The 72,089-nt window shown below is 43.4% G+C and overlaps 1 protein-coding gene and 1 pseudogene across 1 annotated transcript; both read right to left on the reverse strand.

Annotated features, from left to right (window-relative positions):
• Positions 1-18,503: 18,503 nt before the first annotated feature.
• EGR3 (early growth response 3) lies at positions 18,504-50,284 on the reverse strand. Its single transcript, XM_077469860.1, has 2 exons — positions 49,730-50,284; positions 18,504-24,921 (listed from the first exon to the last, which is right to left on the reverse strand). The coding sequence occupies exons 1-2, from the start codon at positions 49,878-49,880 to the stop codon at positions 23,927-23,929; spliced, it is 1,146 nt and encodes a 381-aa protein (XP_077325986.1). The 5' UTR covers positions 49,881-50,284; the 3' UTR covers positions 18,504-23,926.
• A 16,595-nt stretch (positions 50,285-66,879) lies between these two features.
• Positions 66,880-70,638, reverse strand: LOC143962261 (TATA box-binding protein-like 2; annotated as a pseudogene).
• Positions 70,639-72,089: the final 1,451 nt, after the last annotated feature.

Below are 72,089 nucleotides of genomic sequence, written 5' to 3' on the forward strand. Positions count from 1 at the left end.
TATGTTTTTGTAATAAAGTTTATTTTTTAATATATACCTGTGTTAGGCCTATAAAGTCCATCATCCACAAACATATTTTTTAACATTGGAAGAGGACTATTCCTGAAGCTTCTTATAGGGCAGTTGTCACACACCCTTAAGAACACTAAGTTGATGCCAAACACGATATTGTTTTACAGTGATTAGCCGATGAGATCTGTGTGTAAGCTGGAAAAAAGATTACCAATTTTCAGTCCAATAGCTAACATTCTTAAAGGGGTTGTAAAGGCAGAAGTTCAGTGATGTCCATGACTGCCTCAGCTGCCTGAGACTCTCCATCTTGATTGGCTGAGACACAGCAGTGATGCCATTGGCTCCGCTGCTGTCAATCAAAGTCAGCTAGCCAATCAAGGAAGAGAAAGGGTGGGGCCACGTTGGGGCTCCGTATCTGAATGGACACAGGAAGCTGTGACTCAGCTCGGGTGCCCCCATAGCAAGCTTCTTGCTGTGGGGGCACTGAACAGGAGTGAGGGGCAAGGAGCACAGAAGAGGGACCAGAGAAGAGGATGATGTGGGCTGCTCTGTGCAAATCCAGTGCAACATGTTTGGTTTTTTTATTGTTAAAAAAACCGAGCCTTCACAATAACTTTAAGGTATAACCAAAGGCATAGATTTTTTTTTTTTAGATTTGGAAGTGACCAAAACCTCTCCCACATCACCGGAAGTGACGTGGGCAAGCTCACAGCTCGTTTGTTATATGCCTGTTTGATACTTCTTATTGTGAGTACCTTGGAAATACTACACTATTGTGCATCCCTCTTTACATCCCCCCATGCCCCATTGTGAGGTGGACACACCATTGGATGTGGACACACCAGGGACAATAGGGGGCTCTGATTCCAGACTAGAGACACATATCAGTGGAGCCGGATACGCCATACTGGGAGGCTGCCAAGAAACACATTGAGATATACCCACATGCTGTTACCAGCGGTAAGGTAAGGGTACATCTATACATTGCTCTGCACAGGAACCAGGAAGTCACCTATCGTCAGCACTTTATGCCAGAGGATTGTCACCAGCACCAGCACTTTGTCATTTTATGCTGACACTGCTCATATACAGCCACTTATCTACCTTGCACCTTATATGGACACTACTTATCTTTTTGCTTTCACCTATAAGAACATTTGCAGCATATACCTATATGGAGGAAACTTTTTTGTATGCTTTTATATGCCTTTTAGGATTGTACCTATTCCTTCAGGATCTATTGCAATAGTAGTGCACCTTCTTTTTGAGCACCATTTTTTCACTTCATGTGCACACCATATGGATATATTTCCTATCACTGTTCTACAAAGAATCTTTTCAGTGTTTGATAAACTTTTATTGTCTTATTGATACACTTTTATTGCTTTATCCGAAGAAATCGCAGGGCATGCGACACGTTTTTATACTGCCTAGGACTGGATATATATTGACTTTTGAACATTGCCTCTTTCAACCATATCTTTCATTGAGCACCTTTGCACTTTATTACGCACAGTATTTAGGTTCATAGTGCAGCACTACCGTCACTTTATATATTCTCTGGGTTCTGATATTTCCTTCAGTGTTGCAGCATATTATTAAAAAAACGCACACATTTGGTAGCACGGGAATATCATTGTATTATATATCTGTGAGGATTGATTGCACATGCATGGGCAGTGGAATGGAAGATTTAAGCCTCGTACACACAATCGTGTTTTCCACTATAAATGTGTGATGACAGACTGTTGGCGGAAAATGCTACCATTTTTTACAGTCCATCGGACAATTGTCAGATTTTCTGCAGGCAAATGTTGGATAGCAGGTTTTAAAAATTTTCGCGGACAAATGTCTGTTGTCGGATTTTCCAAGCGTGTGTACACAAGCCTATCGGACAAAAGTCCATTGTAAAAACACACATGCTCAGAAGCAAGGATGAACCAGAAGCAGTCGGTCTTGTAAACCAACATTTGTAATGGAGAATTAACATTCGTGACGTGGCAAATTCTGAAATCTCGAAATGCAGCGCACATTCTCTTCTTCTTTAATGGGATAATAATGAAGCTGCTTTGCTGGTGATACTGATGGCGTTATTGTAAACAATTTTTCAAAGGCTGTTTTTTTCTAGTGATGTCAAGAATAATATTATTGTTTTTTTGTTTTGTTTTTTGGGCAAGTTACCACAACACCATTATCCCGTAGTTTTTAAGATCAAAGATACAACTATGTTACTGTTAATTTTACTTTGTATTTTTTTTAACTGTAACTGCCTACTTCCAAACTGTAATTTGATGTAAAACACATACCGTATATACTCGAGTATAGGCCGACCCGAATATAAGCCGAGGCCCCCAATTTACCCCAAAAAAACTGGGAACTTATTGACTCGTGTATAAGCCGAGGGTGAGACATGCCTGTCCATCCCTGTGTGTCCGTCCATCCCTGTGTGTCCGTCCATCCCTGTGTGTGTGTCCGTCCATCCCTGTGTGTGTGTCCATCCATCCCTGTGTGTGTGTCCATCCATCCCTGTGTGTGTGTCCATCCATCCCTGTGTGTGTGTCCATCCATCCCTGTGTGTGTGTGTCCATCCATCCCTGTGTGTGTGTCCATCCATGCCTGTGTGTGTGTCCATCCATGCCTGTGTGTGTGTCCATCCATGCCTGTGTATGTGTCCATCCATCCCTGTGTGTGTGTCCGTGCAGCCTTGTGTGTCCAGCCTACCTGTGTCCCGAGCCTCCGTCCCGTCCCGAGCCTCCGTCCCGTCCCGAGCCTCCGTCCTTCTGCCATGCCAGGATCGCCGCTCTTCGTCGGCGCCTCGGCGGCCATTCCACTGTTCAAAAGCCGCGCCTCCGTCTGTGATAGGCGGAACACTCAATTTCCCAGCAGTCTGTGTTCCGCCTATCACGGACATCCTCTCATCCTCGTCCGTAGTATGAGGATGAGCGGATGTCCGTGATAGGCGGACCACTGACTGCTGGGAAATTGAGTGTTCCGCCTATCACAGACGGAGGCGCGGCTTTTGAATAGTAGAATGGCCGCCGTCTGTCTGCTCGACACGCTGATCGGGCAGGCAGACGGCGATGACTCGAGTATAAGCCGAGGGGGGCACTTTCAGCCTCAAAAAAGAGGCTGAAAATCTCAGCTTATACTCGAGTATATACGGTAGCCAAGTATTATTTTCCACAATTTTTTATTAAATTAATTAATTCAAATAATTAATTAATTTAATTTTTAATTAATCATTAAAAAAAGAAAATAAATAAAATTAAACATGCTATCTGCCAACAGAATTTAACCAAAAGTGCATTCTATGCATCCGAATATATAACAAATCAAATCATTATTATTCAACCAAAAAATAAAATAAAAGCCTCATGCATGTGCCCTGCTTCTTAATATAGGAGGTCAGCAATGCCAAGAGTTGGTGAAAGCAGGGATCTGTCATCTAGAGAAAATTCCAAAAATCATCTGGATTATTCTCCTGGAGCTCCCGCAGCAAAGGCATATGACATAATTGGTCACGATTAATCAATCAACCAATTTTTGGTCCAAAAAATCCTCCTCCTTCTGTTGCTGGACTGGACTTGGGTCAAAGCAATAACTCCAAGGCCAATAATAAATAACACGCTATCTTCTCCGATTCCGCAACATGTCTGGTTGACAAACGGCCATTCAGAACAAACTGATAAGCATGAAAAGAAAAGCGCGAATCAACATTCACCAAACTTCTACTAACACGAAATTAGCAGAAGGAGCCAAAAGGGTGGCACTAAAGAGCTAAAAAACCACATAGTATGTCACTACGTTCGTGTTTGTTGGCCGACAATTCCTTGCCGTTTGTATACAAGACAAAATCCAGGCACATGCCTTCGGACAAAAGTCTGAGGTTTTGTCTGCGGAAAATCCGATCGTGTGTACGAGGCTTTAGACTTCAGGATGTTAAGATTGCAGCAGGCTCAGGTAAGTGTGCAAGGTTAGTTACTTTTCTCAGAGCAGTTAGAATAGCCTTACTTTACATGAAAATAAAGTTATCTTTTAAGACCATACATGATGGCACAACTTGTGGAATTAATGGACAATTGTGCTGACAACGTTTGCAAGTTTCCACATTAAAACTGAGTGTAGTACAGTGATGCTTCCCATGTGTTACCTTTGTTAATATATTCTTATTCCAGCACATGTTTCTGTTATACTGCATGTATTGTCAATATAGGATATTTTTTTTATTTGTACCAGTGATGGTTGTTACATGGTTTATAATACAGTGGTGTGAAAAAGTGTTTGCCCCCTTCCTCATTTCCTGTTCCTTTGCATGTTTGTCACACTTAAGTGTTTCGGAACATCAAACCAATTTAAACAATAGTCAAGGATAACACAAGTAAAGACAAAATGCAATTTGTAAATGAAGGTGTTTATTATTAAAGGTGAAAAAAAATCCAAACCATCATGGCCCTGTGTGAAAAAGTGATTGCCCCCTAAACCTAATAACTGGTTGGGCCATCCTTAGCAGCAACAACTGCAACCAAGCGTTTGCGATAAAGTGCAATGAGGCTTTTACAGCGTCCTGGAGGAATTTTGGCCCACTCATCTTTGCAGAATTGTCCTAATTCAGTTACATTAGAGGGTTTTCGAGCATGAACGGCCTTTTTAAGGTCATACCACAACATCTCAATAGGATTCAGGTCAGGACTTTGGCTAGGCCACTCCAAAGTCTTCATTTTGTTTTTCTTCAGCCATTCGGTGGTGGACTTGCTGGTGTGTTTAGGATCATTGTCCTGCTGCAGAACCCAAGTTCGTTTCAGCTTGAGTACACGAACAGATGGTCGGACATTCTCCTTCAGGATCTCTTGGTAGACAGCAGAATTCATAGTTCCTTTTATCACGGCAAGTCTTCCAGGTCCTGAAGCAGCAAAACAGCCCCAGACCATCACACTACCACCACCATATTTTACTGTTGGTATAATGTTCTTTTTATGAAATGCAGTGTTCCTTCTACGCCAGATATACTTGGACACACACCTTCCAAAGAGTTCCACTTTTGTCTCATCGGTCCACAGAATGTTGTCCCAAAAGTCTTGGGGATCATCAAGATGTGTTGTGGAGAAATTGAGACGAGCTTTGATGTTCTTTTTGCTCAGCAGTGGTTTTCTCCTTGGAACTCTGCCATGCAGGCCATTTTTGCCCAGTCTTTTCCTGATGGTGGAGGCATGAACGCTGACCTTAACTGAGGCAAGTGAGGCCTGCAGTTCCTTGGACGTTGTTGTGGGGTCTTTTGTGACCTCTTGGATGAGTCGTCGCTGCGCTCTTGGGGTAATTTTGGGCGGCCGGCCACTCCTGGGAAGGTTCACCACTGTTCCATGTCTTCGCCATTTGTGGATAATGGCTCTCACTGTGGTTCGCTGGATTCCCAAAGCTTTGGAAATGGCTTTATAACCCTTTCCAGACTGATAGATCTCAATTACTTTCTTTCTCAATTGTTCCTGAATTTCTTTGGGTCTCGGCATGATGTGTAGCTTTTAAGGATCTTCTGGTGGACCTTACTGTGTCAAGCAGCTCCTATTTAAGTGATGCCTTGATTGTGAACAGGTGTGGCAATAATCAGGCCTGGGTGTGGCTATAGAAATTGAACTCAGGTGTGGACAACCACAGTTATAGTATGTTTTAACAGGGGGGGGCAATCACTTTTTCACACAGGGCCATGATGGTTTGGATTTTTTTTCACCTTTAATAATAAACACCTTCATTTACAAATTGCATTTTGTGTTTACTTGTGTTGTCCTTGACTATTGTTTAAATTGGTTTGATGTTCCGAAACACTTAAGTGTGACAAACATGCAAAGGAACAGGAAATGAGGAAGGGGGCAAACACTTTTTCACACCACTGTATGTAATGTTCTAGATGTACTAACGTAAGCTGAGCAGTAGATACCTTAGGGAGGCTATAGAGAACTCAATGCCTGATATGCTATAATATATGCTATAGCATAATATTAATAGTATTAATGTTTACTGCTCCTATCTGTTTTTGCTTTTTTTTTGGCAAAATAAAAGATGATTTTATTTATACGTAATTTGTTGGTTAATAGCATGTTAAAAATCCTAATTGGTTATATTATCTCTATTGTATTTAAAAATGGCATGTGGTGCTTTGCTTACCCATGAGTCCAATAGTTATTATCACTACTATTACCAGTGAAAAGAGGATAAGTGGTTAAAGACTACTGCTATGAGTTTTAGACATAACATATATTTTATACTGAAGGTCTCCATTTTACCAGTTTCTCCTGACCTAGACACCTTGCACCCTCTAACGTGACCCGTGGTTCGGTTTCTTTTATTTGAGAACGGTTTTGAAGTGTGTTATTTCTCTTTTTCTTGCACTTCTAATACTGTATGTGAATGGTGACTGTGCTGTTCAGTTGTGGTATCCTTTTCAACATCTTACATAGTTACATAGTAGGGGAAGGTGGAAAAAAAGACACAAGTCCATCAAGTCCAACCTATGTGTGTGATTATATGTAAGTATTACATTTTATATCCCTGTATGTTGCAGTCGTTCAGGTGCTTATGTAATAGTTTCTTGAAACTACCGATGCCCCCCACTGAGACCACCGCCTGTGGAAGGGAATTCCACATCCTTGCCGCTCTTACAGTAAAGAATAAATAAATCTCTCCCTGTCTGTTAAGTGGAGGGTACTCTCTGCTCCCTGACTTATAGTTTGTACTACATATTAAACTGGCCATAGGCGGATAGAATTTTAAAATGAAAATTCTTATGAAAATAATCTGTTAAGAAAGTTTGTTCATCTTTCTAATCATTAGTGGGGTCAAATCGACATTCATTTTCAACCACAGTGACGGTAACATTTGAAGAAGCAGGGTCGTATGAATGCATTTCTAACAGAGTGTGTGGTTTTCATTTGGTGAAGTCTAATCATTTAAAAAAATAATTTGATAAATCAAACTTTTGAATGACGTTTGAGTTTCCTGAGAATATTCTGAGAATTTGCATACGTTTCCTCAGACTTTAATTAAAGTGTTACTAAACCCAGGACCCTGCATTCACTATATCTTGTCTCCCGCAGTACGCAGAACATGGAAATGCAATTATTTTAGTAAATATAAACTACTAAATACCTTTTCTCATTAGCAGTATACACCAGTCTTGTGACTTCTATCAGTGTTTGGCTGAGCACTAGTTAAAGCTTGTAGAAGGAGTTTTCATTCTACTCTGACTTTTTAATGAAGCTGCATGACTCCTGACCCTCTGTCTTAACAGTGCTGATCACATGCACGCTCCCCAGAAGAAAAAAAAAACTCTCTAGCACCACACCCCAAACTGAGCATGTGCATAGTGCCTCCAAGGCTCTGTACTATCAGCAGATGGCTTGGGGACAGTAAAAGAAGGGAAGGTTCAGAGAATACAGGATCAAACAGCCTTTTTACACAATGCGCAGGATTAATCGCTTAGGTTCCACAGGGAGTATAACAAGCAGGCTTTACTGCATATACAGCCTGATTTTACTGTTGTGGGTTTAGTAACACTTTTAGAATTTTCATCAGAAATTCTATCCATCTATGGCCAGCCTAAATCAAGAGTATATGTTGGTAAGGGAAGGGTTTTATGCATCACATCTGTTACATGAATGTAGAACCTACTGCAGGTGAAAAGAAAATATGGCAACCACAAATTAGACATAAGCTCTAGCCCCTTTCACACTACTGTGACTTCAAAGACGCGATTTTACCACAATTTTGCGGCAGCGATTTTGCCGTGATTTAAGGGAATGCCTGTGTAACTTGCATCAAAGTCGAACCAAAGTAGTACAGGGACTACTTTGAAGTCACATAGATATGAATGGTACTCATTGGAAATCATGGGGTATGACTCGTCATGCGACTTTGCAGTCCCAAGTCGCACAAGTGTGAAAGAGGCCTTAGATTGTAAGCTCTAATGAGCAGGGCCCTCTGATTCCTCTTGTACCAAATTGTAATGTAACTGTAATGTCTGCCTTTATTTTGGTAAGCGCTGTGCAAACTGTTGGCGCCATGTAAATCCTGTATAATAATAATATTAATAATAAGCCAAGTAGTAGACAGCACGTTAATACTTTTCAACTTTTCCCGATTGGTAAAGGCTAATTCAATCCTTTTTTGTATCCATTGTGTCATAAAATGTATCTCAATCTACCCCCCTTTTTCCTAAATTCCCTTTGATCTACTGTTCTGACAAGATAGATATTGTTCAAATATTGGAGACTGTTTGCTACTGTTGATAAATTGTATCCTTCAGAAAAAAGGCTTTTGGTAATTCATGTTGTAGAAGTCATAAGTGAAAAATTAACCAATGATCACATGATACTTCATTTACCTTTTGTATTTATATTTTATCAGTGACCCACAACTTCCTTCCATCCTTCTTTATCCATGATGGAGCCCATAACAGAAACCCTTCAGATTTGCATTGCCATTTTTGGTGTGTTAAAAAAAAAAAGTAAAGAGGAATCTGATTAGCTTCTATAGGCAACACAGTAATGCCGCGTACACGCGACCGGTTTTTCCATCAGAATAAACTCTGACAGTCTTTCCAACGGAGTTCCGCTGAAACGGACTTGCCTACACACGATCACACCAAAGTCCGTTAGTTTAGAATGCGGTGATGTACAACGGGACTAGAAAAAGGAAGTTCAATAGCCAGTAGCCAATAGCTGCCCTTGCAAAGTCAGATGAAGCCCACACACGATTGGAATATCCAATGAAATTATTCCGTAGGACCTTTTCTGACGGAAAGTCCGGTCGTGTGTACACGTCATAACTCTTCTCCAGTAAATGAAACTCATTGTTATGCATCTGTGGATTTTACCATTACCAAAATGTAGATAGTATGTTCAGGGCCGTCTTTAATATTGAATGGACCCTGGGCAAACCCTTTCTTGGGCCCCCCTTGCAGTTTTGCTCTCCACCTGCTCTGAGACATACAATAAATAGCAGATAAACTCAAAATCAGTTTACTGAATCAGATCAGGCAGCTATTGCGATTGGTTGCCAGAGGTCCAGAGGTTACAGTGTATTGTTACTGCTCACTGACTGGTTGCTAGAGGTTACAACCCTGCCTTAAAAACAGCCCTGAGCATGTTATATAGACGCATGTGTTTTATTAGAGCACATTCTCACATTTTTTTATACTTTTTGCCCATTTCTTTGCATCTTTCACCAAACCAGCACACAACAACCTCAGTTGCAACCCACGAGAGCAATGAGACTCACACACAGAGTAATATTTTGGCAGTCCTTCATTGAAATGCTTTTATATATAAGCCTGACACATCCACGTTACAGAGGGATAAAAACGTGGGATCAGACAGACTATGTCCCAAACAGAGGGTGTGCATTGAAATCTCTCAGCCTGAGATCAACACAAGCAACTTGTACCTGTAAATAAAGATTGTATATATTTTCACCTTATTATAAGGTACATAGAAATATCTCTGGGAATATAAACAGCCACAAAATATAGAAGACATCTGGTTTCACTTTTTTACATCTTTGTACAAAAAAAAAAAGAAAATAAAATTAAGCAATTGTATTAAAACAGCCAACATTTTGGAAAATGTCTCCCACAAAAGCAGCAATTCCCCCTCCCATAAATATCAACACTTGTAAGCACATAAAGCAGTGCCAGGTTTGACCTACACCTTGAATTCCTGTAGAAAGTACAGAGATACTCAGTGTCATTATACAATGCAGCATTGTCAGTGTATACAGATACTCAGTATCATTATACAGTGCAGAATGATCATCATCAATATATACAGAATCTTGACACCACTATAAAGTGCAACACATTCAGAATCAGCCTAAAAGGCACCAACATCATTAATATGATGGGTGTCATAAATAAGGAATGGGAGTGGAAATGCTGGTCCCAGGTTGAATAACTCCTTCTCCAGATTGGTACATGCTTACATAGAAAAAGGACACTGTACATAAACTCTAACCCCTTTACTGCCAGGGAAAAAATGTCTTCACAAATACTTTCCGAAATATATGAGACCTGCGCATTTGTAAAGACATAACATTCTCTAGGAAAATACAAGTGAATAATGAAAGTAAGTGCATTTGCAGTTCTCCATATGATGGTGCTATCTTTAAAGATTTTAAGGGTGTAGCCTGCAAAGTGGAGGTATCACTCATAACAAATTCCAACTGTCATTTTTCAAAATCATGATATCAAAATCATTGCCATAGAGACCTATGTAGCTGCTCTGTGGCCTAGTGATCTGATTACCAGCTTTTGTGCATCCACAAAAAGGGCAATTCTTGCAATACTACTGCTGTGCTGGCTCTTTACACCTTTAAAGCGGAACTAAACCTTCCTATCATTTTCAGTTAAGGAAGCTGCCATCTTGGCCTCTGTTTGATCTGCAACTGCCATGGTGCTGCACATGTGATCAGTTATGACACCAGACATTTGATAGTTTGACAATTTGGTTGAGAGCACAACCAATGTGGCAGTTACATTCCCGACACATGAAACTGTAATGCCGCATACACACGATACGAGTTTTCGACAACAAATGTTGGATGTGAGCTTGTTGGTGGAAAGTCATATCCTGTGTATGCTCCATTGGACATTTGTTGTCAGACTTTCCGACAACAAAGGTTGGCTAGCATGTTCACAAATTTGTGAACCAACAAATGTTTGACTTTCTGTCTGATCTTGTGTACACGAGTCCGTCGGACAAAAGTTTAAAGTACAAACATGCATGCTCGGAATCAATGCTCACCAAACAAAACATTAGCGGAAGGAGCCCAAAGGGTGGCACATGACTAGTGAACTTTCTTTTTATTGGCTCGCCGTATGTCTTGTACGTCACTACGTTCGTAATTGTTGGCCAACATTTGTGTGACCGTGTGTATGCAAGACAAGTTGGAGCCAACAACCTTCGAACAAAATTCCACGGTTTTGTTGTGTGTAAGGGGCATTAGATTGATGAGTTTAGTTCTGCTTTAAAGTACAAACCCTAATTTGCCATAAATGGCATAATATCTTGGTGAGTAGTAGTTGCCCCCTTCCTCCCAGTTCCTTTCTAGTCCAAGTAGATCATGTTATGTCCTGGATAGGAGTTTGGAAATTAAAGCAAGTAGATCATTTTATCCATGAGCTGCACTTAGATTTTTATACAGTTTTATAGTACATCCATTTTTAAGTAGTGTACCTTGTTGACCTGTTAATGAAATATGTGTTTATTTGGCTCAATACACAAGTAAATTTGGCTAAACAGTATAAAAAGCAAACTAAGTACAAAGATGCAGTAACCCATAGCGCCCAATCAGAACTGTTTTTTTTTTTTTCTAAACTCAAAATAGGTTCAAGATAATTTATTACTATGGGTTTTGCTTTTTTTTTTTTTTTTTACCGAATACACCTACATATGGTTAAAGTTTTAGGAGTATTATCTTTGTTATGGTGACCTCCATGGAAGCTTTGGTACTAATAAATTGCCTAGTGACAAATTAGCATATAAGTTTGTCTTTCTGACCAATTTAACAACTGTTTTAATTGTTAAATTGTTTGTATTATCTGTCTTTTGTATTTTGCTTATGCTGGCTTTGTTGCCATGTCAGTAGATGTACAAGTACTCCTATTTGCTACATGTTTACGCAGCTATACACCATATGGGCCTGATTTAGTAAAGATATAAAGTAGAACTATAGGCAATACTTTTTTTTTTCATTTTGGATAGAGTAAGATAAGGTTATAACCCCGGTAAGGTTTATTTTCGCCATCTTTGTCCCATTGGGGAGATTTCCCTTCCCTTTCTGCCCCATAACCAAACAGGAAGTGAGAGGAAATACCTGCAAGAATCTCTTGGGGACCTCCAGGTCACCAGAATTAGTGTCCCCATTGGAAGATTTCCCCTCTATTACTTTTCTGAGGACAACCCAAAATTTGTGTTTTTCTTTAATGTTTAGTTTCAATGATAATGGTAAACAGGCCAAATAGAGAGGGAGGATCTCCCTAATGGGGGCAAAGACAGCAATATAAACTGACATGTGATCTAATCCATCTCTACTCTATCCAAAACTAAAATAAAAAGTTTTGCCTTTAGTTATACTTTATTTGTAGTCACAGTCTTCACTGGAAATACGATACTCTAACTACCAAGGCCTGAGGTGTGCCTTGGCCTATCTGGTCAGTACGTATGAAAAAGAGGGCATATCCTGAATATGAAAATGTGTAAGTAAAATTAAGGTTTGGGGAAACGGGTGGGTGGGAACCCTGAACCCAAGCCGACGCAGGATCAGGCAAAGGAGGAGGGATATGTATCCCTCAGACTCCTCCCACAAATGCAGGCTAGCCTTCGGACAGCCTTCTTACGTGTTTGCCTGCAACTTTCAGTTGATTATACAGGTTCTCTTTTACGTGATTGGATGCTTGAAGTGAACATAGGTTTACATCACTCACTTTAATAGGAGGTTAAGTAAATCAAGGACAATGGTGGGAATTCAATAAAGCTGCTGCACCACTTTTCTAGCATTAATCCCTCTTATTAATGTATTGCACCAAATTAATGAAGCATTTGCAAAAATTGTTTTCAGAAATTTTGAGAACATTGACTTTTTGGGAGGGAATTGACAAAGGGTGGTGCAGTCATAAAGCCTATGGCACTTTTCTTAACCCAGACACAGGATAGGGAGCAGGAGAGCTGGAGCTGCTCACTCATTGTGAAATACAAATTGGCGCAGATAGACCTGAAACAGGTCGATCTGCTTTGTTAATGTGGTGCATGCCACTTAAAATCTCCCTTTACATGTAAGTGAGTACGCCCCTCACATTTTTGTAAACATTTATTATATATTTTCATGTGACAACACTGAAGAAATAACACTTTGCTACAATGTAAAGTAGTGAGTGTACAACTTGTATAACAGTGTAAATTTGCTGTCCCCTCAACATACCTCAACACACAGCCATTAATGTCTAAACTGCTGGCAACAAAAGTGAGCACACCCCTATGTTAAAATGTCCACATTGGGCCCAATTAGTTATTTTTCTTCCCCGGTGTCATGTGACACAGTGTTACAAGGTCTCAGGTGTGAATGAGGAGCAGGTGTGTTAAATTTGGTGTTATCGCACTCACTCTCTCATACTGGTCACTGGAAGTTCAACATGGCACCTCATGGCAAAGAATTCTCTGAGAATCTGAAAAAAAGAATTGTTGCTCTACATAAAGATGGCCTAGGCTATAAGAAGATTACTGAGACCCTGAAACTGAACTGTATAACGCTGGCCAAGACCATACAGCAGTTTAACAGGACAGGTTCCACTCAGAACAGGCCTCGCCATGGTTGACCAAAGAAGTTGAGTGCACGTGCTCAATGTCATATCCAGAGGTTGTCTTTGTCTTTTGCTGCCAGCATTGCTGCAGAGGTTGAAGGGGTGGGGGGGTCAGCCTGTTAGTGCCCAGACCATAGGCCTCACACTACATCAAATTGGTCTGCATGGCTGTCATCCCAGAATGAAGTCTCTTCTAAAGATGATGCACAATAAAGTCCGCAAATAGTTTGCTGAAGACAAGCAGACTAAGGACATGGATTACTGGAACCATGCCCTGTGGTCTGATGAGACCAAAAAAAACTTATTTGGTTCAGATGGTGTCAAGGGTTTGTGGTGTAAACCAGGTGAGGAGTACAAAGACAAGTTTGTCTTGCCTACAGTCAAGCATGGTGGTGGGAGTGTTATGGACTGCGGCTGTACGAGTGTTGCCAGCACTGGGAGCTACAGATCATTGCGGGACCCATGAATGCCAACATGTACTGTGCCATAGAGCATGATCCCCCCCCTTCGGAGACTGGGTCGCAGGGCAGTATTCCAACATGATAGCGACCTCAAATAAACCTCCAAGATGACCACTACCTTGCTAAAGAAGCTGAGGGTAAAGGTGATGGACTGACTAAGCATGTCTCCAGATTTAAACCATATTAAGCATCTGTGGGGCATCCTCAAATGGAAGGTGGAGGAGCGCAAGGTCTCTAACATCCACCAGCTCCGTGATGGCCTCATGGAGGAGTGGAAGAGGACTCCAGTGGCAACCTGTAAAGCTCTGGTAAACTCCATGCCCAAGAGGGTTAAGGCAGTGCTGGAAAATAATGGTGGCCACACAAAATATTGACACTTTGGGCCCAATTTGGACATTTTCACTTAGGTTTGTGCTCACTTTTGTTGCCAGAAGTTTAGACATTAATGGCTGTGTGTTGAGTTATTTTGAGGGGACAGCAAATTTACACTGTTATACAAGCTGTACACTCACTACTTTACATTGTAGCAAAGTGTAATTTCTTCAGTGTTGTCACAGGAAAAGATATAATAAAATATTTACAAAAATGTGAGGGGTGTACTCACTTTTCTGAGATACTGTATATTTAGAACACTGAAGGAAAGATTGAGGTTAACCTAAACATGCTAGGTTATATTGCTGAAGTGAGAATATGTGTACAATAAGCAGCACCCACAGTAGCCAATTGGACTATCTTCCAAGAATAGTCAACCAGATATATGCATTGATATCCACACAGATTGTTATGTGATGTGAATGAAAGTATAAAACTTATGTGTATGCTATAGAGCTAATTTTAATAGACAGTGAAAGTGAAAAGATGACTGTCTAGGAACCGGGTAGGCAGCTTATTATATCCCCACTAAGAAGCCTTGGCCTTTATGTAGCACAATGCGATTCTCTCCAGACATTTGACGCTGTCTACCTGCATACATAATATGTGTTTAATACAAAGTAAGTGCATCACTTTATTTGGTTGTACCTGGATACTGGCAGTAAAGGGGGTGAAGTTTTTTTTTTTTTTTCTTGCAATTTTAACATAGCAGCAAAAAGTCATTAGAAAAAGGATTTCATTTTTAGTCCTGTCATGCAGAGACATGCAAGAAAGAGGTAGGGTGGCTCACCCCAAATCTGCCCCCACCCCACTCATCTCAAAGTGACAAATTCATGTCATTTTATAAAAAGGGTTGAAGCACAGGGAGGAAGATCAGGGGAGGAGGGAGAATGACAGAAAGAGGAGAGGGTATTAGTGACAAGGAGAATGTAGCGAGGAAAGAAATTAGGAGAGTGAATCGAGATGAGAAAATGACAGAAACTGAAGTGGAAAGGGAGAAGAATGCATAAAGCTATTAGATCTACCTGTAATTTTATGTGTATTTCAATCTCTCACATTGAACGATAGATACACTTAACCCACATCATTGGCCAACAGATTCCATCATAGAGTCTACAGCCAAGCTGGTACGGTTCTATGTTATTTTAAAAAAATCAAGTGCAAGTTGTAAAAATAATGTATTGCATATGCTTTATTATAGCATTGCAGTGCTTCTCCAGGTTAGTTGATAATAGAGGCTAGAAAAGAAAAAACAGATCTTTAGAAGACTGCTAAGCAAACATAGCATTAGCATAACAGTAAGTAATTGTGCAATATGAAGTAGTTACAGGATGTTGGGCTTTGTACACACAATGGTCTTCGCTGTTCATGACATTCCACATAAGAGTTTTGTTCAGCATCTAGTTGAATGGAGCTTGTGGTGCACCTACCATTAGTAATAACCGTTCTCGGTGACAGCACATTGATGAAATGCTAGTTTCATTGCTGTTAGCATGAAGACTCATACTTAGTGTATTATACACATCATAGGTTTGCCTTTTTTTAAAGTGCTTTTAAAGTCTACAAAATGATGGTGGTATCAGAGGAGGAAAACTGCATATACACTAAAACGTTTCATTTGCAAATCATCAGTATCTTTATCCATTCAGGTCATGTAGTCTAATCTGAAAGTTGAATGGATTACGCTGGGGCACTGGGATGACAGCAATGTGTGCGCCATTGCTCCGTTCTCTCGCTGATGTGCACTTTTTGTAAATCTGACTTGTTGCTTTTTCATTAAAGCGGAGGTAAACCCATTCATTTAACAGTTTCAAAAAACATTTATGCTAACTGTCACATTGGTTGTGCTCTCAACCAAACTGTAAAACCATCCAATGGCTGGTGTTACAACTGGTCACATGTGCAGCATCATGGCAGTTGCAGATTAAACAGAGGCCAAAATGGCAGCTTCCTTGGCTAACGATGATAGGAGGATCTACTTTCACTTTAAAGCGGAGTTACGCAAATACTGTAGCTGCTGACTTTTAAAATAAGGCAGGCCATACATGGGTCGAATGTCGAATCTTATCTAAGAATTTTCATTCGTATTTCGCACCATCGGTGGGCTGCAGCAACAGCCGATTTTCATGCAGCCATCGAGTTTGAGTAATCGGACACGTTGTATATCTTTTGAAAAACAAATGATTTTCTAATCAATGATGTGAGAATCGTGCGAGAAATGTAATCGAAAAAGAAATGTGCATGTGCAAGAAAAGAAAATTCCCGGAAAAAAGTTCCAATTTATTATCGCTGTTTTTTAGCTGGTCTGGTCTTGCTATGGACAATCTCCAGCTTCCAGGCATAAAGAACAGTTTTTATATTATAAAACTGCATGCAGGACACTGGACAGACCAGTAGGGACAAAGGGGATGTGAAATTATTACATACAGCAATGTAATCTGTAAAATTACATTATACTGTATGTATACTGTGTGTTTCACTTTTTAAATTTGGCGCCGATCTCCGTCCCCATGCATCACAGCGCTCGCAGGGAACTGAGATCGGCTCCGTGATACATTGAGCGGAGGACGAGCCGCTCGCACAGTGCGGGAACATCGCTGGATCCAAGGGAGAAGGTAAGTAAACCTTCTCCTGCATACAGCGATGCGGTCCCGAGTCTGGCTCGGGGTTACCGCTTTTGGTACAAAACTTCCACCCCGAGCCAGACTTGGGAATACCGCCAGGGGGGTTAAGGTACACAGGATTCTGAGACAACTGGGTTATACTGCAACCTAGAGGAGGATTTGGATACTGGCAACACAAATACAATGACCAGACTGGTATAGCCACCGCCCTCACTTCCAGCATGTCTTGGATTTGGCTAGTTTCCTAGGAGGATGGATCTCTTTTCTCTATTGGGAACTGTTTTACTAGCAATTTACTAGCCTTACCCTTTGAGAAGTATGTGTCAGAGCTGGCAGCTTTGTCTTGTAAAGAACCCTTTCTGGTCTTACACTAAGATAAGGTGGTGTTAAGACCCAGAGCTTCCATAATTTCTAAGATTTCGGCCTTTCACTTTAATCAGGACATTGCTCTTTTGACTCTTTGTCCAGCTCAGAACATCAGAAAGAAATTTCTCTTCACTGTCTGGATGTAGTTTGCATTCTGAGGGTATACCTTGCAGACACTGCTTTAATTAGAAAAAACTGACTTTCATTTTGTCATCTGTAAAGGGGAACCAAAAATTAAGGAAGTGTGTCACCGGCGCAAAAAAAATGATATATATAATACGTGACTGTATGTTTAAATATCAGATCTCCTGCAGTTATAAATCCCCCACCAATGCTGTGAGGTGGGTAGCATTGTGATAAAGAGTGTAGCTGCGCTGACCCCAAAAAGTGATATATACCTTGCCACATGAACAATTTTATCTGTGATTCATGAAAAAAATACTAATAAATTCATTCATCAAAACTCAAAATAATGAGAAATAAAAAACATCTAGAATGTGTTAACAATAGTCCCAATAGTCCTCTTTACAAACTGCTTATCCGAATCCCTTGTGCACAAATTCACATCCGTGACTTGAAAAACTTTTCACCAATTTGTGAAGCACCACCACCTTCTCTACGCATTTCGCATCCAATCATGCGTCCCCAGGAAGCTTCCTGATGATGCATGATTGGATGCAAAGTGCATAGAGGCTTCTGGGTAAGCGACAACGTCACTTCCTGCCCCAACCCATACCAGATCGAGGCTTGGACCACACGCCGACCCCGGGAGACAGAAGGACACTAGCTAGGTGCCAAAGGCACACTGCTGGAAAGACTCAGTGCCGTTCTAAAGGCACCGAGCTCGTGAGTGTATATACTATATTTTTACTCTATTGATTTAATACATTTTAAAAATATGTTGCGCATTGATGGATGTCTGGTTTTTATGAGATACCAAGACTAATGTGGAGGTGTAAGGAGTAACCAGTGACAACCAATTTGGGGAATCTCAGATATACCTATAAGAATGGAGTGGTTAACCCAGTATAAATCAAAGGCACTATTTTTCCTTGGTTCTGGTGAGTGTCCATTTTGGATGGTGGTGGGGCTTTATGAATTGGTGTAAAGTTTTTCAAGTCATGGATGTGAATTTGTGAACATGGGATTCGGGTAAGCAGTTTGTGAAGAAGACTATTGGGACTATTGTTAACACATTATTTTTCATTCTAGCCGTTTTTCATTTCTCATTATTTTGAGTTTTGATTCATGAATTTATTAGTCATTTTTTCATGAATCACAGATAAAATTGTTCACGTGGTAAGGTATATATCACTTTTTAGAGTCAGCGCAGCTACACTCTTTGTAAAGGGGAACCAGCTCATCATCCAAGCTTAAAGTATTACTAAAGTCAAAATTGTAATTTTAATTAAAATAGCAAACATGTTAAACACACCTCCTCTCTACATTGATCGGCCAGATCCTCCTCTCCTCAGGTCCCTCGCTGGCGAGCTTGCCTCCTCCACTTCTTCGTGTGTCCCCATAGCAAGCCGTTTGCTATGGAGGCACATAGTGTCTGCTCACTCCTGAGCCGTGTGTCTATGGAGCGGAGCTCCATACGCAAACACAGCGGGTTTTTGAGCTTTTTGGAACCGAGCAGCTGCTTCCCTTATTTTCAAGGCTGCTACCTGGTCCCTAGTGGATGTTCAGGCCTCATCTGATGCCAACTTCAGTCATAAATTACTTAAAGTTCTGAAATCAAAACTTGCTGTTTATTAGCCCCTTTCTAGAAATACCTTACCTAAGTGTTTTCTCGATTCTCAATCCAACATTGGGCTCATCTGCAGCAGCGCTGGTCTTTCTTTCAGCTCTCAGAGGACAAACTGATAGCAGTGAGAGCCATGGACTCCTGCAGCTGTCAATCAAATCCAGTGAGGGGGGTGGGGGGCATGGCTGTGCCGCACTATGTGTATCTATAGATGCACACAGCCTAGGTTGGGAGCACCAGCATGTGTGCCCCAAAGCACATGGCTTGCTATGGTGGCACACTCAGGAGAAAAACAGCTGTGCAATATCCTTGTACAGAGCAGGTAAGTATAACATCTTTTTTAATTTTAGGTTAAAAAATTCCAGGCTTTATATCACTTTAAGGGAGATCTTTAAGCTGGAGGCTGCCCCAGAACTATTTTTTGTTATGTGGGCCTGTTATTGTTTTGTTACTGTTGCCCTACCTTTTAGTTGGCCCAATCATCCCTAAAATTCTTTGTCCCTTATCAAACTAGAAAAGAAAACAGGATTTTTGTACTTACCGTAAAATCTATTTTTTGGAGATTATTTAGAGACACAGGTCCTACCCGTCTGTCTTTTGTGATCTTACCCCTATTACTGCTTTTCTACAATCTGAGGCATGCTGGGAATGGGAGGGGTTATATTAGACTGGTCATTGTTTTTTGTTACCAGTGTCCCAATCCTCCTGTAGGTGGCAGTATACCCCAATAGTCTCTGAATGTTGTGTCCCTTAATGAACTCTTAAGAAACGTTTTTTACTGTAAAGCCTCATACACACAATAGGACTTTGTACAAACTTTCCCTTGGATTTTTGTACAAAGGGCGTCGGCCCTGAACTTGTAATGCATACACACAGCAGGACTTTTTCAGACAACTTTCACCAAATCACATGGTTTTTCAGCTCTTTACCGCCACCTTTGGTCAACTTCTGTATTGTTGTCTGATCTTTTGCATTGGTTCTGAGCATGCCTGTTTGCACTTTGTACAAAAGTCCTATGGTTTTCTGTACACACGATCAGACTTTGCTCCATTGGACTTTTGTTGCCAGAAAGTTTGTCCGTTCGCACAGCCAACAAAAGTCCGATGAAAACCAAAAAAGTTTGTCCGATGGAGCGTACACACAGTCGGATGTTGCTCCAAAACAGCTAATTTGCATGTTTGTTGTCAAAAAGTCTGATCATGTGTATGGGCCTTTAGAATGAAAATTGCATTTTACCACTTTAATACTAAATATTTATTAAAGCTGAACTAGGGATAATATAGATTTTTCATACTTACACATTTTGCCAGCTTGACACAGTGTATATAAGCATATATGATACCAGAATGTCCTCTGTAAATCACTTAGGTAAACTGAGCTATTACAGTAATAGCAGCAGTCTTCTGGTCTTCCGGGTGCCATGCTGAGTGCTGCCCTTCTGCATAGTAACCACAGAGGATTGCATTTATTTGCATTCATTGAGAAAAATCCAAGTTGAATGGTGGCTGTGGCAAGCGAGTGATCCCCTGTGGGTACTATGCAAAAGGGTAACCGCTCAGCACAGCACCTGGAATTTTTTTTTCGCCCATCACTGTAGTAGCTTGGGCTACTATAGTGATTTACAGCTTCCACAAAGGCAGATTGGGTATTACATATTGATAACCAACTTTGTGCCAAGTTGGCCCAATTTAAGTATGCATAATATATAATCTTTGGAGTTTGTTGGTAAGCACCAAGAGCTCTATTTTTTCCACTGAATGTGGTCTAAATAATATTACGTTTTCACAGTTAAGACCATCCATAGACATGCATGTTTGTATGCCCTTGCCATTTGACCTTTACAGAGATAAATTTGCAGGCAGTGTCTCTTATGCCCTGTACACACGGTTGGACTTTCTGATGGAAAATGTGCGATTGGCGCTTGTTGACAGAAATTCCGTCTGTGTGTAGGCCCCATTGGACAGTTTCCATCGGAATTTCCGTTGCACAAAATTTGAGATCTGGTTCTCAAATTTTCCGACAACAAAATCCGTTCGTGTAAATTCCGATCGTGTGTACACAATTCCGACGCACAAAATGCCACGCATGCTCAGAATACAGCAGAAGAGCAGCACTGCCTATTGAACTTCATTTTTCTTGGCTCGTCGTATGTGTTGTACGTCACTGTGTTCTTGACGTTCGGAATTTCCGTCCAACTTTATGTGACCGTGTGTATGCAAGACAAGTTTGAGCCAACATCCGTCGAAAAAAAAAACATGGGATTTTGTTGTCGGAATGTCCGATCGTGTGTACAGGGCATAAGAGTTGTAAAGTGCTCATACGCAAAGGTAAACATTCTCAATCCAGTCAATTGGTAACAGACACCTAAAGTTTACTGGTTTCTATATAAAGATGGGGTCTAAAGCGGTCCAATATAGGAACTCCTTAAAATCAACTTTCTGATATTTTAATTCTCAGGGGGTACTGAATGATGCATTGGTTTCTTAAATATATTAGATAGATTTAGATCTCTTAAAGAGATTTCCTAGCACTAAAGTTTGTCTAGCTAGTCCCTTCCACAAGGTTATAGAATTAAAATATCACAGGGCTATAGCTAAGGAGCACCAGGATCACATGGATAGCCAGCATGTGAACTTGTTTTTACAGCAACCAGGATAAGCTAAAAAAGGTCAGGTGGAGTTACTGTAAAGTGGAACTAAAACCTCCTATCGTTTTCAGCCAAGGAAGCTGCCATCTTAGCTTCTGTTTGATCTTCAACTGCCATGATGCTGCACATGTGATCCGTTATGACACCTGTCATTTGATGGTTTAACAGTTTGGTTGAGAGCACAAGTAATGTGACAATGCAGCAGTTACATTCCGGGCACGTAACTGTTTTTTTTTAACTGTTAAGCTGAGCTCCACCCAAAAGGGGAAGCTGTCCTAATATTAAAAGCCAGCAGCTACAGTATTTGTAGCTGCTTACTTAAATTCTTTTGGTGGGGGGCTGGAGCTCCGCTTTAAGACCCCATTCACACCTGAGCGTTTTGTAGCTTGAAGCCTGAAGCTACAAAATGCTAGAGGGGAAAAAATTCTATTATTCTCAATGGAGATGGTTCACATCTCCACTACATGTCGCCTGAAGCCGAACGCCTGAAGCTCAAACAAGTTCCGGACCCTTTTTTGTCGCTCGAATTGAGCAGATTTGGGCGGTTTTCTTCTTTTAACATTGGTGACCTTTTGCCCTGCACAAAATCGCGGCAAATCGCAGTAAAAAACGTGGGGAAAAACGCAGCGAATCGCGGTAAAAAACGCCGCAAAAAACGCTTGAAATCGCTACACTCAGGTGTGAATGCAGCCTAAGTCAATGGTTTTAGTTCCGCTTTAAGGATGTATTTATACGTTTGTGTCATGAATGAACTTTTCCTGCACATTTTATTTTTCAATATAACTGTTGGCTAGTTCTCAGATCTGCTTCTTCAATTTTCTTGCTGTACATAAGGATTTCAGAACATAGCGTGCCCTTATTTCTTATCTTTTTTTTTCTTTTTTTTTTTACAGAGCTGATACACATAATATCGTATTTGGAGCCTATCCAAACAAAAGTGCCAGTGCCTATGTGGCCTTGTTTATAAATGCCTGGGTGTGAATCTTTAAAAATGCTTTAAACGTCCCTTCCTCACTTAAGAAGAGAAATCGGAATGCAAAAAATAGACCGACATAAGGGAAGAAAAAAATAGGAATGGAACACATGCTCTGAGAAAGTTGGCTCGGAGTGCTGTGTCCTGGGAATTCAAGTCAAATCTTTAATTGATTGGACCCCCAATTATACTTCACACTCACAGGGCTGAGCATGTTTCCATAAATTGCAGCCCAGTTGCAGCAGGATTGGCTAGTTCTTTGGTTTAAAGAAAGAAAAAAAAATTCTATATAGACCTGATATTCTTTCATCGCGATCAGCCTGGGTTTAGGACAATGAAACCTGGCCGTATGTAATCATGCGCACACATTTTCACACACACACACTGACTCAAGCTGTAGTTGTTTTTTTTTTCCCCTAATAAAACTGTGTGACAGACGCTGAAAAGAAATGGGGGGGGGGGGGGGCATGTACGGGAGGAAAAAAGACTGAGAGGAGGGGGATGGAAAAGCAAGAGAATAAGAAAAACCTTACAAAGAACTGAATGTGTGAAGATAGATGTGATACTATGTGGATGACGACTGCAGAAGGAGGAAAGGGACAGAAGATGGACAACAGGCACATGAGGGTTCAACATTTGGACATAGCAGCAGAAGAATATCTTGCCATAGCAGCAAATTGTGTCCCTGCCTCAAAATTTAAGGACTTGCCTTGGCCAGATCCAAGTACCCTGAGACCCATGTGTCCCCAATTTTGCATCATTCTAGCACATAAATTACAATTAGGAGTGTAGATTGAGGCTGTACAAGTCATGTGGTTTAAGTGGAGGGAAGCAAAGAGATGATCTGCGGGTAAAACGGTGCTGTAAAGCTGGCCACGCGTTCTTGTTCCTAATTGGTGATAGTTATCTTCCATTGTCCCTACACATGTCATTAAAACTTTTCTTAGATTAGATTTAATTACATTTTTGTGTTTTTAACACTTAAAACTGCACTTTCTTCTTTGATATTTAATTTACTGAGCATTTGGATCATAACATATGTGGCCAGCTTTAGAGAAAGGTTTTCAAGAATGAAATACCTAGAATGTTACTAGTAGCTGAAGGTGTTCAGCAGGAGTGTAATGAATTAATGCTTCAAAATGGAACCTGAAGAAGGAGCAGTAGCGCTGTGTGTGTGAAACTTAGCTAGGAAGTTACGTTGAGCTCTGCAGATCATGGGAAGTAAACATGTTAGGGGAGACATACATTGCAGGTCTCCTTTAGTTGAATAATAATTAGAACAAAGAGTAATGATCTGCAGAGCAACATTTCAAAAGATTGTAGGTACAATACATATAGCATTCTCCTCCAGCCCCTTGAATAAAGTCCATCCAGATAAAAACTCAGGCACATGTGGTAACAGCTGGTGCCCCAGAAACTGACGGTGAGCAGCCTGCTTTTTCAACCCCTTTCTTGTCCTTCTGTTTAAGGTGTATCTTGGCGTGCCGTTTTCTCTCATCGCTGCGTGCAAACTTGCGTCCACAGAAGTCACAAGCGAAGGGCTTCTCTCCTGTGTGAGTACGGATGTGGGTAGTTAAGTGGTCAGAACGGCTAAAGCTCCGCATGCATATACGACATTGAAAGGGCTTGTGTCCAGTGTGAATACGCAGGTGGCGAGTCAGCTCATCTGAACGTGAGAAGCGCCTATCACAGCCCTCAGCTGGACAAGCGTGGGGCCTCTCATGGAGTGGGGTCTTGCTAGGACGGTTAGGGTATTTCCTTGGGCGGATTGGTTTAAGAGTAAGTGGGGGTTGATGGCTCATGCCCCCAAAGTTTGGCAAGACTTGCTTCTCTTTGAATGCTTTGATGGTTTCCAGTGGAGTGATAGGTGGTGGATTAACCCGCATGGCCTCCATGTTTTGGAAAGGCTTTTGATCTACTGTGGGTATCTCAGTGTTGTGGTGAAATAAGTTGTAGTCTGGTATCATGGGAAAAACAGTAGAGTCTAAGCTCTGTTTGGTAGATGAGTACTCTTGGGAGGAGTAGGGGGTCATACCGCCTCCTTGAAAGCCCACCTGATCATGATAGAGGTCCCCACAACTAGAATAAGGTGGAAGACTGTGGAACATTGACTCCACATCACTTTGCGTTTGACCCATGATGCCTCCATTCCCTCCACTACTTCCTCCCCCACCTGCACCGGTGGCTTGGGATGTTGGCACACCAAGGATGCCAGCGCTCATCAAGCTTATTATATTTTCTTGGCACCAGTTGGAGGGAGAGTCAAAAGAGAATTTTCCCAGGTAGGTGACAGTCTTATTACCTGGCTGGAATGTACCTGTATATGAGAGATCCTGGGAGCTTTTGTCATTAGCCAGGCCTAAATCCATAACGTTATCTAGAAATTAAAAAAGAGAGAGAGAGAGATATTAAGATATCAAGTAATAATCGTCACAAATCTTCTGTATGCAGGGGCGGACTGAGAACTCATGGGGCCCCCGGGCAATAGGAAAAGATTATGGTGCCCAGGGGCAATAGGAGATTATGGGGCCCGGGGGCAATAGGAGATTATGGGGCCCCCAGGCAATATGGGGCCACACAGTATACACACACACACACACACATACAGTATAAACACACAGACACACAATATACACACACAGAATACACATACACACACTGAAAAGGTACTGGAGAGGCGGGGCAGCTATAATCTTGGGATTTTTAAAAAAACACAGATTTTTACATACTGTCCCTGGTTTTATTGAGGCTGGCAACCCTGATGGGGCCCCTTAGTGGCATGGGGCCCTCAGGCAGTGCCCGAGTGCCCGAATGGTCAGTCCGCCCCTGTCTGTATGAAATCTCTGATCACTTGAAGACCTTTTTTTCTTGGTAACAGTTGTATACAAAGTGGCAGAATGTTAAACCATGCTACACATCAACTGAACCAGAAAATTTAGTTAGATGGCACAAGAGTTCAAGTCTCTTTTTCAGGCATCATATAGTACATATCTACAAATCTATCAGTATTGTGTGCACATATAAAGGGATTGATTCATGGTGCTGCAATTATTCCTGTCAATGACAAAAGGAAACAATGCAGGTTTGATTGGAAATGTTACCAAAAATGAATTTACCTTTATGTGCTACTCTTGTCCATTAGATAGCCAAACCCTTATCCAAATCTATTTAAATGTCATATATTGGGCAATAAAGGTCTAATAGGCATGAATATCACAATCCTTAGTATAAGCCCTTTCTTACATAGAGTATGTAATGTAAGTGATAATAATAATTTATACAATTTTCTGTGTTAAATAAATGATGTTAAGTACACCATGGCAGACCATGTTAAGTATACCATGGCATCTCCTACTGTATGTGGATCATTGAAGAATGTAAGCCTAAGCAGATAGCACAGGCAGTATGGAAACACAGCTTGCATGAGCTTGTACACGTTCCAGCAAATGCTTTGGAGAAGACAGTGGGACAAATTGATGTTGGCAGTGTAAGTGAGTGGGACAAGTGGGAATTTGCAATAGTACAGGTGGCCTTCTCAGAGGTTGTGATAATGTTACACAGTTGAATAGTATGTAAAACAGTTATTAGTGCCTGTGTAGATGGGGTTTGGGCTTGTGTCAATGTTATCAGTTTGCATCTGTTTAAGTTACTTCTGAAATTATTCAAAATTAATTTACAGGTGCATTGACCAGCAGTTTACATGCTTCAGACCTGCATATTTACCTGCAGATTTTGCATTCTCATAAACTTGTATGCGGATGCAAAACAAATTTGATAGATACAAAAGCCTGTTGGCACAGCCCTGTATAAACAGGACTATTGCACATACAGTGCCTTGAAAAAGTATTCATACCTCTTGAAATTTTCCAAATTTTGCCATGTTACAACCAAAAACGTAAATTTATTTAATTTTATGTGATAGACCAACACAAATTGTAAAGTGGAAGAAAAATGAGTTGAACGAACCCCCCCCCCCCCCCCCCCCCAAAAAAAACGAATAGTATATACCCCACATAAGTCTACCCTGTAAAAGTTTGTGAATAGGCTCCTTTGTAGGTAACATGGTGGTTTCCTCTATAGCGTGCCATATTGTGGACGCTGTTGCTTCTCTCTTATATCTTTGATTGTATGTACTGTCTCCAGGCTGATTATAGAATGTTTGCATCTAGCAGGTAGTTGCACACATTGTAAGTAGAAGTAAAGCATTTAAAGCAATCCTGTTATGTACTGTGCTCTCTCCGAAGTGAGCTCTGCAAACATGTCTCTGGCACTCACAGAGTTACTGAGCTTTAATGCATCTCCATAGCACCACATGTCAGAGAAAATCTGCAGTTATGGGTAATTCAGCAACAGCACAAAGAAGCAACCGTTCCACTTAAGATACAAATGCTTGCCAGTGTAACTATCAGATTAGCACTTTGTCATCTGCGGTTTAAGTGGACTCCTTAGAGGACTGACCCAGGAATAGTGTATTTATTGCCTTGTTACTGAGGTGTATTTGTATAGTAAGATGTTACAGGTGTGGTGTCTAACTAGAGCGGCAAATGTCTCTTCCACTAAACATCACTAGCATATATAATTTATTTATAAGATAATTTAGCATATTTCTCATCGATATTGCATACGATATTACTAAACATCTCTTCTTTTGGCCTCCCAAAGTGATGTCACAGTTGAATTTTAGTGGCTTACTCTGTATGTAGATAGGAAGTGGCGGTGAAAAGGCTGCAGGACATTAGCAGTGCTGAGATGCAGGCAGTCAACTCTGATGATGCACCGGACCAGGGCTGTCTTTAAGGCAGGGCAAAAGGGCAGCTGCCCTGGGCCCTGTCATTGATGTGGGGCCCAAAGCAGCTGCCTTATACTTGCCAACTATTCCAGTTTAAATTCCCTTGTCCCTTGAGATTTTAGTCCTGTGCTGTGTCCCGATATCTCAGTGTGAAGTGCTGCTACTAATGCTGCCCAGCTCTGCCCTATTGTTGTGTACAGGTGACTCACCTGCAGACCCTGTGTTTACATGTAAATAACCAGCATTCATATGTAAATAGAGGCAGCATTTTTATGTAAATAACTGAGGCCGGCGGCATTGATATGTAAAGAAAGGTGGCATTCATATGTATATCATGCCCCCCTGCAGTGAGAAGATGTGCTGTGACCTATAGAAACCAGTGAACAGTATTACTGTACAGTAATCTCTAGCAACCAATCAACAAGCAGAAATCATGTGCTGTAACCTCTAGCAACTAATCAGTGAGTCGTAATGTGTGCTGTAACCTCTAGCAACCAGTCAGTAAGCATTTATGATATGCTGCCTAGCTGCTATTTATTGTATGTTTCAGAGAAGGTGGAGAGCCCCAGGTCCAATCCAAGACGGCCTTGCACCGGACCCACCCATGACCTGCGATCTGCACTGCCCCCCTGGCTGCTTTGTATGCAGATCCTGCAGCCTCCTGGATGTGATGTTGTAAATATCCCAGAAGGCTGCAGGACCAAGAAGATATCATTCTGGCCTAGGCCAAAATAGAAAAAAAATCTTGCAATTTAGCGTGGGGAGGGAAAAATGTTAAAGCGTAATTAACTCCCTTCCTCCCCTTTAGGAGTTAAGTTCTGCTTTAACATATTTCATATAATTAATACTATTCCAAATAGTTTCACGGAATAGTTTTCTCCTAATTATCCCAGTTGCAGGAACCCTAAATATGCAGACATCTCAAGTCTCCCGCGAGGTGCGGGAGTCTCCCGCATTTCTCACTTCCGCCTCACCAACTCCCAGGAATGATCGGTGAGGTGGGGAACAGCTGTTAACACTGAGCGCTGTTGTATTGATTTTTAGCTGACAGCCGCTTCTCCTTCTCTCCCTCCTGTGGCCGTCAGCTAAAAAGCTATACAGGGAGATCAGTGTTCAGAGCTGTTCCCTGCTGCACCGATCATTCCCAGCTGTTCTGTGTGCTCCTCCCCCAACCCCCTCCGTGTTCTTCTCCACCCCTCCCTGTTCTCCTCCAGTCCCCGGGTTCTCCTCCGGCCCCCGTGTTCTCCTCCGGCCCCCGTGTCCTCCTCCCCCCCTCGTCTCCCGCAGCCGGCTCCCCTCCTCTCCTCTTCCACCGGCTGCGGGGGGGGGGGGACTGTCAGGAATGAGCAGAGTAAATTTTGTTTATGAATGAACAGGAGCCTCTGTCTCCTGTTCATTCATCTTTAGTCCTGAGAAAGGGACTGGGGAACCTGTATCCTCAGTCCCTTTGTCTGTCTCAAAGGGGAGATGTCAGGGTTCTGTTTAGACCCGACATCTCACCAAAGCCCCCCCAAAAATATTGTAAAAAAATTGTAAAAAAATTAAAAAGTGTAAAAAAATAAAATAAACTACTGACACCACTCTCCTCTGCCCTACCAACACTGTCCACTGCCCCAACCCCCTCCCCCCAAAAAGCATTGTGAAAAAAATAAAAAATAAATTAAATTGTAAAAAAAATCAATGATTAAAAATGAAAAAAAAAATACTGACATCATCCACTACCACATACCACCCATCCCCCATCCCCTTCCCCAAAAGCATTGTGTAAAAATATTGAAAACGTGAAAGAAAAGTGGTTTGCAGGCGCCACCTCCATAAAATTAATTTGCCACCTCCCTGAAATTCGTTTTTGCAGGTTGGGATGTCTGAATATGAATAGGTTTGATACATAGGTCAGTACTCATAGTCAATAACTCAGTACAAAAAATTTGGATTTCCAGTACAATACAGTAGCTGCAGTTCAACTACCAGCTTGCAATCGGGTTAACCATAAATACAAGACTGTGTTGATTTAAGAAATATTTCTGCTGCAAAACTAAAATAATCAAAGTACTACATAGGTTACATAGTTACATAGTGACACCTTTTATGTATTCATTATCTCAGGATTTTACTGTTTTTGACCTTTTTACTATTCCTTATTTTTTTTTTGTATTTGTTACTATTAGGTGGGTAATAAGCCACCTATGTGACAGGTACTCTTTATGGAGATATCAATGATCCTTTAGTCCCCAGATGTCTTCTCTGCCACTAGTTCAAGAACAGAGGCGGCTCTTTAATTAGGCAAATTAGGCGGTGGCCTAAGGCCTCGCTATCACAGGGGCCTCGCAGCTGCCTAATTTGGCCGACCCGCACACAGAGCATCACTTTTTGGGGAACGTCTCTCTCCCGGAGATCCTCTCTGCTCTGGTAAATTACCTGCATTGCCAGGACCTTGCCTGTGTATCCAGGCTAAATCCTGCTGGTGCTGAGCCAAGTGGCTCCAGTGAATTCCCCAGCAGGGTGGCGCTAATGTGGGCACACCCGCCCTCAGCTTGTGTGGGCTGTTTGGTGTCCAACGCACTGCAATCTGAACTCGGGGAGAGATGCTGGCTGCCTCCTCACCTCTGATGTCTACAGACAGGAAAAGGAGCTGACAGAAGGAGGATCCCTATCCTGCCTGTCAAGTTTCCACAGCAATGGTGGGACTCCTGTCATATACCTGATCTTTCTCCTGCCTGTCAAGCCTCCCAGTAGTGGTGATACTTCTGTCCTAGCCCAGAATCACCCCTGACTCCATTGTGTCATCCACCACTGATAACTTGCTTGAATTATTTTTTCCATTATGGGCGCGAGTGGGGCCTCATGTCTAAGTTTTGCCTAGGGCCTCACAAAACCTAGAGCCGCCTCTGTTCAAGAAGAACAGAGAGGACATGTAATCCCTGATCTGCCTGTATACCTCGTCACTACTAATTGTGATTTGACAGCTCTGAAGCTGGAAGTGCTTTCCTTGAGGTTAGATTGAAAAAGAGGCAAATGTACATGTTGGAACATTTCTATAATTTGCATTGCATATGTTGTACGTTTGGTATAGTTAATTATTTTTCTTTCTAGTCTTCACAGCATACTGAAATAAATCAATTAAATGCATATTTGTTAATGAGGTTGTTAATTGTGATAAGGATTTGATTTGAATATACAAAAAAAAAAAGAAAAAGCTGGAAAAAATAAAAAATAAATGCTTGCAAATATGAAAATTCAGACTGAATTTTAAACAAAAACATTCAAAATTGATGTGTGTGTGTCAGAAAACATTACAGTGCCTTGAAAAAGTATTCATACTCCTTGAAATGTTGCACATTTTGTCATGTTACAACCAAAAACATAAATGTGTTTTATTGGGATTTTATGTGATAGACCAAAGCAAAGTGACACATAATTGTGAAGTGGAATGAAAATGATAAATGGTTTTCAAAAATGTTTACAAATAAATATGTGAAAAGTATGACGTGCATTTGTATAGCGCCCCCCTGAGTCAATACATTGTAGGATCACCTTTTGCTGCAATTACAGCTGCAATGTCTCTACCAGCTTTGCACATCTACAGAGGGACATTTTTGCCCATTCTTCTTTGCAAAATAGCTCAAGCTCTGTCAGACTGTATGGAGGGCGCCTGTGAACAGTCATTTTCAAGTCTTGCCACAGATTCTCAATTGGATTTAGGTCTGGACCATTCTAAAACATGAATATGCTTTGACCTAAACCATTCCATTGTAGCTCTGGCTTTATGTTTAGGGTCGTTGTCCTGCTGGAAGGTGAACCGTTTTCAAGTCTTTTGTAGACTCTAAGATTGTCCTGTATTTGACTCCATACATCTTCACATCAACTCTGACCAGTCCCCTGTCCCTGCTGAAGAAAAGCATCCCCACAACATTATATTGCCACCACCATGTTTCACGGTGGGTGTGGTGTTTTCAGGGTGATGTGCAGAGTTAGTTTTCCGCCACACATAGCGTTTTGCTTTTAGTCCAAAAAGTTCAATTTTGGTCTCATCTGACCAGGTTTGCTGTGTTTCTCGCATACTACAAACAGGACTTTTTATGCCTTTCTTTCAACAATGGCTTTCTTCTTGCCTCTCTTCCATAAAGGGCAGATTTGTGGAGTGCACGACTAGAAGTTGTCCTGTGGACACATTCTCCCAACTGAGCCGTGGATCTCTGCAGCTCCTCCAGAGTTACCATTGGCTGCTTCTCTGATTAATGCTCTCCTTGCCCAGCCTGTCAGTTTAGGTGGATGGACCAGGTCTTGGTAGGTTTGCAGATTGAACAATGCTCCATAAGATGTTCAAAGCTTGGTATATTTTTTTTAAAACCTAACCCTGCTTCAAACTTCTCCTCAACTTCATCCCTGACCTGTCTGGTGTGTTCCTTGCCTTCACAATGCTGCTTGTTCACTTAGGTTCTCTAACAAACCTCAGTGGGCATCACAGAACAGCTGTATTTTTACTGAGATTAAATTACACAGAGGTGGACACCAGTGGCGTAACTAGAACCTTCAGGGCCCCCAATGCAAGAAACCATAAAGAGCCCCACTGACCCCTGGACAGGGCTCTTTCCTCTGAGCCGGTGGCAGAACAACAGGTCCCGGTTGCAAGTGGGTGGCTGCGTATAAAGGAACCGATTTCTCCATTTCCTCCTGCTTCTCCGCCTCTCCTTCCCGCAGGCATTCAGCGGCTGCAGGAGGAAAATGGAGAGATCGGTTCCTCTATGCCAGTGTTTCTCAATCTTTTTCCAGTCACAGCACCCTTAAAGTAAACCCCTAGGGGAATGGGGCTGAACCGCAACCACTCCGCAACTATGTGCATTGCACACAGTTGCAGCATAGCGATGATGCATTTAAGGGGTTAAAACAGACGGTCAAGAGGCAACATATTGCCTCTTTACCGGCTGTCAAATGCCTCTGAACATCTTTTTTTTTTTTTGCTGGTACTAGGAACAAGCAAGAAAAAAAATCACTTCTAATTGTACACATATAGGGGGTCAGGATTAAACACACATACATAAAATGTGCATACATACATGTAAACACACACACACATATATATAAATGTACATATGCACACACATATAAATACATGCACACATACCTGCATACATACATGCATGCGCACACATACATTTATACACACACACACACACACTTTTAAACACACACAATAGATAGATAGCGTTTTAAAAAACGGCAGGGCTTTAACTTACCTCTTCCTGCTGGGTACCGCACTGTAGGGGGAGACAAAGAGCACACACTGTGCTTTCACTTTATGTCTAATCAGTGTGAACGAGCTCCCTGCAGTGCCGATTGTATTTTGGCTGACGATCAGGGAGCTCGGTCTCAGCCGCCCTTCTCCCTCCTCCTATCGAGGTATACAGGGGGCCCTGCAACATGGGGCCCCCGGTCGCCATGGCGACGTCAGCCATTCCTATTCTTCCGCCACTGGTGGACACTATTTACTAATTTGGTGACTTCTGAAAGCAATTGGTTCAACTAGATTTTAGTTAGGGGTCTCAGAGTAAAGGGGGCTGAATACAAATGCACGCCACACTTTTCAGATATTTATTTGTAAAAATTTGAAAACCATTTATCATATCCATTCCACTTCACAATTATGTGCCCCTTTGTGTTGGTCTATCACATAAAATCCCAATAAAATACATTTACGTTTTTTGATTGTAACATGAAAAAATGTGGAAAATGTCAAGGGGTATGAATACTTTTTCAAGGCACTGTACATATCACAATGGGCATGCAAGCTTCAACTGCACTTTGGTGGAGGAACTTGACAGGCCCGCACAAAGTCCTGACCTCAACCCAATAAAACACCTTTGGGATGAATTAAAGTGGCCTGTGCCTGACCTCACAAATGCACTTCTGGAAGAATGGTCACACATACCCATAGACACACTACTAAACCTTGTGGACAGCCTTCCCAGAAGAGTTGAAGCTATTATAGCTGTAAAAGGTGGGCCAACTCCATATTGAACCTTACAGACCAAGACTGGGATGCCATTAAAGTTCATGTGCGTGTAAAGGCAGGTGTCCCGATACTTTTGGCAATATAGTGTATGTAGGCATATTTGTTTCATCTTGTATCACCTAAGGTCAGTCACTGTAGTGGGTATATGTAATGGTTTATAACAACTTTAATGTTCATACAATGAAGTTCTATTTCTATATATATTACGCCCAATTAGTGTTTGAAATGTTGACTACATCCCCCATGCAGGGTGATGACTGTGTGATGACTGTGTCCTGGGCTCCTGTAAGGTAGAACATGGTGATTAAAATGCAAACAAAATAATAAAAAGTAGCTTAGTGGCATAACATGGCATTTTTTTTCAGCAAACAGTTCAACTGTAATTAGCGACCTGCACTGGAAACATTCAGAGACACTCATCCATGCTAATGCACACCAGACCTTTATGTAAGCAATCTTTATATCGCTGTCAGAACTGCGAGACCTTGATAACATTAGTCTATGACCAAAGTTAGGCTCTATTAGCTTTGTGAATGATATCAATGTCTGTAGTATCCATGGTACTGTTTGATATACTGTCATTTAATTCAACAACTGTATATGGGTCAGCAACGAAAAAAAAAACATAATCAATCCTGGCTTGTGATTGGATAGTTTCTGTGTAAGTAAGGCCTGATTCACACCTATGCATTTTTAGTGCTTTTTGCATTTTTTGCATTTATCCATTTATCATAGTTTCCTATGGAATACGTTCTGTAGTTTAAATCTGCAAAAAACACTAAAAATGCATAGGTGTGAATCCAGCCTAAATGTGTTTCGGCCCAAAAAGACAAAGTGGAAGTTTCATTCCAAGAGTATTAGTTGTTGGAGAGAATTCTACCTTCACAAGTGCAGTTCTTCATTATATGCTCCATTCTCAGTGAAAGATCAGATTGTTTTATTATTAAATCATACCTCCCAACTTTTTGAGATGGGAATGAGGGACACCTATCAGCAAAAGTATGCAGAGCATAGGACACACCCCTTGCCACGCCCCTTTAAAGGAGAATTGTACAAAAAAAAGAAGATTGGTTAAACCCACAAGTGCTTTTTTTAACCACTACTATTCCTTTATATTGGCTTTTGGAATTTACAAATGCAGCAATTTAGAAATCAGATGAAAGGTTTATGACTGGGAAACAATTTTTGATGGATAAAAAGGTGCATTTTATATACAACTATATGGATCAGACCAAAATGAGGGACAAATGAGGGACATTTCTCCAAATCAGGGACAGTCCCTCAAAATCAGGGACAGTTGGCAGCTATGATAAAAGGGATAGTTTATCCACAATTGATATTTCAGTGTAGAGTTTCATGAATTGACAGCTTCTTATATTGTTTGTGGATCTTGTTTCTTCCATTGATTGGCAGTGAATTCTCTGGTTCCTAGACTTTAGAGTACACATTACCTGAAATGCATTAAGCTTTTGTAAATATTCCAGAGATCTGGCTGAATATAGGTTTATGTGGGGGGGGGGGGGGGATTCTTTGAAATGCAGGCGTAGTAATTCTCACTTCTTTTCTATATTTCCTCGTCCAACCCACTCTACCACATTTGGCACATAACATTAATTTGTGGAATGGGTACCTAGATTTGATAGGTACCTGCTCACCTAAGCGATCCAAGGAGAGGAAGTCCCCCCCCTCCTTTGTGCCCACAGCTGTGGGACCATTCACAAAGGCATAGCTCCCAACTGTCCCTGATTTCGAGGGACTGTTCCTGATTTGGAACAATGTCCCTCTGTCCCTCATTCCTCCTCATTTGTCCCTCATTTTGGTCTGATATATGGGGCAGTATATAGTTGTATATAAAATGCACTTTTTATCTATCAAAAAGTGTTTCTCAGTGCTAAACTTTTCAACTGATTTCTAAATTGCTACATTTGTAAATTCCAAAAGCCAATATAGAGGAATAGTAGTGGTAAAAAAAGGACTTTGTGGGTTTAACCAATCTTGTTTTTTTGTAAAATTCTCCTTTAAGGGGGAGTGGCAATGGGTGTGTCCTATGCCTGCATACATTTGCTGATAGGTGTCCCTCATTCCCATCTCAAAATGTTGGGAGGTATGACAAAGGGCAACAGGCTGGAGCATACTCAGTGGGAAGTCTGCTGCAAAACCACAAGGAGTCACAGCCAGCTTCCTGCAGTAATTACACCTGTGCCAGGGACCCAGAGACTGGTGAAGAACCAGCCCAGCGCTGGATCCCTGGACAGGTAAGTGTCCTTTTATTCAAAGTCAGCAGCTACAGGTAAAAATAAAGGGGGAAAAGCCTTAAAAATTCCATATTTAGGGATTGGAAATCTGCAGAATATAAAATTTTTGGTTTTGGTTTTAATACCACTTTAAAGTATAAGTCCAGGCTATAACCATCTGAAATGAAATCTACCCCACCCCCTTCTAACTCTATTTAAAATGATCTAGTTACATATTTAAAGTGGTTGTAAAGTCTTAACGTTTTTCACCTTAATGCATTCTAAAACCTTCTGTGCTGCAGCTCCTCCCCCTTTTCCTATCTGAGACTGATCTGATCCAGTGATGTGCACAAGCACAGCAGCTCCAGCTGCTGTCTTCCCCCTTATTGGTCAATCAAAAGCTGTGACAGGAGCTGGGGGTGAGTCCCGCTGTCTGTTTCAATAGACACAGCAGCGGGACTCAGGAGCAAGCCCGCACAGGTGCCCCCATGGAAAGCGGCTTTCCGTGGGGTCACCCAATGAAGAAGAGGAGCCTGGAGCGCCGGTGGGGGACCCCAAAAGAAGAGGATCGGGGCTGTTCTGTGCAAAACCACCGCCCAGAGCAGGTAAGCATAACATGTTTTTATTTTTATTTTAAAGAAGTCAAACGTTTAGTATCACATTAAGTGTAAGTACTTTAAATGTGTTTTTTTTTTTTTTTTTTTGCTTTCTGTATTTCTCTCCCCAGCAGAAGTTAGGAGTTTGCTGAGAGGAGAGAAGAGCAGAATGAGTAAAACAATAACCTCAGTGTGGAGATGCTCCTTTATTGTCCAAGCTGTGTTACCTAAAGCAGAACTACTCTGCGTCTGAGCACCACAATCCAAGAACGCTATATAACTCATATTTAGTACTCAAAGCAAATGTTTCTATCCATCCATGTCTCCACGTTTTATTTTGCTGAGAAATCACTTTGAGAAACACCCCCTAGAGATTCTGGATGTGGCCATCTTGAGTAAAGACTGGTTGGTGCACACCACAATTTTTGCATTCCTGATGCGTTTCTGCATGCGGGTTTACACACAGTTTTTTTGCATTCTGATGCTCTTTTTTTCTTCATCTCAAGACATGTGCATTCTGGGGCGCTTATATATGTTCTGGTGTGTTTTCCACATGTTTTACAGCATTCAAGATAGATTCCATACAGAAAAAATGCAGCATGTTCTACTTTTGTGCACTGCACTGGTGTGCACTAGGGCCATTGGAATAGATGAAAAACTGTTTATGCATTTTTTGATGCAGAATAAAATTGCACTGGGCTGCATCTGGTGTGAACCAGCCTTTAGGGCAGATGATTCATGTAGCATTTACTTCTTGGAATCCATCTGTCCTTAGCTCAGGCATGCATGCCCTTCTCCCCAACTGAAGACTCCTGGGATGTATGATGTAATTTGCCAAGGCCTGGAAACCAGGAAGTAACTCAAGAAATGTTACAAAAAAGTTTAAAACAAGTAACTATGATATACGGCACTTTCCTATCTATTTACTAAAGGTAGCAACACAAGGATTAAAGAATTCAATGTTGATTGAGAGAGTCAAGTTCCACTTAAACTGCAAGAGAGAAAAGTCAGGAGTCTGTGCTGTCTGGCAGGGGTGCCTGGATCACAACATTGTCTGAAGCTAATTACAAATTGGTAAGACAAAACACATTATATGAAGCTCAGTTGTACGTTTGTCTGCTTGCCTGATGTTCAGCTTTGAGGCTGTAGTATGTAGAAAATGAATGCTTTATATACCAGCTTTCCTGTTTTCAGATATGAGTTGTAAAAATGCCCAACTGCTGCTACACATGCATGTCTACATACAGTGCATATATATATATATATATATATATATATATATATATATATATATATATATATATATATATGTATGTATATATATATATATATATATATATATATACAGTCCATACATACATGCCTACATACAGTGCATATATACATGCAGTACATACATACATGCCTACATACAGTACATACATACATGGCTACATACAGCACATACATGCATGCCTAAATACAGTACATACATGCCTACATACAGTCCATACATGGCTATATACAAGCACATACATGCATGCCTAAATACAGTACATACATGCATGCCTACATACAGTAGATACATGCATGCTTACATTCAGTACATACATGCCTACATACATGCCCACATACAGTGCATACATACATGCCTACATACAGTGCATACATACATGCAGATTTTAAGGTGAAATGCCTTTTTCTTATTACATGAAACGGATAGAGAGATATGTAGAGATGGAGAGATATATGTAGAGACGGGGAGAGAGATATGTAGAGACGGAGAGAGAGATATGTAGAGACAGACAGATATGTAGAGACGGGGAGGGATATGCTTGTAATAAACAAAATAACTCCAACATTTGCAGTTTTGTAAAGAACACAGAACCATTCCTATCTGTTCTTTCCTATGGTGTTAATGTACATGGGCATCTGTGTTTTGCATTTGATTTGTGATTGTGAACCAGTTTTGAAAAATGTTTTTGTATTTTGAGTTTCTCTGAAAGCAGTTGACTTGCTTCTTCTTCCTAAAGCTGGCCATTCATTTGACAGTTGAATGTACATGTACGAGGGTTCTTGAAAAAGTTTCTGCACTTTTCGTGGCCATCTTTACCACAGAATGACAACTCTTATGCGCCGTATACGCGGTCAGATTTTCCTACGGAAAATGTTTGAATGTGTACACAATTCCGACGCACAAAGTTTTACGCATGCTCGGAATCAAGCAGAAGAGCAGCATTGGCTATTGAACTTCAATTTTTTTTGGCTCGATGTACGTGTTGTACGTCACCGTGTTCTTGATGTTCGGAATTTCCGACAACATTGTGTGACCGTGTGTATGCAAGACAAGTTTGAGCCAACATCTGTCGGACATAAATCCCATGGATTGTGTTGTTGGAATGTGCAATCGTGTGTATGGGGCATAATACTGAACTGCAAGGTCAGCCAGCCTGCCAGACAGACTAGTCATATGACACTCCCAGACACGACCAATTACAACCTCTCCTGCCCTCATCGTTTCCAACAAAAATATAAAAGTGTGGAAATTTTTTGAAGACCCCTCGTACAATCCTATCATCAGGAAAGGTTTTTTGCCCAGAGGCATGCACAAACATGAATAATCAGGTAGTTCATGCATAGGGATGAGCTTCGTGTTCGAGTCGAACGTACGTTCGACTCGAACATTGGCTGTTCGTGCGTTCGGCGAATTCCGAACGTTTTGGCCGTTCGCGTCAAAATTCGAGTGACGCGCGTGCGGACCACAATGCACTGCGTTGGCGCAGTGCATTGCTGCCCGATGATTGGCCAAGCATGCACTGTGACCCCGCATGCTTGGCCAATCGCAGCGCCGGCAGCGAGGAGAGCCATGATTGGCCACAGGCATCCTGCCTGTGGCCAATCATAGCTCAGGCTGTGTAGTGCACGCCCCACACTATATAAGGCCGCCTTTAAGGCGGCCTCCTGTAGTGTGTTACTTTGCATCTGAAGCAGTGGGTGTTCTGTGTACCTTCAACACAGTACACACCAATCGTTTTTGGCTGATTTCCTATCTTGCTGCTGTGTAGTGGTTGTTGTCTGTGCCTTGACTGCAGTATACACCACTATATTCACCTCACCTATATAGCTAGTGATCTAGCTTTAACCACTTAACAACTGCCCATTGCCGATTAACGGCTTCAGGGCGGTTGTTTAACTCAGAGAGGCCGTTAATTAACGGCCTCCCAGAATTCTGCTCTCGCGTGCCCCGAGGTGTGCGCACTCGAGAGCATCCGTGACCGCCGGGTCCATAGGACCCGGCGCATCACGGTAAACGGCCGCTCATAGCGGCCGTTTACCACGTGATTGCTCCGTCAAATGACGGAGTGATCACTTGGAAACAAACCGGCGTCATGTTATGACGCCTGTTCCTCCCTCCCCTTTCTGTACCGATCGGTACAGCGGAGGGGAAAGAGATCGGTGTCAGCAGCGATGTGGGCTGCATCTGCAGTGCCCACATCGCTGCTCACCGAATTTAACCCCTCAATTCCCTGCCAATACTCTGCAATACCAGTGCATACTCTGCAGTACCCCGCCATTACTCTGCAGTACCCCGCCATTACTCTGCAGTGCAGTACCCCGCCATTACTCTGCAGTGCAGTACCCTGCCATTACTCTGCAGTACCCCCCATTACTCTGCAGTAACCCCCATTACTCTGCAGTACCCCCCAATACTCTGCAGTACCCGCCATTACTCTGCAGTACCCCCAATACTCTGCAGTACCCTGCTATTACTCTGTAGTACCCCGCCAATACCCCACCAATACTCTGTAATACCCTGCCATAAATTGCCATACCCAGCCATACTCAGAGATACCCAGCCATACTCGGTGATACCCTGAAATACCCAGCCATAGACGCCCCCCACCCCTCACCGCCCTCCGGTGCTTCTACCAACTCGCCAGTACGATCAAAGCCAGAATCTTTTTTTTATTTTTTATTTCAGGCTTCCCAGCCTAGAGGTGAGATGTGGGGTCATATTGACCCCCCAGATTTCACTGTAAAGAGGACCTGTCACCCCATATTCCTATTACAAGGGATGTTTACATTTCTTGTAATAGGAATAAAAGTGATCAAAAATATATTTTTGGGAAAAAAAATGTCAAACTAAAATAAATAAAGTAAAATGAACAATAAAAAAATAAAATAAAAATTAAAGCGCCCATGTCCCCATGTGCTCGCATGTGCCACACATGTGAGGTATCGCCGAGAATGTTAGAGCGAGAGCAATAATTCTAGTCCTAGACCTCCTCTGAAACTCAAAACATGTAACCAGTAAAAAAATATTTAAAGCGTCGCCTATGGGGATTTTTTAAGTAGCGACGTTTGGCGCCATTCCACGGACATGTTTGATATCTATTTACTCAGCATAACTTCATCTTTCACTTTATGCAAACATTGGGCTAACAAGTGGTTAATAATAGAGCTTGCAGTCAGTAGTGTTAGGAGATAGTGCGTGCTGTCTGCGTGCTCTGTACCCAGTACATACCGCTATAATATAGGGCAGGCCCCTACTTTCAAACATCCAACTTACAAACATCTCCTACTTGCAAACGCAAGGAGACAGCAGCAAGTGAGATGAAAAAAGATGGACGACAAAACAAATTATACAGGGGTGATAACCCTTCCCTATGTTTTCCAAAAAGCTTAAAGATAGTTTTTTTGACTGGAGCTACACTTTAAAAATGTACCGGTTGAAAATGACAAACAGATTCAACTTAACACAACAAACCTACACAGTCCCTGTCTTGTTTGCACCGCCTGTATACTGCTTTTCTGAGTATATAGGGCCTGGGGGCCACACGCATTTCCTTTTTTTAATATGGGTACGGGGTTCCCCTTAATATGTGTACAAGACCCAAATAGGCTGGTAATGGGCAGGGAGGGCTACCCATGCCATGTTTCTCAATGATTTTCAACCATATTGCAGGAACCAGATATAACATTAAAACCGCAAGCAGTTTTAAATGGTGTTATTTCCGTTTAATGTCATTTTGTGCAGGGACTGTTCTAAACACGGGAAACACGTGGCACTTCACAGGCATACTACAGACACCCCGCAGGCACCATATTTAAAGGAATATTTCACTTTTTTTTTCACTTTAATCGTCATTAAAATCAGTGCTCCCGCCAAAACGGTAGTTTTTAAAACTTTTTTTTGCAGTGACCCATGTCCCCTGAGGCAGGAGCCAGGTCGCCAAACCCTTTTTAGGACACTATCTTGCATATTAGCCGTTAAAATTAGCACTTTCCAATTCGAACATTCGAGTCCCATAGACTTCAATGGGGTTCTAACGTTCGTACCGAACGCGGGGGTCGTTCGCAAGTTCTGGTGCGAACTGAACCGGGGGGTGTTCGGCTCATCCCTATTCATGCATATATATTAATGTCTAAGGAAGAGGTGGATGCCAATAGTGCCGATTTCTTTGGAGAACTGAAGTGAGCAGACACGGTCTTAAAAAAAAAAAAAAATCACCATATCCAGCTAAAAATGGTCCATTTTAATTCATGTGTTTGCCCAGACTAAAGCAGTCATGCAGACAGGTGGTGGGTAAAGAGTCAGAATGTTTTTTCTGCTGTTTGAGATAACTGTTGCTCCCCGATTGCATCTAGAAAATCCCCTAAGAAGCCTAAACAAAGGGAGAACATACAATGCAATATACAGTACATGCCAGGATTCTTGGTGGAAAATTAATCTAGACTAGATTTACAACACTAACCATTAAACCACCACCCCTCTCTAGAAAATAGCTACATCATCCTTTCTAAGTCGGGGTTCCAGGAGCTCTAGGGTTCCTTCGGCAGTTGCTAGGGGTTCCATGAGCAATTAACAATTTCAACCTCTTAGATAAGTAACCACTGACACCAATGTTCTTTTCAGCTATCTGTAAGGGGGCCTTCTTCCCACTGGCCAAAGGAGTCAAGAGCATTCGTCTCACTGGTCAATGGTGTAAGGGAAATTCTTCTCACTGGTCAATGGTGTAAGGGGAATTCTTCCCACTGGTCAATGGTGTAAGGGGAATTCTTCCCACTGGTCAATGGTGTAAGGGAAATTCTTCCCACTGGTCAATGGTGTAAGGGAAATTCTTCCCACTGGTCAATGGTGTAAGGAGAACTCTTCCCACTGGTCAATGGTGTAAGGGGAATTCTTCCCACTGGTCAATGGTGTAAGGGGAATTATTCCCACTGGTCAATGGTGTAAGGAGAACTCTTCCCACTGGTCAATGGTGTAAGGGGAATTCTTCCCACTGGTCAATGGTGTAAGGGGAATTATTCCCACTGGTCAATGGTGTAAGGCAGTAGTCCCCAACCTTTTTGGCACCGGGGACCGGCTGTGTGGATGAAAATTATGCCAAGGACCGGTCACGATTTTTCACGGGCAATGGCTGGTGGTAGTGATTCAATCATCACGGCACCATGCTTGATATGGTGTCGGGGTGATTGAAGCGCATTATTTCTATTATTACATTGCAGTAATAAATGAAATAGTTCACCTGTCACTGATGATGTCACATCTCTGTGTTGCAGGGTGTCTCTCTCCTCATGCTGCAGCTGGTCTCATCTGGCAGAGGGAGGGTCCGGGACTCCTTCGGCTGTCAGTCTCTGGCTCCACCCTTTTGACATTCCTGATTAGCTGTCCGGGGGGGGCAGGCAATTTGCGCCACTGAACAAGGAATATATACGTTTTCACACACCGAGGAGCCGCAGGAGAGCGGTGATGCGGGCAGGCAGTATGAGATGATGTCATCTCTCTGCTCCCAGCTGCACCTCCGACACTGAGACAGCACTGGCTTTGAGGGCGGAAGAGCGGCGATGCAGAGGGGGCGGAGAGAGATGATATCATCTCTGCTTGCCCGCCTGCTCGCTTCTTCCATCCACCCAGTGCTCTCATGCCGGTAGCCCAGCATGTCTCTTGTGGCCGCCTGCACCCGTGGCCCACCCACAGAAGGGCCACGGCCCGGTAGTGGGCCGGGGACCGGGGGTTGATGACCCCTGGTGTAAGGGAAATTCTTCCCACTGGTCAATGGTGTAAGGGGAATTCTTCCCACTGGTCAATGATGTAAGGCAGCGGTCATCAACCCTGTCGCCAGGGCCCACTAACAGGCCAGGTTTGCAAGATAACTGAAATGCATCACAGGTGATATCATTTGCTACTCAGTGATTGCATTATTCTAGTCTGCATCTCCCCAAGGTAATGCATAAAACCTGGCCTGTTAGTGGTCCCTGAGTACAGGGTTGATGGCCACTGTTGTAAGGGGCATTCTTCCCACTGGTCAATGGTGTAAAGGGCATTCTTCCCATTGGTCAAAGGAGTAAAGGGCATTCTACTCACTGGCCAATGGTGTAAGGGGCATTCTTCTCACTGACCATCACACTAGTGTACAGTGAGCTGTAGATATGGTAATTATCAATAGGGGTTCCCTGAGGCCAGAAAGTTGTTTTGAATGTTCCTAAATGTTAAAATGTTTGAAGAAGACTGTGCTAGATAATGCATGCCAGTCCTGACAATTTATTATGGACCCTGGCAGTCTGACCCAGTGTCACATATACAGTAGAACTGTATATAGAACTGCTGTGAACAAATAAATGACTGCGGGGTTATCTTGTGGCTGTCTGACCTAGCAGATATCATTGTTTTGTTTTTTGAAAAGTAAAGATGAATACCATTAGCTAAGAACCACTAGCTGACGTCATTTGTGACCTTGTTATGTGTTTTATGTCTGCATAATTCCCAATATTAATAAAGCAATTCAGAAGTTACTAATGCTTATCAAGTTCTTATTAAAAAAAAAAAAAAAAAAATCACTGCCAGCATTCAACCAGAGTTCAGGTTACTGGTTTAGAGCCGGGAAATGTAGCAGCAGGTACTCTGTTTTCCTCACATACTCCAGAGACATGCTGGTAGGTTAATTGGCTCCTCTCTAAATTGGCCCTAGTGTGTGTATGTATGAATGTGAGTTAGGAACCGCAGATTATGAGCTCCTTGAGGGCAGGGACTGATGTGAATGTACAATAATATGTATATGTAAAGTGCTGCAAAAATGTATGGCACCATATAAGTACCTGTAATAAATACATAAATGGTAGCATCTATCTTTTCCTGGCCCCTTGTGCTGTTTTCAGGAACAGTGCAGAGTTTACAAGCATTGCCCCTGGGAGTCTGTATTCTTTTACTTGGTTCATATTTTTATTGCAATCTCTGGTACATGAGGTGCATAGTTTTTAATGCCATCTCTGGTACTTTAGGTGAATGCCTGTTAATACCATCTCTGGTACTTTAGGTGAATGCCTGTTAATGCCATCTCTGGTACTTTATGTGAATGGCTGTTAATGCCACCTCTGGTACTTGGTGTGGATGGTCTGTAATGCCATCTCTGGTACTTGGTGTGGATGGTCTGTAAGGCCATCTCTGGTACTTGGTGTGGATGGTCTGGGGTGCCATCTCTGGTACTTGGTGTGGATGATCTGGGGTGCCATCTCTGGTACTTGGTGTGGATGGTCTGGGGTACCATCTCTGGTACTTGGTGTGGATGGTCTGGGGTGCCATCTCTGGTACTTGGTGTGGATGGTCTGTAATGCCGTATCTGGTACTTGGTGTGGATGGTCTGGGATGCCATCTCTGGTACTTGGTGTGGATGGTCTGTAATGCCGTATCTGGTACTTGGTGTGGATGGTCTGGGATGCCATCTCTGGTACTTGGTGTGGATGGTCTGGGATACCATCTCTGGTACTTGGTGTGGATGGCCTGTAATGCTATATCTAGTACTTGGTGTGGATGGTCTGTAATGCTATATCTAGTACATGGTGTGGGTGGTCTGTAATGCCATCTGATACTTGGTGTGGATGATCTGTAATGCCATCTCTGGAACTTGCTGTGGATGGTCTGTAATGCCATCTCTGGTTCTTGGTGTGGATGATCTGTAAAGCCATCTCTGGTACTTGGTGTGGATGGTCTATAATGCCATCTCCGGTACTTGGTGTGGATGGTCTATAATGCCATCTCTGGTACTTGGTGTTGATGGTCTGCAATGCCATCTCAGGTACTTGATTTAGCACCTACATCTTAATTTAAACAAATCCACCAAAAAGTTAAAGCTAGGGAATTTTTTTTAATTGTCATATTATTTTTCCTTTTTTTTATAATAAAATTGTAATGTTTTTACTCTTTTACTACAAGATTTGACCTGAATGTTTCTACTAAGTATCTGAAAAGTCCCCTAGATTTAACTTTTCAGGGGATATTTTAATGCCATCTCTAGTACTTGGTGCGGCTGGTTCCTAATGCCATCTCTGTTACTTGGTGTGGATGATATTTTAATGCCATCACTGGTACATGGTGTGGCTGGTTCTTAATGCCATCTCTAGTACTTGGTGTGAATGGTTTTCAATGGCATCTCTGGTACTTAGTGTGGCTGTTTCTTAATGCCATGTCTGGCACTTGGTGGGATGGTTTTCAATGCCATCTCTGGTACTTGCTGTTGATGATTTTTAATGCCATCTCTGGTACTTGGTGTTGATGATTTTTAATGCCATCTCTGGTACTTGGTGTTGATGATTTTTAATGCCATCTCTGGTACTTGGTGTTGATTATTTTTTTGTGCCATCTATGGTATTTGCCATTGATCATTTTTAATGGCATCTATGGTACTTGGTGTGAATGGTTATAAATGCCATCTCTGGTACTTGGTGTGAATAGTTTTCAATGCCACCTTAGGCACTTGTTGATATTTTTTTATGTCATCTCTGATAGTTAGTGTAGATGGTTTTTAATGTTATCTATGGTACTTGGTGTAGATGGTCTGTACTGCCATCTCTGGTACTTGGTGTAGATGGTCTTTAATGCCATCTATGGTACTTGGTGTAGATGGTCTTTAATGCCATCTCAGGTACTTGTTGATCATTTTTTATGTAATCTCTGGTACTTGGTGTAGATGGTCTTTAATGCCATCTATGGTACTTGGTGTAGATGGTCTTTAATGCCATCTCAGGTACTTGTTGATAATTTTTTATGTAATCTCTGGTACTTGGTGTAGATGGTTTGTAATGCCATCTATGGTACTTGATGTTGATGATTTTCAATGCTATCTCTGGTACTTAGTGTGGCTGGTTCTTAATGCCATCTCTGGTACTTGGTGTAGATGATTTTTAATGCCATTTCTTGTACTTTGTGTGAATGGTTATAAATGCCATCTCTGGTACTTAGTGTGGCTGGTTCTTAATGCCATCTCTGGTACTTGGTGTGAATGATTATAAATGCCATCTCTGGTACTAGGTGTGAATGGTTATAAATGCCATCTCTGGTACTTGGTGTGAATGGCAGCGGTGTAGATGAATTTTAATGCCATCTCTTGTACTTGGTGTGAATGGTTATACATGCCATCTCTGGTACTTAGTGTGGCTGGTTCTTAATGCCATCTCTGGTACTTGGTGTGAATGGTTATACATGCCATCTCTGGTACTTGGTGTAGATGATTTTTAATGCAATTTCTTGTACTTGGTGTGAATGGTTATAAATGCCATCTCTGGTACTTAGTGTGGCTGGTTCTTAATGCCATCTCTGGTACTTGGTGTGAATGGTTATAAATGCCATCTCTGGTACTTGGTGTGGCTGGTTCTTAATGCCATCTCTGGTACTTGGTGTGAATGGTTATACATGCCATCTCTGGTACTTGGTGTGGCTGGTTCTTAATGCCATCTCTGGTACTTGGTGTGAATGGTTATAAATGCCATCTCTGGTACTTGGTGTGAATGGTTATAAATGCCATCTCTGGTACTTGGTGTAGATGATTTTTAAAGCCATCTCTGGTACTTGGTGTGAATGGTTATAAATGCCATCTCTGGTACTTAGTGTGGCCGTTTTGTATTACTAGTTACTTGGTGAGGATCGCTTGTGATACTGTGATGCAGCTGACGTCTGGATATGAATCGGTTCTGTACATAGTGTAATACTTGGATATGTTTACACCAGACTTGTAACAAAGTAGTTTAGACCCTTTGGCTAGTAAAGGCTGCAGGTCACCTCTGGATTTAAGGGGTTAAATATGGAATTCCCCCGCCCCCCCAGTACACCTACTCACCTCTATACTGTGAGCTGTCACCAGCTGCCCCCACGTGTCACCTCCCAACTCCGTCGCCTGCCTCCCCCACACACCGGGCTGGGAGCTCCCCCACCTCCGCAACCATATTTAAAGACTTCCTTCCCCCACAATGTGACGTTTTCAGCGTCTGAAGGGGAATGGTGCAGCTGTCACCGCCATGGAGCACCCCGGAGATGGGGGACCTCCGGTAGTTGGGGTACAGACGGGTCCCCAGTATTTGGGACATCGCCCTGCCCTGCCCGACACTCTGTGAGCAAAGTCAACTCTGAGGCTGCGGGGAGACACGGGATCGGGGCACCATCCAGAGTGTTACATCCCACAGATCACATCACACAAATCTATAGATCACATCATACAGCTTATAGATCCCATCATACAAATCTACAGATCACATCACACAAATCTATAGATCACATCATACAGCTTATAGATCACATCATACAAATCTACAGATCACATCACACAAATCTATAGATCACATCACATCATAGATCACATCACACAAATCTATAGATCACATCACATCATAGATCACATCACACAAATCTATAGATCACATCACACAAATCTATAGATTAATCACATCATAGATCACATCATAGAAATCTATAGATCACATCATACATCTCATAGATCACATCATACAAATCTACAGATCACATCACACAAATCTATAGATTAATCACATCATAGATCATATCATACAAATCTATAGATCACATCATACATCTCATAGATCACATCATACAAATCTACAGATCACATCACACAAATCTATAGAACACATCATACAAATCTATAGATCACATCATACACATCTATAGATCCATCACACAAATCTATAGATCCCATCATATAAATCTATAGATCCATCACACAAATCTATAGATCACATCATATAAATCTATAGATTCATCACACAAATCTATAGATCCATCACACAAATCTATAGATCACATCATACAAATCTACAGATCACATCACACAAATCTATAGATCACATTATACATCTTATAGATCGCATCATACAAATCTATAGATCACATCACACAAATCTATAGATCACATCATACAAATCTATAGATCACATCATACAAATCTATAGATCACATCATACATCTTATAGATCACATCACACAAATCTATAGATCACATCAAAAAAAATCTATAGATCACATCATACACATCTATAGATCGCTGATCACATCCCTCCTTCCTGGGAGTGCAGATCTCCTCCTGTCATCTCTACAGCAGCAAACGATCTGTGCGACTTGTTACATTCCAACACAGGAAAGAAAACTTGACAACGATACAATATAACAGAGCTGAGCCTGCCAGAGTCCATCCACAACAATACATCTCCTCTACAGCCCCAAACTCCATTCCTATATACAGATATAACACCACCCCATCCTTCCACTCTCACCTCTACCTCTCACATATAACCAATATGGAATGACAGTGAAATAGGTACAGGTGATGATAAATGATCAAATAGGTACTGAAAATGACAGCTGACCCATAGATACCGGGAATGAGAGAGGACCCATAGGTACTGAAAATGACAGTTGACTCAAGTACTAACAATGACAGAGGACCCATAAGTACTGACAATGACAGTTGACCATAGGTTCTAACAATGACAGTTAACCCATATGTACTAACAATGACAGTTGATCATAGTTACTGACAATGACAGAGGACCCTTAAGTACTGACAATGACAATTGACCATATGTACTAACAATGACAGAGGACTCATAGGTACTAACAAAGATAGAGGCCCCAGAGGTACTGACACTGACAGTTGACCCACACGTACTAAAAATAACAGAGGATCCATGGGTACAAACAATGACAATTAGCCCATAGGTACTGACAATTACAGAGGACCCATAAGTACTGACGATGACAGTTGACACATAGGTACTAACAATGATAGATGTTCCATAGGGACTGACAATTGACCCCGCATACTAAAAATAGCAGAGGACCCATAAGTACTGACAACAGAGGGCCCTTAGCTACTAACTATGATAGATGCTCAATACGTACTGACAATTGACCCACATTTACTAAAAATGACAAAGGACCCATAGGTACTGGGAATGACAGTTGACCCTTAGTAATTTTTCAATGATAGTTGACCCATAGACATTGACAATGACAGTTGACCCATAGACATTGACAATGACAGTTGACCCATAGACATTGACAATGACAGATGACCCATAGACATTGACAATGACAGTTGACCCATAGACATTGACAATGACAGATGACCCATAGACATTGACAATGACAGTTGACCCATAGACATTGACAATGACAGTTGACCCATAGACATTGACAATGACAGTTGACCCATAGCTACTGGAAATGACATGCAGGTAATTCTTGGTACGGTCTGGTCTAGGCTTGGCATTGCTCCGTCACTTACCTGCAGACATGGCGGAGTAGTGCTGCTCGTTGCCCCCTCCGGGGTAGATGGACAGGGCTCCTGGCAGGTCCTGCCCCTCCTCGGCGTACAGACTGTCCGGTAGAAGCGATGTCATATTAACCGGGAGTTTATCCAGCAGCTTTCCGGTCATAGCCCCGGCCTCAGGGGGGCAGGATGGGTTTTGTGCTCTGTGCCTGGGAGGAGGGGTGCCGGGTTGGCCCCCCTGGTGTGATGGACCCCTGAGCACGAATCAGAGGGGACACGGACTGTGCTCCATGGCTGTCACATCTGCCCCATGAATGCCCCCTCCCCCTAGACAAGTCGGGGTATTAGTGAGATGGAGGAATGAAGGATGGAGGTCAGAAGGGCTGCGATGCTACCCCATAAGATGGAGGAATGTGCGATCTATAGAAGGGGCAAGTCAGGAGCAGAGCCGAGCATGTGTAACAGGTGTGTGGGGGCTCCAGGCAGGTATGTACGGGGGAGGGGTGGAGTGGTGCCCCCCGGGGATGGAGGATGGACAGGGTCGGATCCCTCCGGGAAGATGCTACAACAATGATCTCCGCTCTCCCTCTGTCAGGAGACTCCGGCTGCTTTTATCTCCGCCCGGGGAAGCTCCAGTGACGTAACTGTCCATATATGGACACACACTGGCGTGATGTCAGCATGGAACCTCCTCACCATGGAACATTAGAGAGGAGAGGAGGCTGCAGACTGGCTGACCGCATTGTGTACATAGAGCCGTGCACATTGACAGGGGGACGGATCGGATCGGACACCCCACACACACACCGATCCCCCTAACTTCATACATTACCTGCACTCGATATTCCTATTATGGCTTCACTACTGACAACTACTGGATCACAAAGCTGGGAATAGGACAGGCATCGAACCCATAGCTCCCGACTGTCCCTGATTTCGAAGGACTGTCCCTGATTTGAAGCAATGTCCCTCTGTCCCTCTTTCCCCCTCATTTGCCCCTCATTTTGGTCTGATCCATGTAAATAAAATTAACTTTTTATCTTTCAAAACGTGTTTCCCAGTGCTAAACCTTTCATCCAATTTCTAAATTTGATTTGTAAATTTTGAAAGCCAATATAAAGGAATAGAATAGTAGTGGTAAAAAAGCACTTGTGGGTGTAATTATCTTCTTTTATTTTTATTTTTTGGTTATGTCACCTTTAAGGGGGTGTGTCCTATACCTACATACATTTGCTAATATGTGTCCCTCATTTCCATCTCAAAATGTTGGGAGTTATGATCAAACCATTGTGCTTTGTTACATTATTGTTACATAGTTGTGCATGGCCAAGAAATGTGTTTAGTTTGGATACATTAGTGTGATGGTCAGTGGGAAGAAATTTCCCATTACAGATGACTAAAAAGATCAGTGGGAAGTTATCTGAGAGGCAGGAAGTCATCATTGCTCAAGGAACCTCTGGAAAATTCTGAAGGGACCCTGGTTGAGAAACCCTGATCTAGTTATTTAGTTTAGTTCAATTAGGGTGATTTGTTCATTTCACATTTGGAATTCATATTCGGAATTCGTTTCCTGCAGTGGCGGCTGCAAACGTAGCCAATGTGCCCATCAATTAACACCACTGTGCCCATAAAACGCAGCCACTGTACCATCAAACGTAGCCACTGTGCCCATCAATTAACGCCACTGTGCCCATCAAACGCAGCCACTGTACCATCAAATGTAGCCACTGTGCCATATCAAACGCTTCCACTGTGCCATCAAATGCAGCCACTGTGTCCATCAAACGCAGCCACTGTGTCCATCAAACGCAGCCACTGTGCCCATCAAACACAGCCACTGTGCCATCAAACGCAGCCACTGTGCTCCCACTGTGCCATCAAACGCAGCCACTGTGGCCATCAATTGCCACCACTGTACCATCAAACGCAGACACCGTGCCCATCAAACGCAGCCATTGTGCCCATCGAACGCAGCCACTGTGCCCATCGAACGCAGCCACTGTGTCCATCAAACGCAGCCACTGTGTCCATCAAACGCAGCCACTGTGCCCATCGAACGCAGCCACTGTGTCCATCAAACGCAGCCACTGTTGTGCCCATCGAACGCAGCCACTGTGTCCATCAAACGCAGCCACTGTACCCATCAAACACAACGTAGTTAGCAGTTTGCATTTCCATGTTCTGTGTACTGCGGGAGACTAGATATAGTGAATTCAGGGTCCTGGGTTTATTAACACTTTAATGTTTTTACCATAATTAATTTTCTGCATTCGGGTAAAAAACCTTCTGTGTCTGGGATCCCACCACCCACTATACTTACCTGAGCCCGATTTCGATCCAGCGTTGTGCACAAGAGCAGATGCTCTCTCTGCTCTTTCCCTTCTCACAGGACTGACTGATAGTAGCAGGTGCCATATGGAGGCAGGCAGCAGGGTTTTCACGAGTACCCTTCTAGCAAGCGGCTTGCTAGAGGAGTACTCAGAAGGCAGGAGAAGCCAGAAGCTCCATTGGAGAGGAGGTTTGGGGCTGCTCTATGCAAAAACATTACATGGAGCAAGTAGATAAATATAACATGTTTGTTAAAAAAACGAAAAAAAATATTTAAGGTTTAAAATCACTTTAAGGCTATACCGTTTCTCACCTAACTTCATTGATTGGTCACGTGTCTTCCTAAAGTGTCTGTAAAGTTAGAAATGCTCTTTATTAAAATACCAAACATGTTATACAATCCTGCTCTGTGCTCCTCTTCTGGGGTCACCCGCTGGTGCTGTCAGCTCCTCCTACTTTTTAAGTGCCCCTGGAGCAAGCCATTTGCTATGGAGGCACTTGTGCAGGCTCAATAACAAGCTGGGTTGTGTGCATCTGTAGACACACACACATCATGGCATGACCCCACTCCCCACTCTCTTGTCACAGGATTTGATTGACAGCAGCAGGAGCCAATGGCTCGCAGTACTGCCTCTATATTCAGTGAAGAGAGAGAGCGAAAGCAGTGCTGCTGCTCTCGGGCACAGCGCTGGATCGAGATCAAGCTCAGGTAAGTATTTGGGAAGCTGACCACAGAAGTTTGTTTTTACCTTAATGCAGAGAATGCATTAAGGTAAAAAAAAACTTAAAGTACAACTAAAGGCACAACTTTTTTTTTTTTTTAGTTTCGGACAGAGTGGAACCCATGCCAGTTCTTATTGCTGTCTGTGCCCCCCATTAGGGAGATTCACCCTCTCTATTTGTCCTGTTTACCATTATCATTGAAAGTGAAAGTAAAATTATAACAAAAAATGTTGGGTTGTCCCCAGAAAAGTAATAGAGGGGAAATTTTCCAATGGGGACATTAGTTCTGGTGACCTGGGGGTCCCCTAAGGATTCCTTTTATTTGCAGGGATTCCCTCTCACTTCCTGTTTTTGGCTATGGGACAGGAAGGGAATTCTCCCCAATGGGACACAGATGGCAAAAATAAACTTACAGGGGTTGTAACCTCCCTTAATCTATCCAACATGTTTTAAAAAGTTTTGCCTATAGTTCTACTTTAAGCCTTTATAACCACTTTAATTGACCATTAAGTGACCAGTTAACCGGTACAGTTCACCGACTGACTAGTTTTCAATCAAAGTGGAACTAAGACCCAAACCTTTGTTCTCATTTTGCATAGAGTAAGGAAGAGATATAACCCATTTTCTTTTCTTTTATTGCCATCTGTGTTCCATTAGGGAGCTTTCCTTTCACATTTCGCCCCATAGCCATAGCAGGAAGTGAAATCCCTCCGAAGTGAGGGAAATTGCTGAGTGTCTTCATTAGAAGATGGTAACAACTTTTTTTTTTTTTTTTCACTTTCACTCTTTGTGATGGTGGCCACCAGGACAAATAGAGAGATCAAGTCTCCCTAATGGGGACACAGACAGCAAAAACCTGACAGATGTTCCAATCCCTCTCCGCTATGCAAAAAAAAAAAAAGACTAGTTCTAGTTTAAGAAAAGCGTGATTGCAGTTTTGCAACCCTAATCCGGAGCTACATATGACAGATAAATAGGATGCCCCAAAGCGTGGATCTATAGACAAAAATGTATTTACATGTATTTTATTAAGGGAAAAGCTCATATTGACAGCTTAGGAATTTGTGACATATGCTGAAGACAGGAACGTTGAGAATTTCACTATGAAGCAGAACTGGTGTAGTTACATGCAGAGATGATTTCTTCTGATAGAGCAGCAATTATTCTGGCTGATTCCAATAGACTACTGTCTTCAGGTGACCCCAAAGGAAATGTAAAAAAAAAAAAGAGTTTAAAATACCTAAATATGATATACTTTCCTATCTATTTGCTAATGTTAGCAGCATAAGGATTGAAAATAGTCAATGTTTTTTGAGAAAGCGAAGTTCTGCTTAAAATAATTTTTGGACCTTACCAATTAGTGTTATCCCCTTCTATTTACGTCTACTACTAAAGAAGTGGATTCTCTGCTTTTTGTGGGCCTATAAACAACCTAGGGTTCCACGCCTTAGCCTTTTTATTCATAGATTTCAAAGATACTTAAGGTACCCAACATAGAACGATACTATAAAGCACTATATTATGCAAAGTTCAGATGTTCCACTATGGGATTTCCTGAAATTAACAAACTGTGACTCCATCCCCATCACCATAACCACCCTACTTTGGCGCCCATATAAAGCTTGCCCTAAATGATTTTAATGATGGTTTATGAGAAATTGTCTAGCACCCTCAATGATTCACAACCTAAATGTCTCAAAACATGGGAACCATGGCTCACTTATTCCATACCATCTTTGAACCCCTCTAGGCTAAGTTGTTTATAGTTCATTCACCCGTGCCCTTGGTGCAAGTCTGTGAGGGATACATCTTTTTGTTTCCCTCCTGCACCTCCTCGCCATACATCCTCCTTCTCTGTCATTTCTTGGTTCCTGTTTGTTTTCTCCGGACCACTTGACTCCCCTGATGATCCAAACTGCATGTTGGCCTGAGCTGACTATGATCCTGCAGAAAATCAATCTTGGAGACCAAGCAATGATTGCTCTGTATGTTTGTTCATGACTTGTACATCTTCATACACTTTTACAGTTGTTTTAGCCACAGCGTGGGTGCACCGGTTGTTATCCCTTCATAAAACAATAAAAATAACTGAAAACATTTCTGACAGCAACAGAGTGTGGTGGGGCACTATCTTGCAGAAACCACATTTTATGTCTTTCCAAAGAAATGCCGCCTCGTTGAGAGACAAGAAAAGATTGTAACATACAGAGGTACGTTTCCCCATTACCTTACTATCCAAAAATATGACCCAATTCATTTGCCATCACATATACTTGGCTATACTATCATTTGTGGATCAGTTTGAAAATGGTCAAGCAGTTTGGATAGTTTTCAGACCAGAAACGTGTTTTGGGCTGGATGGCACTACTATCTAAATAAGGCTTCATTACTGTAAAACACCATTAATTCTAGTTGTTGTAAAAATTACTCACAAAATGAAATATGGCCTGTCTGTTATTACCGAGCAGTTTCTGCACCAAAGGTAGGGAAGTGGAAAATTATAGGTGTTTAGAGAAGGCCTCTAAGTATACCTTATTTCACCAAATACAAAGCATATTCTAAAAAATTCATATCTTTATTATAAAGCATTAAAAATGTATATAGGATGGTGGATGCAGTCCCACCCTACATCACATAAAACCATAATGAGACTGATAGAAGAGGTTTCCCACTTCTTAAGGTCTTCAAAATCTCTTCAGCTGAACTAGCGCCTAGTGTCATGTCTACTTAGGCTATAGGGAGGCATATATTGGAACCCAAAACAAGGATGAAGGATCAAGGATGAAGACCCATGAGGATGGAACAAGCCATGGAGGGGTCTAGGGAAGGCTGCCAGTGATCACGTATAATACATTCCACACAGAGAGGATGTATAAATTGCTTTCACAGTATTCCCATCGATATTAAGTGGTAATGGTTGCACCTCCAAACAAGGCAGCAAAAGCAGTGGCTAACACAAGAGAAGGGAAAAAACTTCAAGCTGTTCAACCATGTATTCAAGCTGCTCCTAGAAAACCACCATGCCTGTGAGGTCCGGGGGGGGGGGGGGGGGGGTCCATCTGCCTCCTGAGGATCCAACTCACATCCTATGTACATTTTTAATGCTTTATAATAAAGATATGATTTTTTTTTAGAATATTTAGAATATTTGGTAAAATAAGGTATACTAAGGCTGTCGCCATCATTTTCTACTTCCCTACCATTGATTACATTTTACTGGGTTGATAGCCCCTAAGTATTTATCTGGATTAGTCATAATCAACTTTATGTTGTGCCCCTCCAACACACCATTTTGTCTGTTGTACAGTTTCTGGACCAGCTGCACTGCAAAGTAAGAGAAATTATGATTTCCAATAACTCAATGATTATGAATCCAGACTTTTGGGTCACCATGTATATCTCATGTGCTTTCATATAATCCTTTTTTAAAGAGCAACTTGAATGAATGCAGTTTACATCTCCAACCCAACTTTCCGTGGAAGACAGAGGGATCAGCTTATCAGGTAGGATACTGGTGCCACTGGTGTGTGAGTTCATCATTACTAGAAGCCACAAACAAGCATCTACTAGCAAAAAGTTTGGGACAAAGGTTGACTTTTTAGCCTCACGTTTATTACTACCAGAGTCCAGGGAAGGAGTAAAGCCTGGCACACGCCTAAAGTTTTTTTTTTGTTCAACCTAGCAGGCTGAAAAAAAAAAGACCTGACAGGTCTCCAGGTCGAATATCAGCCGGTATCAGTCCATTTAACAGGAACGTCATTCGGTCAGTGTGCACAGCTGTCTTTCAGACAGAGGCCAGTCTAAGGACCAGCTTTTGTTGAAGGGACATGCTGGAAAACCTACATCCAATCAGTGCTTGCAGCCAATGGCTGCAAGTGCCAATCAGTGTGTTCTGGCAGGAGGGCTGTCCCCCGTACCAGAACACAAAGGTAGAATAAATTACTTCTTTGTAAAGGCAGTGAAATGATCATGGATTCATTCTCATGTGGCCGCCATGATTAAGTAGCCTCCTACAGAAAAATGCATTCATCAAACTGTTGGCTACATTCCAACAAACACTGAATTGTAAGTTTTGGATGGAATTTTTCTTTGAGCAAACATTTCTTGTAATGGAGATTTATCTAGCTTTGGTTCTTTTCTTTGATATTTTTATTTTTCAATTGGGTGGGAAAGAATTTATACCCCATTGGGTTATTTGTTGTAGAAGCAACAGGAAATGGGTAAAAAACTCCCAAAAAGTGAGGGGAATTCTCATTACCTAAACATTTGTCCCTGTTGCATGATTTCCCCTAGCCATTTGCTGGAAACAACTCTAATATTTTGGATTCTCCATCATTTTATCTTGGTGACAGTGGTCTCTAGGACAATCTGAATTGTTTTAACAGGGGCACAGACCACATTAAAATGATCCTTCAGCTACAAATTTTTAGATGAAGCAATGAATAGGAAAAATATAAAGTTTACTCCAGTGATTGAAAGACTATTGTTATCAAAAGCCTTGAAATATCCACCCTTATCCATTGGCAGAAGATATTCTGTCATGGTTATGCAATAGTTTGTCTGCTTACCTGTTCCCATGTGTTCATCTAGAGACCAGCCGACCCTCACCTATCTGCTTCTGCTTTTGTAATCCATCCTCTGGCATGGCTCCACCCTAGCTCCTATCAGAGAGCTCTATATTAACAGCTCTATATTAACCTGTGCACTGCAGGCCAACCCTGCTGATCAACCTTTGTGTGTTAGCTTCCTGTTACCTGCCGTGTGCTTGTCTGTTTTTCCGTTACCGACTTTGGCGTGTCCTTGACTATCGCTGTTTGCCTGTGATTCTGACCTTTTGGCGTGTCCCTGACTATTCCCGTCTGCTTGTGGCCCCGACCTTGGCTTTGTCCCTCACTATCCCTATCCTCCTGTTGCCTACTGTGGGTGTGAGCTGGGGGACCCTGGGGGTCGCGACCTGGAGCCAGTTGCAGCCAAGTCCATCCTCACCACTAGAGGCGCTGGTGAACACCTGCTGGCTCTTTGACTCCGCGACCCAGGGAATCTTACGATCTAACCCCAGTGGGATCTGTCTCCTGTCTGCAGCAGTCAGCCATAGGGTCCACAACCTTGCTGTGCACTCCTGATCCCTACAGTGTGCATCTGTCACCTCGCCTCAAGGTGACCTGACATATTCTGAAGCTAGAAAAGTTACCCATGGATCACCTATCCTGATTTGCTATTTGAATGAATAACTTTATGATTAGAACATCTGAGGTTCAGTTTGAGAATGGGTTTGTGATGCACGTTTTTGCTGCCACAGCAACCAACTACCAATAATGCACTTTTGTTTGAATTTAGGATAGGTAGCTTAGAATGGCCAATAATGGAGAATGTTTACAAAAAAAGTATAGGGATGGCTGCACCATGTAGAAGCATGACATTTCTGCCTTTTTCTTTCAGAGAGTGGCTATACAGCCACAGCACACAGGAGTACCCAGCAACCAGTGGTCTGCAACTGCGGGTAATGCACCCTCTTCTTCCTCTACTTCTGCTAAATCAACCATAGCCCCTCAAACTGGAATGGAGGAGTCACCGGAATTATTTCATCCCATAATTATTAATTTTCTGCAGAAAGATGATTTCGGTCATGTGCAAGAATTCCTGATTTCAGATGTTAAGGATGAGAGCTCCAGGACTATAGAGGGTGGAGACATCAAGCAGGAAGCAGCAAAGGGCAGTGAGATTCCAGCAGTTTAGTGCCCAGTGGGTTCCTACAATGTAGAGGGGGAAATGAGGTAAAGACCATACATATGTGTGTGGCCGGGCAGCTAGGAAGGTTTTTTCCTGGTGGCAGCTTGCAGAGGACTGGAGGGAGCAGCCTTACAATTCCACCAGACAGCACTGTCCCATAGAAGAGTTTGTAGCTATACTCTGTCCCACAGAAGAGGTTGTGTCATATACTGCATGTGTTCGCCTGGCAGAAATACAGTTTTGAAGTGGTTCGAAAGACTGAAGGTTTTTTTTACCTTCATGCATTCTGTACATTAAGGGGAAAACCCCTCTGTTATTGGGATTCCCCCCCCCCTCCCCCCCCATCAGTGAGATGCTGGCGCAGAGATGACACTGTATTCATGAAATTCCCGGTGTCGGTGCAGTTCTTGGCTCTGATCACAAAAGTTTGATACAGATTAGCCTCTGATGTTGTAACTTGCTAAGGAGTTCCAGTATTGCAGTTCAATCAAAGAGGAGACAGAATTATGACATTGACAAAATCACTTGACTGGAACTTAAAGCTTAGTTCTGTCTCCAAAAAAAAATCTAGCAGTCACTAGCTACAAATACTGTAGCTGCTGACTTTTAATAAAAGAGCACTTACCTGTCCAGGGAGCCCGCAATGTTGGCACCCAAAGCTGACCCTCCCTCAGCTCTGGGTGCAGGCACCGGCATCCTTACTAAGGGAAATAGGAAGTGAAGCCTTGCGGCTTCACAGCTTGTTTCCTACTGTACTTGTGCGAGTCGTGCTGCAATTTCTGAATGGTCCCTGCTGTCTTCTGGGACCTGTGTGTCTCCCAGAAGGCAGTGGGGGTGAGGGTAGGAGGAGGGGCCGGACATTGTGTAGTTCGCTGCACGGATTGTGGCAATCTTTTCCTAGAAGTGGGAGAAGATACTTGGATTTGACAGGTATCCGCTACCCCCTGAAAGGTGTCAAATGTGGCACCGGAGGGGGGGAGGAATCCGATCCATGGAAGTTACATTTCTGGGTGGATCTCCGCTTCAAGGACTCATTTTTACTGGCAAAAAAATAATAATGCTGCTGTGACATTTCAGGAAAGAAATGGCCCGGACATTAGGATAAGGGGAGGGCCGACATGACAAGGGTGGGGGCGGTGAGGCTCGGCTGGGCGAAATAGGAAGTGTGGAGGAGGCGGGCCCTCGAGCGGGGGGATGACGAGGAAAGGGGGCGCGAGTTTCAGTGCGCGCCGGGGGAATAGGAAGCAGGAGGAGAGTTTTTTCTCTGTTCAGCTCTCCCCTGCGCTAGCGTAGCGAACCCGGCGGACCGGCGGTGTTGCCGTGCATGATGGACGTGGATGCGGTATTGTCGAGGCTGCGGGAGGAGGCGGTGACCCGGGGTGTTGGCTGGTTGGAGGACTCTGTGGCAGGCTTGCTGCGGGGCCCCGGCCAGGCCTCGTGCGTGGTGCTCGGCGGCCCCCCTTCCCCTCTCCCCCCCCCTCATCCTCCCGGCCGCCTCGGGGCCCGCAGATCCCGGCCTCCGGAGCGTTACAGCCCCGAGCTGGCCGCTGACAGGGCTGGGGGGAACCCGGATAGGGACACCGCTACCCCGCCGGCTAAGCGTAGGCCGGTGGCGGTTGGGGGGAGTGCTAGTTCGCGGCGTGCGCGGGGGGGTGGCGATCCCGGGGGCCGAGTTGCTCAGGCGCGGGAGGGGGGTCAGATGGCGGCTACCTCTGCGGGCCTCTTGCCTGCAGCGAGGGGGGCTAGGCGTGGGAGAGAGGCCTCGGCGGGTGCTGGCCAGTCGCTTGGAACGGCCAGGGCCTGTAATCCTGATGGACGGGGGCGGAGCAGGACGGCCGGGACATCGCGGCTCCATCGGGGGGACCGGTCCACATTGCGGTCTGGATCTGTGGCTAGGCGGGCTTCCCCGGCCCGGCCCAGGGCTCGTCGTGGTGAGAACGCTGAGCGGGGGTTGCAGACCTCCACGGCGCGCAGTACGGACGGTGCTGCAGGGCGCTCTACGCCGGCGAGGAATCCTGACCCACGGCCTGGTGTGGCGGCACGATCGGAGGCTGGGAGTTCCCAAGACGGCTTGTCGGAGGGAGAGCTGGTCGAGCCGGAGGAGGATGAGGTACCGAGGACGGCACGAGGCACGGGACCTACGGCTGGATGTCCCCTTGGGCAGCGGCAGCCAGGTAAGAGACCTTCTACTCTGTCTTCTTCTTCTTTTTCTGTCCTTCCTGAGGGGGGTCCTTCGGGAGGGGTGGGGGGCGCTGGGGCGTCTGGCGTCTTCGGGGTCGGCCCTGGGGCGGGTTCTCCAGATGTGGGGGTTGTTCACACCTTGTTGGCGGGTTTGCGGGAGGTTTTGGCGCGCTGTGAGGCTGGTTCACGGCCGGCGGCGGAGGCGTCTCCGTTGGCTGCGTGGGCCTTGGGTGCGCAGTCTGGGGTTCGGGGTTTGCCGTCAGGGGTTCCCCCTGTGGTGGTGGCCGCTGCGGATGGACCGGCGATCGGTCCGCTGGCAGCTGCTCCTGGGCTGGCCGTTGGGGGGGTTGTTCCTGCGGCTGCGACGGCGGTGGTTGCTGCGCCGGCTGCGGTTGGTGAGGCGGTGGTAGCCGCTAAGGGAGTAGCAGGAGGGGATGGCCTGCGTCTAGCTGACGCAGCGAAATGTGAGGTCTACGTCTGTTTTGAGGGGCCTTTGGGCGCTCACTTGAAGACTGAGGTGAGAGACCGCATTTGGAAGGGGGAATATGTGGAGATTTTTTCCTTGCTGCCTCTGGAAAAGTTTAACTTGGACAAAGTTAAGCCGGATGAGAGCAAGAAGGAGGAGGAAGAGAAGCGGCGGTACCGGCTGATCCCGCGCACGTTTGCAAACTGGTTGCAGGCGTTTGCGATTCTGGCTAGCGTTATTGGAGAGAAGGCGCCGGAAAACTGCTCGCCACTTTTTTGCTACCTCGATTCCATCGGGGAGGCGCAGAGGGTTTACGGGGGGACTGCTTGGTTGCGCTATGATGAGCAATTTAGGCAGAAGAAGGCGGTCCGCCCGTCCTTGCGGTGGGATCACAAGGACATTAGTCTTTGGATGAAGCTGATGTCCTCCCCGAGGGGCTCCTTGCCTCCCTTTCAGGGAGGGGCCGGGAGCCCGGCAGCTGTCGGACAACCGGCCGGAAACCGCATGGGTTTCTGTTGGCAATTCAATGCCGGCACTTGCAAATTCGGGGCCAAGTGTCGATTCCGGCACGAGTGTTCCGCGTGCGGAGGTTCCCATTCCCAGTCCCGGTGCTTCAAGCAGGGACGGGGAAAAGGGGGGGACGCTGGAAAAGGGGGAGACGCCGGTGAGGGTAGGAAGGATGGTGCCTTTTCTAAGGCGCTATCCTGATCAAGTTGCAGCCAAGTTGCTGGAGTTGGGGTTTGCGGAGGGTTTTCGGTTGAATAGTCAGCTTCAGGTGGTTCCGCCGGTTGCGAACAACTTGAAGTCGGCTAGGGAGCATGCAGGTGTTGTCACAGACAAGTTGCTCAAGGAAGTTGCTTTGGGGCGCATGGCTGGTCCGTTTGGGGTTCCGCCCATGGCTAATTTGGTGGTCTCCCCGTTGGGCGTGGTTCCGAAGAAGGAGCCGAACAAATTTCGGCTCATTCATCATTTGTCCCATCCGCGGGGGGGGGTCGGTTAATGACTCCATTGATCCCAGCCTCTGCACAGTGTCGTACACTTCTTTTGATACGGCGGTTGACTGGGTGCAGCGTTTTGGCAAGGGGGATTTGTTGGCGAAAACGGATGTGGAGGCGGCCTTCCGCCTCTTGCCGGTTCACCCGGATTGCTGCCACTTGTTGGGTTGCCGGTGGCAGGGCATGTTTTACGTTGATCGGTGTTTGCCCATGGGGTGCGCAATTTCTTGTTCGTTGTTTGAGCAGTTTAGTTCTTTTTTGGAATGGGCGGTGCGGGATGTTTCTGGTTTATCTTCCGTCATCCATTATTTGGATGACTTTCTGTGTATCGGGCCTGCTGATAGCCGCGTTTGTGCGTCTCTCTTGGCTACGATTCAGCAGTTGTTTGAGGTTTTTGGGGTCCCGTTGGCCCCGGATAAAACGGAAGGTCCGACCACGGAGCTGCGTTTTTTGGGGATTGTCATAGACACCATGGCGATGGAGTGCCGTTTGCCGATGGACAAGTTGGAGGATCTGCAGCGGGAGGTGGCCGGGGCGTTGCGGGCAAAGAAGATTCAGCTTCGGGCCCTGCAATCGCTCTTGGGCAAGTTGAATTTCGCCTGCCGCATTATGCCGATGGGGCGTGTTTTCTGCCGGCGCTTGGCGGCGGCCACAGCTGGCGTGCGGGCTCCTCATCATTTCATCCGCTTGAGCCAGGAACTCAAGGCTGATTTGTTGGTGTGGGATTCCTTCTTGGCCAGTTATAACGGCCGCTCGCTTTGGTTGGATAGGGTGGTTTCTAATTTTGATATAGAATTGTTCACGGACGCGGCTGGTTCAGGTGGTTTTGGGGCTTTCTTTCAGGGTCGGTGGAGCGCTGGGGAATGGCCGGTGTCTTGGAGGGAAGCGGGTTTGGTTCGCAATCTGGCCGCACTGGAATTGTTCCCCATTGTACTGGCAGTCGAATTGTGGGAGGGCGACTTCCGGAATCGGCGCGTTCGCTTTCATTGTGATAATCTGGGGGTGGTGCACGCCATTAATAATAACACTGCCTCTTCTCCTCCTGTGGTGCGTTTGTTGCGCTATCTGGTTCTTAAGTGTTTGTGTCTTAATTGTTTTGTGACTGCTGTGCATGTTCCTGGAGTAGAAAATTCAGTGGCTGATGCGTTGTCTCGTTTTCCAGTGGGACAGATTCCGTCAGTTGGCACCGGCAGCGGAGGCGCACGGGCTTCAGTGCCCCGAGAGGTTATGGAGCATCGCCTTACCACAGCACAGCTGTTGATTCGTAAGTCCGTATCGGCAGCTACCTGGTCAGCGTACAGTAAGGTCTGGAGTGAATGGGGCGCGTTGGTACAGGAGGTGGGAGATTGCAGTAGCGAGGAGGGTAGGGTTCATTTGCTGCTTTATTTTATTGGCCGGAATTTTGAAAGTGGAGTGTCGGCGTCATATATGTCGCAAAAGCTGGCCGGGCTGGCTTTTATGTTTCAGTTGGCGGGACAGAGGGATGCTACTAAGGTTTTTATGGTTCGGCGCGCTATGCGTGGTTACCGCGCTGGTCGTTCGGCGGCTGATACCAGGCGACCGGTTTCGTTCCAGCTTTTGGGCGAGGTGGTAAAACAGTTGCAACGTGTTTGCGTTTCACGTTTTGAGAGGGTGTTGTTCCGGGCGGTTTTTGTTTTGGCCTTTTTTGGGGCGTTTCGGGTTGGGGAGATTGTGAGTAGGAATAAGAGAGGTGATGGGGGTTTAGACGTGAGCGAAGTGTTCGTGCGGGGTGGAGCGTTGGGTGTGTTCTTGCGCAGGTCCACGACAGATAGGTTAGGCAAGGGTGTGTGGGTGGAATTGCGGTCGATTCCGGGTTCCCCTGTGTGTCCGGTGACATCGGTGGGGGAATTTTACTGTATCCGGCCCCAGGGGGAGGGGGTCTTCTTCCGACATGAGGATGGCACGGCCTTGTCTAGGTTTCAATTTCAGGCGGTATTTAAAAAGTGTTTGGTGGCCGCGGGGTTGTCAGTTAACAACTATTCTTCTCACTCTTTCCGCATTGGGGCTGCCACTGAGGCGGTCCGGTGGGGATTGGATGACCAAGCTGTTCAGAGCATTGGGCGTTGGGAATCGGCGCGATTTAGGTTGTACGTCCGCCCTCATTTATTGTAGGTGCGGGGTGATGCTGGGGCTCGGTCGGATTGGGGGGTGCAGTTCTTTCTTTCGGGGGTAGGCCGGGTTGGTTCGTTCTGTTCTTTAAGGAAGCGTTGTGCAACCTTGCTCTCCTCTCATCCCACCCTGCCGCTCTATTCCTTTGTGTTTTTTCTTTTCTTTCAGACTCGGAGGCCTGTCTGGTGTGGATCCTTGGACACTCATATGTGTATTGGGGTGCCAGGAGGGCTGAGGTCCGGAGGGATGGGAGGTTGTTGGGTCTGTCTAGGGAGGAAGGCACTGTTCGCTGGTTGGGTATCCCGGGGATGCTGTGGTCTAGGGTGTTGCCGGAAATACACAGGTACGCTCGCTTGGATCGTCCTCCTAATGTGGTTTTGTTACACGTGGGTGGTAATGATCTGGGTTTGCGGTGTGCCCGGGAATTAATCAGGGATATTAAATTTGATCTGCTACGGTTGCAAGCCTCTTTCCCTGATACGATTTTTATCTGGTCCGATATTGTGGCCAGGACGGCTTGGCGTTTGGCGCGCTCTGTAGCGGGCTTAAATAGGGCCAGGGTGAAGGTAAACAAGGCGGTGGCCAAGTTTTTTGTCCGGAATGGAGGGCTGGCGGTGCGTCATCGGGATTTGGAGGAAGAGACTTGGCGTTTTTTGCGTTCTGATGGAGTGCATCTGAATGCCATCGGACTTGACATTTGGCAACTGGGGGTGCAAGATGGTGTGCAACGGGCAGTTAGGATGTGGTGGGCGTCACGCATGTAAGGTGTCACATGCGCTTGCTTTGGCGTTAGGTCTATGGGGTCTTTGAAGGTGGTGCTGGAAAAAATAATGGAGGTTAAAGGGGGTTGGGCACAGATGGAGGTATGGGTGTCCTTTTTTTCTCCCTTAAAAGGTTAATAATGGAATGGAGGAGGTTGTATCTGGAAGGAAGTTGCTGGTTTGTCCCTGAGCTTGCGTAATTACACGGCGGGGGGCCTGTTTATGGTTTACCGATACAACTGGTGGGTTAAAATTCTAATTTACCTTCAAAGACCTCTAGATCAAAAATGGGTTAATGCTGGATGTATATATATTTGGTTTATAATGTTTTTTGTTGAAAATGTATTTATATGCATTTAAGTTATGTTTCAGAGTATTTTTGTATTTTTTCATGTTTGTAATAAAGAAAAATGGGCTGCTATGGCCATTCGACTCCAAAGAGGACAATGTGTCGTCTGGTCATTTGTTAGATAAGTAATTTAGAGTATAAGTGGTTATAGAAGAGCCTCACAAATGAGCACATCCCCTAGTCATGTATTCATGCAGATACGTAGTAACTAAAAGGTCAAAGCCCTATGTACCCACCTACCACCTATTCACAGTGTGGTAATATTTAGATGATATCTGCAGATGAGGTTGGTGATATAGCTGGTGGCAGTGACTTAGAATGTTGTGGTTAGTATTTTGAATTTTATCATGCAGTAATTTGATGAAAAATTGCCTACATATGTACATTTACCTTACTTGGTACAATCCAGTATAGGTGTTTGTATCCACTGCCTTAAACAAGCCTGCTTTTGAGTCCCTTATTAGTTACTTTTGTAGTCACGTGTGGAAGAGGAGAGAGGAAATGTCCATGTAAACAGAACTCATTCATACTATGTTTTAACTTAAATTGATTGTAAAGGTAGTGTTTTATTTTTTTTAAAATAACAAACATGTCTATACTTACCTGCTCTGTGCAATAGAATTGCACAGAGCGGCCGCAAGCCTCCTCTTTTCGGGTCCCCCGACGGCGCTTCTGACCCCTCCCCTTTGTCCAGTGCCCCCCATGGGAAGCCTCTTCCCATAGGGGCACTTGTGCATGCTTGCACCCGTCTCCCGCTCCCTTGTCACTGGCTTTGATTGACAGCACTGGGAGCCAATGGCTCCCAGTGTCCCAGCAAAGCCAGCAAGACCCAGAAGCAGGGGCGTAACTATAGGGGGTGCAGCAGTTGCGACCGCAACTGGGCTCTGTGATGCAGGGGGCCCATGCAACCCCCTCTACATATGGCCGGCAGCAGCATAGGCAGCTAGCACACACTATTACATACCCCCTCCATATCCCCCTGGGGACAGGGACCCCTTCTTACGTGGGGACAGGGACCCCTTCTCACCTGGGGGCAGTAACTTCATCTGCCCTGGAGAAAAGGACCTCATCTCTTCTGGGGACGGGGGCCCAATCCTGCCTAGGGACAGTCCCCCAATGGGGCACCTAAAAATGTAAATAAATAAATAAATAAAAACTACTGATACCAGTGGTGGAACTACAGGGCTCACAAAGGTCATACCTGTGACCACGCCCTGGAGTTTCACCGCCGGACTCAGAGGGAAGGGCCCTGGCTGGGGTTCAGGGGGGCCCTTCATGGTTTCTTGCATCGGGGCCCTGAAGGTTCTAGTTACGCCACTGCCCAGAAGTGAGGGGAGAGAAGAGCTGCAGACGTGCATGGTGCTGGATCGAATGAGGGCTCAGGCAAGTAAAAGAGTGGGTGGGGGATGCTGACACCTAAACATTTTTACAAAGCACACATTTTTTTTCTTAACTATATACATAAATAACATACAAAGCAAGAATTGCCTTGAATGAGGCACTTATTGCTTCTTAAAACTTTTTAGGATTGAATATATATTTTCAAATGATTCATAGATTTCAGAACGTTCTTTAGCACCAGTTAATACCACCTTTCCAGACACAAAAAATGAGTAGTACAATTCTTGGTTTCACCATCCTGTAAATGAAGCCTGGAAACAATTCTGGTTCATAACTGCTGAATTGCTGGTGGGTAAGAACAAGTCCTTCAAGTCGTTTGGGGAATCTCACGTCAAAGCTTCCATCCATATTCTCAATTTTAAAGTCGACAAATTTGGCAGGGAATCCCAGCTTCTGTACAACTCGAGCATACTTTCTTGCTGCCAGCCGTGACTGCTCTTCACTCTTTGCCCCAGTGCAGACAATTTTCCCAGAGCTGAATATAAGTGCTGTTGTTCGTAGCTCCCGAATCCTCATTATAACTGCCGCAAACCTCTTTGGGTTGTAGTCCGCATTTCTGGCATGCAGGGCAATTTTTTTCAAGTCTAACTTGCAAGCTAAATTCACGGTGGAAACAATATTCTGTAACTGGGGAATGGTCCCAGAGCACTCTACTATAGGAGTCATTGGAGTCATGGGTGTCATGGGAGTTATAGGCATGGGGCAAAGGCTGTAAGCATCCTGGGAGGGATATCGGTTCTCACCGTGGGTTGTACGGATTTGAGAGGCCAGAAGCATCCATGCAAACTCCACTATCCTGCAATTCTGAGAGGTTGCTCTTTTCTTCATGAGTTTGGTCATCAGGTGGAAAACTCAGGTCCAGATCTACAGAAAGATCTTTGGACTGGTCCAGATCAGATCTATAGAAAGTTTCAGGGATTGGTTGGATATTTAGGTCATCATAGCACTTCATTGGAGTGAACATCTGAGGAGTAGAGCCAAGGACATCTGTCTCTGCTTATTCTCTCGCACTGCCTCTCCAGCATGAATCCCACCAACTGTCTCCTGTAGATGGATCCTTCCAGGCCAACTTTCCCGAACTCCAGAGGTAAAACCCCTCCCCGGCAGGGGTCCCTCAAAGGCTACCAACAGCCTCTTCCCAGCACTGCTCCTCCATCTTCCACCTCTGTCACCTAAACATTTTTTACCTTAATGCAAGGAATGCATTAAGGTAAAAAAAAAAAATTAGGCTTTACAACCACTTTATTACACTATCACACATTAAACATTTGAGCTCCGGAAACTTCTACCCCCTTCATAACAAGGCCATTTTTTGCTATTCGGCACTGTGCTAATTTAACTGACAATTGCATGGTCAGGCAACGTAGTACCCAAATTTAATTTTATATCATTTTTTTAACACAAACAGAGATTTCATTTGATCGTCATTATTTTAAATTATATTTTATTATATAAACGAATAGCCATTTTTTGAAAAAAACATTATTCTTTCCTTTCTGCTATAAAATATATCCAATATTTAAAAAAATAAAAAATAAATCTAATTTCATAAATTTAGGTCAAAATTTATTCTGCTACATATCTTTGGTAAAAAAAAATCCCAATAAGTGTATATGAATTGGTTTGCCTGAAAGTTATAGCATCTACAAACTATTGTATATATACAGTGGATTTTTTTTTTATATACTAATTGGTCAGTGACTTATAGTGGGATTGTGATAGTGCGGCAGACAATCTGACACTAACTGATACTGGGGGGGGGGGGGGGATGGACTCATACCTCCCAACTTTTTGAGATAGGAATGAGGGACACCCATTAGCAGAGGTATGAAGGCATAGAACAAATCCTCTGCCACACCCCCCTTTAAGGAGAATCATACATAAAAAAATATTAGTTAAACCCACAAATGCTTTTTTACCACTACTATTCCTGTGGCTTTTGAAATTTATACATGCAGCAATATAGAAATTGGATGAAAGGTTTAGCACTGAGAATCACGTTTTGAAAGATAAAAAGTGCATTTTATATACAATTATATAGATCAGACCAGTATGGGGGACAAATTAGGAGGAAAGAGGGACAGAGGGACTTTGTTCCAAATCAGGGACAATTGGGAACTATGGGAACTGACTGACACTGATCTCTCCAGTGACACTAATACAATGATTAGTGCTAATACTATTTACTGTCACTGTACTAATGACACTGCTGGGAAGGGGTTAACATTTAGGGGCAATCAAAGGGTTAACTATGGGCCTAACAATGTTTACTATGTGGTATTTTTACTTGTGTCAGTTTTTACTCCCTGCTCAAGCAGGGAAGCAAAAAAAACAAAAACGTCACATCGCCGCTGTTTGTGGTTATACACATGGCTATCTTCGGTCATTTGCTCAGCCGATCATTGGGTCCCAGCCATAAATTGCTGCCCGGGACATGCTGATCGGCATGTGCTGGAGCAAATGATAGCACAGCCAGGGCGACAGCCGCGCGCACGGATGAGCCAGATCACGTACATGGACATGATCCAGCGCAGTGGGGCTGCTCTGCCGCGGTATATCTGCAATAGGCAGTCACCAAGTGGTTAAGGTGCTCTGCGTTAAATAAGAATTGTCTTTTTTTTTTGGGTTATTCCATTCCTAATGGGACATGTGTATGTGTTGTCCCATCTTCCTAGGCGTCCTATAACACTAGTGCACAGATTTAAACTGCCCCTTAAAGTATGTTATCAAAAAATTGCAGTCCACTTCCCAATAACAGCTATTGGTTGCTTTGGCTCCAATTTGCTTTTTTTATAGCAATTAAAATGGTATAGAAATTATATTTATATGAATATGCCCCTACGAAAGTAACATCTGTCTGCAGTGACAGGAAAATATATACATTTTAAATATAGCATACAATACTAAGCTAAGTGAAAGCATTATTCTTTTTATTTTAGTCGTGTTTCCAAAATGTGTTCCACAAGTAGTAATTAACAAACACACAATGCTCACAGATTACAGCTTTGGGAAATGAAAAGCTGGCAACATATTTGCTCTACTCGCAGAGTTTAGAGTTCTAACACCTTTCCATTGAAGACCATGGCCTCTGCTTCACTATGGACGTGCACAGAGGTGCATGCGATAAGGTGCATTGCATTGACGTGTATTTCAGGCATTTTGGATAGCATACGCCCCAACTGTCCCTGATTTGGAGGGACAGTCCCTGATTTGGAGCAATGTCCCTCTGTCCCTCATTTTGGTCTGATCCATATAGTTGTATATAAAATGCACTTTTTATCTTTCAAAAAGTTTTTCCCAGTGCTAAACCTTTCATCCAATTTCTAATTTGCTAAAGGAACAGCAGTGGTAAAGAAAAGACCTTGTGGATTTAATTAACCTTTTTTTTTGGTTAATTCTCATTGGGGGGGGGGGGGGGGGGGGGGGTGGCAGGGGGCGTGTCCTATGCCTACATACGTTTGACAGTAGGTGTCCCTCATTCCCATCTCAAAATGTTGGGAGGTATGGGATAGACACCAACTGAAGTGACTTGAATGTTAAAATGCAGGTCAGTTTGTCTAAAATTGCAGCATGCGGGGCTTTTCTCCATCACTTTTGCCAGGAATGAGGCCTAATAATAAAATGTATAATGTACGTGGATTGAATGAGCTCTGCATACACAATACAGTGCACTTTTGTGCAGTGTATTTGCTTCACATTGACTGCATTCCGCTTTTCTGAAATGTGTACAGTTAGTTTGAATGGGAAATTCACAATATAATGTAGAAACATGAAAGGTCAGTCTTTATCCCACCTTCCATTTTTCCCCCATTGCTGTCAAAGGAATGCAGATGAAAAATGGCAAAAATCTTTCCATTCATTGTGCAAACTGTGTACAATGACCAGTGAAAAACAATTAGAAAAGAACTGATAATAGAATGAAGACTAAGTGAAATAGCTATCGTATAAAGAGAAAATAAAAAGCGAGAGGGCAAAGGCTGACTACAGAAGAAACCTGTGTTATTCTGTCTGTCTGCATTCTTCATTGTATTAGGGCCCTTTCACCTTGATTTGTTTTACAGTTAAAAAGGGCAGAAGAAAAATGCATAAAAAATGCATCCCTCTAAATCTTATGGAAGTCTTCCTTCCGATCAGTTGCATTTCAATTGTATTTTTAAAAGTCCTGCTTTTTTCCTTTTTAGTGCACTTTTCAAAACTGTACCAAAAATGCAGCTCCCCATCAAATGTATAAAACACGCACTGTGGTTCCATTTGTGATGCGTTTTTTTTAGTCACATGTCCAAGTTTCACAGGAGCATGCTAGGATTCAGGCAACCAGAAAATGCACTGGAAATGCATCAAAAACACATGCGGTTTTGATGCGTTTTTTTTTCAACGGAGCAATGTGAAAGCCTGTCTCGCCTGGTGCACATGGGGCCTTTTTGCTCTCTCTCGCTCTTCTCCTTCCTCCAGACTCTCTAGCGTACGCGCTTTCTAATGCTTGGGTCCAGGCAGGCTGCGTTCATGTACAACAACATTATGGCAGTACCCCAACTTAGAAGCAAGCTGCATACCCCTGGTGTCTCTGTATCATAACCTGAAGCTGTCATACGGGTGCCTACTGGGCCTACATTACACATACCTCTCAACTTTATAGGATGGGAACATGGGACACCTATTAGCAAAAGTATGTAGGCATAGGACACCCCCCCTGTCACGCCCCCTTAAAGGAGACTTATACAAAAAAAAAGATTAATTAAACCCACAAGTGCTTTTTCTTGCGCCTATTATTGCTTTCTACTGGATTTTGACATTTACAGATGCAGAAAATTAGAAATGGGATGAAAGGTTTAGCACAGTGAAACATTTTTTTAAAGTTAAATAGTGCATTTTATATCCAACTATATAGATCAGACCAAAATGAAGGACAAATGAGGAGGTAAGAAAGAAAGAGGGACTTTTTTCCAAATCAGGGACAGTCCCTTAAAGTCAGGGACAGTTGGGAGCTATGCATATGCCTACTTAGGATGTGACACAGAGCAGAGTCCCATTCCACCAGCCTGACTATGCCACCTCCCTCCCAGTGACTGGAACAGGGTCCCACCGGGCACCAGTGCAGATCCAATGCACCTGCATTATTATTTCTCTTCTGTACCATACAGCTAGGTCCCTACGATCTCTGCCACGTGGGTGCCACACGGGTCTGGTCAAAGCTTGTAGAAGGAGTTTTCATTCTCTCCGATTATCCTAGAAGGCTGCAGGACCCTGATAAGAGTCACAAGACTGCTGTATACTGCTAATGAGAAAAGGCATTTAGCAGTTTATATTTACT

Source organism: Lithobates pipiens, unplaced genomic scaffold, assembly GCF_037356315.1.
Source record: "Lithobates pipiens isolate NorthernLeopardFrog02 unplaced genomic scaffold, aLitPip1_a1.2 Scaffold_8, whole genome shotgun sequence".
NCBI lineage: Eukaryota > Metazoa > Chordata > Amphibia > Anura > Ranidae > Lithobates > Lithobates pipiens.

Excerpts from the sequence above, each read along its gene's own strand:
- EGR3 (XM_077469860.1), bottom strand. The coding sequence starts at position 49,880 with ATGACCGGAAAGCTGCTGGATAAACTCCCGGTTAATATGACATCGCTT. Across the intron at positions 24,922-49,729 it reads CTACTCCGCCATGTCTGCAG|ATAACGTTATGGATTTAGGC; the intron begins GTAAGTGACGGA and ends TTTAATTTCTAG.